General features: G+C 44.3%; 4 protein-coding genes and 1 non-coding gene across 5 annotated transcripts; 3 read left to right on the top strand and 2 right to left on the bottom strand.

Moving 5' to 3' along the window:
- Nucleotides 1-28,349: 28,349 nt before the first annotated feature.
- LOC125508049 (ubiquitin-related modifier 1 homolog) lies at nucleotides 28,350-31,760 on the top strand. Its single transcript, XM_048672610.2, has 5 exons — nucleotides 28,350-28,702; nucleotides 29,389-29,678; nucleotides 29,770-29,848; nucleotides 29,950-30,032; nucleotides 31,372-31,760. Exons 2-5 carry the CDS (start codon nucleotides 29,656-29,658, stop codon nucleotides 31,487-31,489), a joined length of 303 nt encoding a protein of 100 aa, XP_048528567.1. The 5' UTR covers nucleotides 28,350-28,702; nucleotides 29,389-29,655; the 3' UTR covers nucleotides 31,490-31,760.
- Nucleotides 31,761-32,736: 976 nt separating this feature from the next.
- Nucleotides 32,737-32,809, top strand: TRNAA-CGC (transfer RNA alanine (anticodon CGC)). The gene has a single exon. It is a non-coding gene; the product is annotated as a tRNA-Ala (tRNA).
- A 486-nt stretch (nucleotides 32,810-33,295) lies between these two features.
- On the bottom strand, nucleotides 33,296-34,221 carry LOC125555723 (osmotin-like protein). The gene has a single exon (XM_048718583.2). It carries the CDS (start codon nucleotides 34,151-34,153, stop codon nucleotides 33,446-33,448), a length of 708 nt encoding a protein of 235 aa, XP_048574540.2. The 5' UTR covers nucleotides 34,154-34,221; the 3' UTR covers nucleotides 33,296-33,445.
- A 2,527-nt stretch (nucleotides 34,222-36,748) lies between these two features.
- On the bottom strand, nucleotides 36,749-39,679 carry LOC125508048 (uncharacterized). Its single transcript, XM_087525640.1, has 3 exons — nucleotides 39,524-39,679; nucleotides 37,118-37,968; nucleotides 36,749-37,015 (listed from the first exon to the last, which is right to left on the bottom strand). The coding sequence occupies exons 1-3, from the start codon at nucleotides 39,540-39,542 to the stop codon at nucleotides 36,908-36,910; spliced, it is 978 nt and encodes a 325-aa protein (XP_087381766.1). The 5' UTR covers nucleotides 39,543-39,679; the 3' UTR covers nucleotides 36,749-36,907.
- Nucleotides 39,680-42,229: 2,550 nt separating this feature from the next.
- On the top strand, nucleotides 42,230-45,460 carry LOC147970503 (uncharacterized). Its single transcript, XM_087525641.1, has 3 exons — nucleotides 42,230-44,082; nucleotides 44,185-44,328; nucleotides 44,812-45,460. Exons 1-3 carry the CDS (start codon nucleotides 43,987-43,989, stop codon nucleotides 45,004-45,006), a joined length of 435 nt encoding a protein of 144 aa, XP_087381767.1. The 5' UTR covers nucleotides 42,230-43,986; the 3' UTR covers nucleotides 45,007-45,460.
- Nucleotides 45,461-72,089: the final 26,629 nt, after the last annotated feature.

The following is a 72,089-nucleotide window of genomic DNA, read 5'->3' on the forward strand; positions in this document are numbered from 1 at the left end:
AGCAGACCTAGCCTAGTGGCCTTCCAGTCCAATCCGGCGCGCGCCACTCAGTCGCTGACGTCACGAAGGCTTCGGCTGATACCACGACGCCGGGATACCCATAACTACTCCCGCGTAGATGGTTAGTGCGTATAGACCAAATGGCCAGACTCAGATCAAATACCCAGATCTCGTTAAGCGTGTTAAGTATCCGCGAACGCTGACCAGGGCCAGGCCCACCTCTCTCCTAGGTGGTCGAAACCTGCCCTGCCGCTCCGCCTCAAAACTCCACTCGCGGGTGCTCCTCAAGCCGACCCGTCTTTAGTCACCACATGTATCATGTATAAAGTATATAGTATATACCCGTGATCAACTCCCGAGTGATCACGGCCCGATAGTATAGCATGGCAGACGGACAAGGATGTAGGGCCACTGATGATAAACTAGCATCCTATACTAAGCATTAGGATTGCAGGTAAAGGTAACAACAGTAGTAGCAAGGACAGGCTATGCATCAGTATAGGATTAACGGGAAGCAGTAACATGCTACACTACTCTAATGCAAGCGGTATAGAGAAGCGTAGGCGATATCTGGTGATCAAAGGGGGGCTTGCCTGGTTGCTCTGGCAAGAGAGAGGGGTTGTTAACTCCGTAGTCGTATTGGGTAGCAGCGGCGTCGGTCTCGGTGTCTATCGAGAGAAGAGGGGGGAGAAACAATAAATATATAAGCAAGCATAAGCATAGTGATGCATGACATGACAAGTAACGACGTTAGAGGTGCCCTAACGCGGTAGTAGGTGATACCGGTGAAGGGGGATGACATCCGGGAAAGTATCCCCGGTGTTTCGCGTTTTCGGGCAGAGGAGCCGGAGGTGAAATGTTGCAGGTTCACTATGCTAGGGACGCGTGGCGGGCGAACGGGCTGCGTATTCGAATTCGTCTCGTCGTTCTGAGCAACTTTCATGTACAAAGTTTTTCCATCTGAGCTACGGTTTATTTTCTATTAGTTTTAAAAGAATTAAATCATTTTTAGAATTAACAGAATTAATTTAGTTAGAAAATGCAATTATGACATCAGCATGATGTCAGGGTGATGTCAGCAGTCAGCTAGTCAGTTGACCTAGTCAAACTGACATGTGGGTCCCACTATCATTGACAGACTAACTAACTACCTAATTAACTACATTAATTAGTTAATTAGATTAACTAACAGAGGTTAATTAGGTTAATTATTTGTCCTAATTAGTTATTTAATTAAGTAATCAATTAATTATTATTATTATTATTTTAAATTCCTTTTTTTTATCCCTTTTTTTTAACGTTTTGGAGGCGGGGCCCTCTTGTCATTGACCCTAGGGGCCTTTGCGGGTGTGCGGGTTACGGGCACAGCCCGAACGGGCGATGGCCCTCGCGGGTGCACCCGATTGGGCGCGGGTGCCGGCGCGCCGGCGTGAAGCCGCGAGAGCAGGCGAGGGGCGGACCCGGGCGGCGACCAACGAGGGGGGGCCGCGGCCGCGGCGAGGCCGGCCGCCGGTGGCTGGCGCGGGAGGGACGCGAGGAGCGTCGAGCAGCACCGGAGTGGGGCGCGGGGAGCGGCGGGGAGGGGCAGCGCGTGCGGGCGGCAGCAGGGGAAACAGGAGGCGAGGCGGAGCAGGGGCAGAGGCCGCGCGGGCACTGAACGGCGGCGAGGCGAGCAGCGGGGCCACGCGAGGCCGCGGTCAGAGAACCATGGGAGAGAGGGAGGGGGCCGGAGCTCACGGCGGGGCGTAGGGTCTCGGCCGTGGGATTGAGGTGGTCCGTGACGACGGCGCCGGCGAGGAGGAAGGCGACGGTGGCGTCGGGGGGGTCGAGGCGGCGAGGTCCAGGCGGCGGCGCGGGCTCGTGGAGGCCGATCGGGGGGGAGGACGAGGACGGCCACGCGACGGGGAGACGAGCGGCTGCGGCGAGGGACGGCTCCGGCGTCGTCGTCGCGCGGCGAGGGCACGTTGGGCTCGGCGCGGTCGTGGGTTCGCTTCCCCGATCCAGATTGGGGGAGGGAGCGAGGGGGCGAGCGGGGTGGGGCGAGTGGGGGGGGGAGTGGGGATCGGGTGGGTTAGGGTTTGGGGGGGATGGATAAGGGGAGGGGGGAAGGCCGGTTGGGCCTGCGCCCGAATGGGCCGGCCAACTGGGCCAGTAGGCCGTGGGAGGGGGTTCCCTCTTTCTTCTCTTTTTTTTTGTTAGTTTCTTTCTTTTATTTATTTTCCTTTTCTGTCTTTATTTATTTTAAAATACTTAGGCAGTTTATAAAATTGTGTTTATTACACCATATTGACCTATGTAAAATATGGCATCTCCCGAACACTTTTGTTTTAAATTTTGAAAAACTTTTATTGTTTGCTTTGATTTTGAAATTTGAATTCGAATGGGATTGAATCATCGCGAGGTTTACAACAGTAAGAGTGGTGACGAGGCACTTCTAAGGGGGAAATCTTCAGACTAGCTTGATAGCTATTATTATAAGAGAACTCGGCATATGGAAGAGATTCCTCCCATTTCTTGCTGAATGAGATTACACATGCTCGAAGCATGTCTTCGAGAACTTAGTTGACACGTTCAACTTGCCCTTGTGACTGCGGATGAAACGCAGTACTGAAAGATAAGTGAGTCCCCATAGCTTCTTGGAAACTTGCCCAGAATCTTGAAGTGAATAAACTGCCACGGTCTGAACTGATAACCAGTGGGATACCGTGAAGTGAAACAATTCTGGCCATGTAGAGAGTAGCAAGCTGACTAGCCGTGATTGTCTCTTTGACCGCCAGAAAATGGGCAACTTTGGAAAGCCGGTCAATGACGACAAGAATAGCATCATTACCTTTCTGCGATTTGGGAAATCCAGTGACGAAGTCCATTTCAACATGGTCCCATTTCCATTCAGGAATAGAGATAGGTTGCAGAGTTCCAGCAGGCCTTTGATGCTCTGCTTTGATTCGGCGACAAATGTCACACTCAGCAACATAACGAGCAATGTCCTGCTTCATATTAGACCACCAGAATCTTTGACGAATATCCTGATACATCTTTGTACTACCAGGATGGATGGACAGAGGCGTATCATGAGCTTCTTGCATAACCCTTTTAGTCTTATCCAGGTTTTTCTTCGAACATGGTAACACTTTTGTTTTAAATTTTGAAAAACTTTTATTGTTTGCTTTGATTTTGAAATTTGAATTCGAATGGGATTGAATCATCGCGAGGTTTACAACAGTAAGAGTGGTGACGAGGCATCATTAGCAGATGTTACTGTAGCTTGATTATCCGGGCGTTACAGCCACGCTGTATAAGACCCTCCCACCCCGTACACGAACCCTAGCTCCATTCCCCTTGCTCTCTCGCTCACCATCTTCGATTTGGACGCGCCCGATTACCCAACCGCCATGGTCGTCGTCTTAGCCACGGCCACCGCGGTCCCCGCCGGCTTGGAGCTTGTGCGGCAGCTCCATCACAGTCGTCTGCGTCTTCTACTCTACCGGATCAAGGCCGGGGAGCATCATCCGCGACGCTCACGCCTTCTTCCTCCGCCATGGCCGTCCGACACCGTCGTTCAATCCACATCATCGCGGCAACCTCCGGCCTCCTCGAGCTCTCCATCGGCCTCGCAGTGAGCTCCTCTTTGGATTCCAGCGCTTTCCCCCTTCCTCCCGTTGTTGTTTGCCGCCGTGCACTGCCGCCACCCCGGCTTGTGCGAGTTCGCGCTCACCGCGGCTGCGCCCACCTCCACACGTGTGCCCGCGAGCCCCTGGCAGCGCCCGTCTAGGCGTGATGCGCTTCCACGCGCACCCGAGCCGCGCCCCTGCGCCGCGCGCATCTGCCGCCGTTCGCTGCCGCGGTGCTGCGTTGGCGCCTGCCTGCTGCTCGCTCACCTCTGCTGCCCTCTGCTCCGCTGTAGCTGCTGCCTGACTGTTGCGCTGTTGTAGCCGCTACCGACGCCGCTGCCCTGCTCCGGAACGCGCGTCCGCGTGCTCCGGCCATGCACGAGCCCTGTCCTACTCGCCGCCTACGCCTACTTGTGACGCCCGGGTAATTAAGCTACATGAACTCTCTGCTAATGATGCCACGCCACTTTGATTATTGTTGCCAATCTTGCATTAGTTCGAAAACGGAACAAATTCAAAATTTAATTAAAGGCAACCAACAAAAGTTTTCAAAAAATAATACTAAAATGTTCGTGAGATAAGAGATAATGCATAGGTAATTATGGTGATGAAACCACAATTTAATAAAAGATTTAAATGCACTAAAGTAATTAAAACAACATGTAAAACAATTAAATAAATGTCTTTTGTATTTTGTAAAATAACAAACTATTCATTTAGTTGCCCAAAAGTTAATGGGGTAGTAGCATAATTATTAGTACTAAATTGTGAACTATTTTTATACTATATAAAACTAAAACAAATTAAAACTAAAAGAAAAATAAGAAAAGGTAAAAGAAGACAAACTAAAAAAAAGGAAAACAACCCCATTGGCCGGCCCAGCTGGCCACCGTACCCCTCCCCCCATGGGCCAACCAAGCCACCGGCCCACCTCTCCCTCTCCTTATCCCCTGGTCCCCGTGACCTAAATCGAGTGACACCCCACTCCCCACTCGCTCCTCCCACGTTTCCCTCTCTCCCTCGTCTCCTCCCTCGTTCTGGATTGAGGCGCGGTGCCCCGACCCCAACGCCCGATTCCACCCCCCTCGCCGGAGCCACTGCCGCCGCCGTGCTCCTCCGTCCCCTCGCCTCGTCGCCCACCTCTCATCGTCGCTGCTGCCCGACGCCGCACGTCGCCCGGCCCCGCCGCCGTCGCACCTCGCCCTGGAGCCACCACGCCACCGCCGGAGCCTCCCCACTGGACCTCGTCGTCTCCTCCTCGACCCCCACTGCCCCGTGCCCTGCAGAAACCCCCCGTGAGCCTCGACTTCCTCCCCCACTTCTCTCTGCCGATCGCCATGGCCGAGCGACAGAGCTCACGCTCCGGCCATGCTCGCCGGCGCCTCACCCACGCCATCCCCGCGCGCCCGCACACGCACGCCCCCGCACCGCCGCTCCCTTCCACCCGCAGCGCGCGCTCGCCCGCACGCCCCTGCACTCGCCATCCACACTGCGGCCCCGCTCCACCCTCGCTCGCGCACGCGCCTGCTGCTATCGTCGGGCGCCGCACTCACCGCCCCCCCCCCCCCCCCCCCGCACCGCCACTGCTCGCCCTCGCCCATCGCACCTGCTACACGCACCGGACCGTCTCGTCGTTGCCTCGCCTACGCCACGCCTCCCCGTGTCACTGCCGACCCGGACCACTGCGCTCACGGCCAACTCCGGCACCCCGCTGCACCCGGCGCTCCCGTCCATCGAGCGCCCACGGTCTCGTCCGCCATAGCCGTGCTCGTCGCCGGCGGCCGCGACCCACGACCCGCGACCCCCCTCCGCTCGCCGGCTGGCCTCCTCGCCACGCCCGGCGCCCTCCCCTAGCCGCGCCATGGGCACGGCCCCGCCTGCGCCCTCCGCCGCCTCCTTGCGGGTGCGCGTGCGCCCGCACCCGATAACGGCCAAGCCCGCTATGGCCCCTGTGCCACTGACAGTGGGGGCCCACCCGCAGAACGTATTTAAAAAATAATTAAAAAGATAAAAATAATAATAATAAAATTAAGTTAAATTAATTAATTAGCTAATTGATTAAATTAATCAATCATGTTTAGTTAAACTAATTAAACTTGATTAACCTAAATATCTAATTAAACTAACTAATCTGTTAGTTAGGGCGTTGTGTCAATGACAGATGGGACCCACACGTCAGCTTGACCCATTCAACACCTTTGTTGACTGTTGACGTCATGATGACGTCAGCAATCACTATCCTGGATAATGTTGATTTAAAATAATTAAATAAATCCTAAAAATGATTTAAATCTTTTAGAAATTAATATAAAATAAACCGTAGCTCGGATGGAAAAACTTTGTACATGAAAGTTGCTCAGAACGACGAGATGAATTCGAATACGCATCTCATTCGTCCGCCACACATCCCTAGCATAGCGAACACACAACTTTCCCCCTCCGGTTCATTTGTCCGAAAGCGCAAAACACCGGGGATACTTTCCCGGATGTTTCCCCCCTTCACCGGTATCACAAGTCCCTATGTTAGGTCACCCCTAGCACAACGGAATGCCGCATCTTACTTTTTATTACATTGATTGCTCCGTTATTTATTGTGTTTCCCCTCCGTTACTTATTTCCGGTAGACTTCGAGGCCGCTGTCGAAGTCCGTGTGTTCGACTACATCGAAGATGACCCCTCCTTCTTGCCAAGGCAACTAGGCAAGCCCCCCCTTGATCACCAGATATCGCCTATTCTCTCTCTACTGCTTGCATTAGAGTAGTGTATCATGTTACTGCTTTCCGTTAATCCTATTCTGATGCATACCCTGTCATTGTTGCTACAACTATTGATACCTTACCTGCAATCCTAAATGCTTAGTATAGGATGCTAGATTATCATCAATGACCCTACATTCTTGTCAGTCTGCCATGCTATACTATCGGGCCGTGATCATGTCGGCTGTTGATCACGGCTATATACTATACATACATACTATACATGTTGTGACTAAAGTCGGGTCGGCTCGTTGAGTACCCGCAAGTGATTCCGATGTTGGGGGCTGAAGGGGCAGGTGGTTCCACCCAGGTAGTGGTGGGCTGGGTTCCCGACGGCCCCTGACTGTTACTTTGTGGCGGAGCGACAGGGCAGGTTGAGACCACCTAGGAGAGAGGTGGGCCTGGCCCTGGTCGGCGTTCGCGGTTACTTCAAAATAACACGCTTAACGAGATCTGGGTATTTGATCAGAGTCTAGCCACTGGCCTATACGCACTAACCAACTACGCGGGAATAGTTATGGGCACTCGACGACGTGGTATCAGCCGAAGCCTTTGTGATGTCAGCGACTGATCGGCGCGCCCCGGGTTGGACTGGAACGCCTGCTCTTGTATAAGGGAGGCTAGGTCTGCTCACCGGCCGCGTACGCAACTTGCAGGTGTTCAATGGGCGATGGGCCCAAACCCCCGCGCCATAGGATTTAGACCGGCATGCTGACCTCTCTGTTGTGCCTAGGTAGGGCTGCGACGTGTTGGTCTTCCTAGGCTGGGCATGACCCAGGAAAGTGTGTCCGGACAAAGGGGATCAAGCGTGTTGGGAAATGTGGTGCACCCCTACAGGGAAGTTTATCTATTCGAATAGCCGCGCCCCTCGGTAAAATGACGACCCGGAGTTTTACCTTGACCTTATGACAACTAGAACCGGATACTTAATAAAACACACCCTTCCAAGTGCCAGATACAAGCGGTGATCGCTCTCTCACAGGGCGACGAGGGGAGGATCACCGGGTAGGATTATGCTATGCGATGATACTTGGTGAACTTACCATCTACTCTCTTCTACATGCTGCAATATGGAGGTTGCCAGAATTGTAGTCTTCGATAGGACTAGCTATCCCCTCTTATTCCGGCATTCTGCAGTTCACTCCACATATGCTATCCCTTTTTCATTTGATACCAATGCATGCATATGTTGTGTAGCTCCTTGCTTGCGAGTACTTTGGATGAGTACTCACGGATGCTTTGCTCCCCCTTTTCCCCCTTTCTATACCCGATTGCTGCGACTAGACGATGGAGTCTAGGATCCAGATGCCATTGTCGATGAAGACTTCTACTACTCGGGAGGTGCCTACTACTACGTGCAGGCCGCTGACGGCGACCAGGAGTAGTTTAGGAGGATCCCAAGCAGGAGGCATGCGCCTCTTTCGATATGTATCCCAGTTTGTGCTAGCCTTCTTAAGGCAAACTTGTTTAACTTATGTCTGTACTCAGATATTATTGCTTCCGCTTACTCGTCTATGATTGAGCTCTTGTATTCGAGCCCTCGAGGCCCCTGGCTTGTAATATGATGCTTGTATGACTTATTTTATTTGTAGAGTTGTCTTGTGATATCTTCCCGTGAGTCCCTGATCTTGATCGTACACGTTTGCGTATATGATTAGTGTACGGTCAAATCGGGGGAGTCACAAGTTGGTATCAGAGCCGATTGCCTGTAGGAATCCCCCTTCCACACTCCTTGGCCAAAGTTGAGTCTAGTCATTGCAAAACTTTTACTAACATGGCTGTGTGCCTTACGGGCCCACGTCGCCATTGGGTGGTATTAGGATCTTTTACTCCTCGCCTATACTCTGGGACTCTAATCTCTCTTCTATTCGGGTTAAATGATTTTTCTAAATTCTAACTTTAGGTTCTCGAGAATACTTCTCCCAGAAAGCCCCTTCAGTCCAGATGACCGCCTGCTGCACCAGAAAATTTTGAAGATACTCTCCGATGTTTCCCCGACCCTTGTGCCCTCCGCCGTTGCAATTCCATACCATCGATAAATCCCTATGAAAAACTACATACACTTGTCGTCCATAACTTCATTTCCAATTCGATCTTGTTGTACAAGATACCCTGAAATACTTCGGATATTCCGAGAATCCTTTGTGTCTGCTGCCTTGCAGCTCCTTTTCCTCATGAATACATGTATGAATAATTCCTCACACTTACCAGGGATTCGTTCATCCCCAGTTGTTCAGGTGTTTCGCAAAATTCTTCGAAATGCCATGCACTCTTCCGAAATCCTCAGTAGCTTGTTGCTCTTGATCTTGTTTACCTACTTGCATAATGGTTACCTCCATATGTCTAGCAATATTCATTACAATACTTTATGATCAACATCCTGATCATGTTGATTCAACATGTGTGTGAATGCACACAATCATCAGTTATTCCCTGAAAATTATCCTTCTGGCTCGGACGCATTTTAAACATGAGTTGGATCTTGACCAATCAAATTGCCATCGATTGTACCCCTAAGACTATTCAACTTATCCATCCTTAATCAGAGTGCTTGCTTCTGATCCCTTGATTTGGACATCATAATTCCTTTGCATTTAAGCTTTGAGTTAGTAAGTTGTTTCTATAATCTGATCTCCTTGCATTCTTTCTTCCTCTGGTTGAGTACCGATGCTCACATCAGATCCCTTGTCGTCCACTAGATCCTTTGTTGGATTTTATCCGACAGCGTCCTTCATATTCTATAACCTTGTGAGCCTTTCCTCGGATACATAATGCCTTTGGTAAATTGTATCCTCTGCTTTCTCAATCATGCTCTACTATCGAGCTTGTGTTATTTATTCCTGAAAATTGTGGTATATGCTCCTAAGATGCCCCGAGGGGTTGAACCTATGCCTTCCCCAAACTGTATGAACCAGAAATTTTTCTTGAGTCATACTCTTCTGTTGTTTCGCTAGATAAAATTTCTACACTACAGCTTCATCAAAAGCGAGAAGTAAAATGAAAGATTATGCATGGAAGAAGTGGGAGTCGACCTTGAGCCTTTGCGTTCATGCCCATGGACCCGATGTGGAACTTATCATCGAAGCTTCTTGTAAATGATAATGATCCCCTTGTTATAAGTTTGTCCTGTTTCTATGTTTGGTCCTTTGCAATCATGGTTCCGACCATATTTTCTCATTAATACCGTTTATCATACAAGTTGAAGTACTTGTCTTGTGCAGATCATTGCACCTGTCCAACCTTTACTTTGATCTACCGTCGAGTATTACACTATGATATCTGGATAATGTCATGGAACTGCATAACTTCTTATGGGTTCTTCATCAACTGTTAATTTCTCACCGATTCCAATTTTTCTGGGTTCTGGGTTGTCGTCAACCAAGAACACCGATATGTGAAACCGATTCCGCATTCTGGTTCGATAAACCTAATTAATTTTCGTTGCTTATGAGTTTAATAATCCTTCACGTCATTCCTAGCCTGATCGGCTATACCATTATTGGGCTAATTTTTAACTGTGCTACCTGGTCCTTCTTCACGGAGCACAAATTTCGACAGTGAGCTAACCTTACGTCGATCTTCCTTGTCATATCATTTCTCCTTGAATAGCAAACTTGATTTCGAGTTTGTTTCATACCCATGGTTCTGATAACTTTCGCTTCACCCTTCCTTTTGCTTGATGTCATCGATGATCGATTATAACCTCATGAAACCCCTCGACAAGTATGTTGTGATCATCATCAACATTCTGAGGTCTTCCAAGATATCGATCGAATTCATGGTGAGAAATACCATCCTTGCCTCGATGATTTGTGTTATCATCGACCATTTTATTGCCTTCCGTTCAACACAAACTTGATCGTTCTTTGTGTTATACCTTGAGTTCATTGCTACCCAGCATTTGTTCTTCTTTACCTTGGAATATTACCACCTTTTATGTCAAGAATGTCGTGGAAATTTCACCACCTCTTGAGAGTTCTTGGTATAGGTGATACATCCCTCCATCTACATTCATCTCTTGGTCCCCGTGTTGTTTCCAACCAGAATACCGACGATTGAACTGTGATGGGGTAAATTCAAGATTACTAGCAACCTTATTGCTTGTAAGATAATGAATGATAGTTTCATTCTTGGTGTGTTGGTTATTGAATCACCATTCTAAACATTGATCATGCTACCTAAGACCATATTTTGGGTGAACTTTTCAACCATTGTTTAATTGTGTATGTTTTCCTCGAGCATACATCATTTTATCAATTGATCTGACAAATGTTATCTCCTTGTTCACATAACTATGGAAATCCACCTTTATGGAAATCTCAATGAATTTTCGCTGAGTCCATCAGCCACCTCCTCACCCTCTCCTTGATTTAATGATGTACTCTTGTTTCGGGACTCACTTCCATAGTTCATTTACTGAGAATCTTACAATGTCATCTCATCAATTGTGTTGCACCTCTTATACTCAGGCATCCCAAGTCTGAGGTATCTTGACACCAATCAGATCTAAATCTCGGTCAGATATGATGGCTGGAACATATTTCCAAGAGTTATAACATTGGTCTTTGTATGACCCGGTAAGGTGATGTCACGCCTAGCACTCCTGGCTGGAGGACCTATTGTTATAGTTTCCTTTTTGTCAAGGTTAGTCATTCTTCCGTGAGGAAATTGTAAGACTTATTCTATATGTTGTTCCTGATGAATCCTTTGTGTATCCAAGTTCGACCTTTGCTTGAAGACCATGTCAATGCTATCTCGAAGCATGTCTGTGGTACTCCGATTTTCAACAAGAACATTTGGAGCCCAATGCTAAATGTTTCTTGCTCAATTATCCAAACACCGTTGTATGGGTAATGTCATGAAATTTATCTCCCCTTACCTAAATGGTTTTCTACTTTATATCCTGTCATGGATATCTTGCTCTGCTTGTTGTTGGGGAGGAAATACCCTTGAAATATGTGTTTAAACACATTTTTCCTTTCCATTGTTCTGTTTAATTTGATAATCACATTTTCCTTTCCATTGTTTTGTTTAACCTTCTTGAGGTTTATATGATCTAAGTAGTAATATTCCCCTGCTTATGTAAACATCTCGGTGTACAATCCTGTCAACAAGACCCTGTTACTATTGTTGATGACATTCCAGTAGCCACCGATGGACAAGAACTTTGCCTATTGGTCTGCCTCGTTCAACGAGCAGGAAAATGGTTCTCTTCATCCCTCGCCCTTGGTACCGACGTTGTTGCCAACATAACTAGCAGGCTACCCTCTGACATGCCTTGCTATCATGACCATGCAAGATGTCACTGCTCCTCCTACTTTTAACCCACATGGTGGGCTCATAACCCACAGTTCCACAGGATCGAAACCTGACTCTCCTATACACCACCTGTTTCCAAAGTTGTTTCTCATGCTTGGCTTCATATATAATTCACGAGCCACCTTCCCTGCGATCAACAATTATGGTATTAGACGCAATACTTATTCCCGTTGCCTTGAACCCCTTTCACATTCTGTTTCGGGCAATGAATGATTGTCTATCAACTCGAAAACTTCTCATGATACCTCCTCACTTTGCTCTCGATAATGTCTAAAGTTTCAATTCGAGAGTTACTTTCCGCCACCTTCCCTCATGTTATCTGCTAGATAAGCAAACATTGTAGCGGTCCGTTCTTCCGTAATACCCCCTTATCCTTTCGTAAGTACGATGGAGTTCCCGAAGGAAGACAACTTCATCATGATGCATTGGAATAAAGAATTGAAGACATCAACGAAAGTGATTAACTTCTTCGAGAAGATCCGTTAGAATATCGTAACCAGAACTTTCCCCCTTACTCCCCTCTTAAATCTCGGGACGAGATTTCTTATAGTGGAGGAGAATTGTGACGCGCAGGTAATTAAGCTACAGTAACTCTCTGCTAATGATGCCACGTCACTTTGATTATTGTTGCGAATCTTGCATTAGTTCGAAAACGAAACAAATCTAAAATTTAATTAAAGGCAAACGACAAAAGTTTTCAAAAATTAACACTAAAATATTCGTGAGATAAGAGATAATGCATAGGTAATTATGGTGATGAAACCACATTTTTATAAAAGGTTTAAATGCACTATAGTAATTAAAACAACAGGTAAAACAATTAAATAAATGTCTTTTGTATTTTGTAAAATAACAAACTATTCATTTAGTTGCCCAAAAGTTAATGGCGCAGTAGCATAATTATTAGTACTAAATTGTGAACTATTTTTATACTATATAAAACTAAAACAAATTAAAAGAAAAAGAAAAATAAGAAAAGGTAAAAGAAAACAAACTAAAAAAGGGAAAACACCCCCACTGGTCGGCCCAGCTGGCCACCGTACCCCCCCATGGGCCAACCAAGCCGCCGGGCCACCTCTCCCTCTCCTTATCCCCTGGTCCCCGTGATATAAATCGAGTGACACCCTACTCCCCACTCGCTCCTCCCACGTTCCCCTCTCTTCCTTGTCTCCTCCCCCGTTCTGGATTGAGGCACGGTGCCCCGACCCCGACGCCCGATACCGCCCCCCTCCTCGCCGGAGCCACTGCCGCCGCCGTGCTCCTCTGTCCCCTCGCCTCGTCGCCCACCGCTCGTCGCCGCTGCTGCCTGACGCCGCACGTCGCCCGGCCCCGCCACCGTCGCACCTCGCCCTGGAGCCACCACGCCATCTCCGGAGCCTCCCCACCGGACCTCGCCGTCTCCTCCACGACCCCCACTGCCCCGTGCCCTGCAAAAAAACCCGTGAGCCTCGACTTCCTCCCCCACTTCTCTCTGCCGATCGCCGTGGCCGAGCAACAGAGCTCGCACTCCGGCCACGCTCACCGGCCCCTCACCCACGCCACGTGCGCCCGCGCGCGCACGCCCCCGCACCCGCCGCTCCCTTCCACCCGTGCACATGCCGTCCACACCGCGGCCCCCGCTCATCCCTCGCTCGTGCACGCGCCTGCTGCTATCGTCGGGCGCCGTACTCACCCCCCCGCACCGCCACTGCTCGCCCGCGCTCGTCGCCCCCTGCTGCATGCATCGTCCGTCTCGTTGTTGCCTCGCCTATGCCACGCCTCCCCGTGCCGCTGCCGACCCCGGACCACCGCGCCCACGGCCAACTCCGGCACCCCACGGCACCCGACGCTCCCGCCCATCGAGCGTCCATGGCCTCGTCCGCGGCCGCGACCCGCGACCCGCTCTCCCCCTCCGCTCGCTGGCCGGCCTCCTCGCTGCGGCCGGCACCCTCTCCTGGCCACGCCATGGGCACGGCCCCGCCTGCGCCCTCCGTCGCCTTCGTGCGGGTGTGCGTGCGCCCGCACCCGATAACGCCCACGCCCGCTATGGCCTCTGTGCCACTGACAGTGGGGGCCCACCCGCAGAACGTATTTAAAAAAGAAATAAAAGATAATAATAATAATAATAATAATAATAAAATTAATTAATCATGTTTAGTTAAAATCATTAAACTTGATTAACCTAAATATCTAATTAAACTAACTAATCTGTTAGTTAGGGCGTTGTGTCAATGACAGATGGGACCCACACGTCAGCTTGACCCAGTCAACACCTCTATTGACTGTTGAAGTCATGCTGATGTCAGAAATCACTATTCTGGATAATGTTGATTTAAAATAATTAAATAAATCCTAACAATGATTTAAATCGTTTAGAAATTAATATAAAATAAACTGTAGCTCGGATGGAAAAACTTTGTACATGAAAGTTTCTCAGAACGACGAGATGAATCCGGATACGCATCCCGTTCGTCCGCCACACATCCCTAGCATAGCGAACACGCAACTTCCCCCCTCCAGTTCATCTATCCGAAAGCGCAAAACACCGAGGATACTTTCCCGGATGTTTCCCCCCTTCACCGGTATCACCTGTCCCTACATTAGGTCACCCCTAGCACAACGTAATGTCGCATCTTGCTTTTTATTACATTGATTGCTCCGTTATTTATTGTGTTCCCCCTTCGTTACTTATTTCCGGTAGACTCCGAGACCGCTGCCGAAGTTCGTGTGTTCGACTACATCGAAGATGACCCCTCCTTCTTGCCAAGGCAACCAGGCAAGCCCCCCCCCCTTGATCACCAGATATCGCATGTTCTCTCTCTATTGCTTGCATTAGAGTAGTGTATCATGTTACTGCTTTCCGTTAATCCTATTCTGATGCATACCATGTCATTGTTGCTACAACTATTGATACCTTACCTGCAATCCTAAATTCTTAGTATAGGATGCTAGATTATCATCAATGACCCTACATTCTTGTCAGTCTGCCATGCTATACTATCGGGCCGTGATCATGTCGGCTGTTGATCACGGGTATATACTATACATACATACTATACATGTTGTGACTAAAGTCGGGTCGGCTCGTTGAGTACCCGCAAGTGATTCCGATATTGGGGGCTGAAGGGGCAGGTGGTTCCACCCAGGTAGTGGTGGGCCTGGGTTCCCGACGGCCACTGACTGTTACTTTGTGGCGGAGCGACAGGGCAGGTTGAGACCACCTAGGAGAGAGGTGGGCCTAGCCCTGGTCGGCGTTCGCGGTTACTTCAAAATAACACGCTTAACGAGATCTCGGTATTTGATCTGAGTCTAGCCACTGGCCTATACGCACTAACCAACTACGCGGGAACAGTTATGGGCACTCGACGACGTGGTATCAGCCGAAGCCTTTGTGACGTCAGCGACTGAGCGGCGCGCACCGGGTTGGACTGGAACGCCTACTCTTGTATAAGGGAGGCTAGGTCTGCTCACCGGCCGCGTACGCAATGTGCAGGTGTTCAATGGGCGATGGGCCCAAACCCCTGTGCCATAGGATTTAGACCGGCATGCTGACCTCTCTGTTGTGCCTAGGTAGGGCTGCGACGTGTTGATCTTCCTAGGCTGGGCATGACCCAGGAAAGTGTGTCCGGACAAAGGGGATCAAGCGTGTTGGGAAATGTGGTGCACCCCTGCAGGGAAGTTTATCTATTCGAATAGCCGCGCCCCTCGGTAAAATGACGAACCGGAGTTTTACCTTGACCTTATGACAATTAGAACCGTATACTTAATAAAACACACCCTTCCAAGTGCCAGATACAACCGGTGATCTCTCTCTCACAGGGCGACGAGGGGAGGATCACCGGGTAGGATTATGCTATGCGATGATACTTGGTGAACTTACCATCTACTCTCTTCTACATGCTGCAATATGGAGGTTGCCAGAATTGTAGTCTTCGATAGGACTAGCTATCCCCCTCTTATTCCGGCATTCTGCAGTTCACTCCACATATGCTATCCCTTTTTCATTTGATACCAATGCATGCATATGTTGTGTAGCTCCTTGCTTGCGAGTACTTTGGATGAGTACTCACAGTTGCTTTGCTCCCCCTTTTCCCCCTTTCTATACCTGATTGCTGCGACCAGACGATGGAGTCCAGGAGCCAGACACCACTGTCGATGACGACTGCTACTACTCGGGAGGTGCCTACTACTACGTGCAGGCCGCTGACGACGACCAGGAGTAGTTTAGGAGGATCCCAGGCAGGAGGCCTGCGCCTCTTTCGATATGTATCCCAGTTTGTGCTAGCCTTCTTAAGGCAAACTTGTTTAACTTATGTCTGTACTCAGATATTATTGCTTCCGCTAACTTGTCTATCATCGAGCTCTTGTATTCGAGCCCTTGAGGCCCCTGGCTTGTAATATGATGCTTGTATGACTTATTTTATTTGTAGAGTTGTCTTGTGATATCTTTCCGTGAGTCCCTGATCTAGATCATACACGTTTGCGTGTATGATTAGTGTACGGTCAAATCGGGGGAGTCACACTACTGCCGTGGCTGCCATGCCCAGCGCTGCTCCCGCTTGCCTGCATGTTGTTGCGGCTGCGCTAGTGCTTGCTACGCCCGACAGCCCACGCTCGGCTCTTTCCATCACTGCTCTGCCTGTACTACTAGGTACTGTAGCTGCTAGTTTGCTTTACTGATATTACATGGACTAGCCCTCTAAACAGCCCCTAAACAGCGTTAAGACAAGTCCTAACATGGGTAAAAATTATATGAAGGGAAGTAGACGTAACAAGCTTCATTTTGTTCCATTGGACCTGCTTCAGATAATGGGTGGATTAATTCCTATGAAAATCACAAAGTTCAATGTTCTGTTAACAGAAAAACCGAAAAACAGCTTTATATTCATAGCTACTTTAGAGTTGTTGATGATCAAGCAAATGAACTCTAATATGGATGTAATTTGTACTAACATGTAGATCACAGAAAAATGCTCAAAATTGATATAAGACACAAAATCATAGGAGGTACAGATCCATAGTTGTAGCCTTTTGAAAACAGCTAAAAGATGTTTAAAACTGACGAATTTTCTCAGACTTGGCAAAATTTCAGGGATTTTTAGAATATTGTTTAAACTTTGAAAAAATCATATAAAATTATACGTAGCTCGGATGAAAATGTTTTCTACATGAAAGTTGCTCAGAAAGACGAGACGAATCCGAATACACGGTCCGTTCGTCTGCCACACGTTCCTAGCATAGCGAACCTGCAACTGTCCCCCTCCGGTCCGTCTGTCCAAAAACACCGAACACCGGGAATATTTTCCCGGATGTTTCCCCCCTTCGTCGGTATCACCTATCCCTGCGATAGGTCACCCCCTAGCACCGCATATTGCCATGTTACACTTTGTGATGCTTTGTTTACTTTGTATTTACTATTTCTTCCCCCCTCTTCTTCTCCGGTAGACCCCGAGACCGACACTGATGCCATCGAGTTTGACTACGTTGTTGACGACCCCTCCTTGCTAGAGCAACCAAGCAAGCCCCCCTTTGATCAATCAGATATCTCCCACTCTCTTCTCTCTTGTTCTTGCATTAGGTTTGCTACTGTTGTTGATTTGATAGCTCATATTATGTTGCATAGCCTGTCAGTGTTACTACAATTGTTGATACCTTTACCTGCTATCCTAATGCTTAGTATAGGATGCTAGTATTCCATCAGTGGCCCTGCATTCTTGTCCGTCTGCTATGCAATATTATCAGGCTGTGGTCACTTCGAGAGGTGATCACGGGTATATACATACTGAGAGGGCACCATCTGAACCCATGGGCATATGCACCCACTTCTCATAAAATGCATTTTAAGCACGTTTTAAAATGTCAAAAAATCAAAAGAAAAATATCACGCATACATGTTCACAAATGTGTGTACGCGGCACAAAGGTTTATGAAAAAATGTCTTTTTGTTTTGCCTCCATAAAAAAGACAAATTTTAGTGCTTCTAAATAGTGTTTCACGACATAATTTTTTGTCTTTTTTGCACATGCCACAAAAAAAGTTATTTTTCTGTGAAACTTTATGCACGCACATAGAGCATGGAGACGTACCCGTGTAATTTTTTCCAGATTTTTTTAGAATTTAGAAATGTGTTTTTCAAAGTGGGTTCATATGTACCCGGGTTCATCCATGCACTTCTCTATACATACTACACTATTATACATGATACATGGTGGTGACTAAAGTCGGTTCGGCTTGTAGAGTACCCGCAAGTGATTCCGATGTGGGGGCTGAAAAGACAGGTGGCTCCATCCAGGTAGTGGTGGGCCTGAGTTCCCGACGGCCCCCGACTGTTACTTTGTGGTGGAGGGACAGGGCAGGTTGAGACCACCTAGGAGAGAGGTGGGCCTGGCCCTGGTCGGCGTCCGCAGATACTTCAATTAACACGCTTAACGAGATCTTGGTATTTGATCTGAGTCTGGCCACTGGCCTATACGCACTAACCAACTACGCGGGGATAGTTATGGGCACTCGACGTCGTGGTATCAGCCGAAGCCTTCTTGGTGTCAGCGACTGAGAGGCGCTGTAACACCCTCGATGCGACTATAGCTCCCACGTGTCGAGGCACGACTTAGAGACATAATCGCATTGAAGGCATATGTCGCAAGTTAGGCAATCTTCACAACATCCCATGTAATATGATAATAAAAGGGGAGATAACATAGTTGGCTTACACTCGCCACGTCAATCAAGTACATAAATAACATTACATCATCCAAGCACTCATGGCCCGACTACGGCGCCAAAATAAAGGAGAACCCAACATGCGACACGGTCCCAATCACCCCCAACTGGGCACCACTACTGATCATCGGGAAAGGAAACATAGTAATGTTGAGAGTCTTTGTCGAACTCCCACTTGAGCTCATACGCATCTCCTGGAGCGGAATCATCAGGCCCTACATCTGGTGTAATAGTAATCTGTGAGCCACAGGGACTCAGCAATCTCGCACCCTCGCGATCAAGACTATTTAAGCTTATAGGTATGGCAAGGTAAATATAAGTGGAGCTGCAGCAAGCGACTAGCAAGTATGGTGGCTAACTTATTTGCAAAGGAGAGCGAGAAGAGGAGGCAAAGCGCGAGCGAGAAACTAGAGAGCAACCTGCGCAAACATTACTCCAACACCGTGTCCACTTCCCGGACTCCGCCGAGAAGAGGCCATCACGGTAATACACTCAGTTGATTCATTTTAATTAAGTTAAGGTTCAAGTTATCTACAACCGGACATTAACAAATTCCCATCTACCCATAACCGCGGGCACGGCTTTCGAAAGTTCAATCCCTGCAGGGGAGTCCCAACTTAGCCCATGACAAGCTCTCACGGTCAACGAAGGAATAGACCTCCTCCCAAGATGTTCCGATCAGACTCGGTATCTCGGTAATTCAAGACACTTCGACAGGTTAAAACAAGACCAGCAACACCGCCCGAATGTGCCGACAAATCCCGATAGGAGCTGCACATATCTCTTTCTCAGGGCACACTCAGATAAGCAATCCGTACAACTAAAACCAGCCCTCGAGTTTCCCCGAGGTGGCGCTGCAAGGGACTCTAGTTTGGACCAACACTCAGAGGAGCACCGGCCCGGGGGGGTTAAATAAGATGACCCTTGAGTCTGCAGAACCCAAGGGAAAGAAAAGGGCTAGGTGGCAAATGGTAAGACCAATGTTGGGCATTGCTGGAAAAGCTTTAATCAAGGCGAACTATCAAGGGGTTCCCATTATAACCCAACCGCGTAAGGAACGCAAAATCCGGAAACATAACACCGATATGACGGAAACTAGGGCGGCAAGAGTGGAACAAAACACTAGGCGAGAGGCCGAGCCTTCCACCCTTTACCAAGTATATAGATGCATTAAGATAACATAGCAATATAATGATATCCCAACAAGTAAATAAATGTTCCAACAAGGAACGGCCTCCAATCTTCACCTGCAACTAGCAACGCTATAAGAGGGGCTGAGCAAAGCGGTAACATAGCCAATCAACGGTTTGCTAGGAAATGGTGGGTTAGAGGTTTGATATGGAAATTTGGAAGGCTTGAAAGCAAGTGGTAGGCATCGTAGCAATGGCATAGCAAAAGAGCGAGCAAACTAGCATAGCAAAGATAGTAGTGATTTCGAGGGTGTGATCATCTTGCCTGCACAGTTGTCAGAGTTGAATGGATCCTCGAAAGCAAACTCAACGGGCTCCTCGTTAGCGAACTCGTCTCCCGGCTCTACCCAAACAAGACAAACGAGCAACAAGGATACAATCAACCACGTGCAAGGATCAAGCAATATGATGCAATGATGATATGCTATGCGGGATGCGATGCGGGATGCAAAATGCAAGATATGACAGGGAATGCATGAACCTGGCCTCAACTTGGAAAACCAAGTGTGCCACTGGAAAGATGAGATGAAATCGCTTGAAAACGATATAAAGAACACCGGAATCGGAGTTACGGTTTGGAAAGGGCAAGCGATTCAAAAATGACACCGGTCTGCGATTTACAGCAAGTAGGCATCTAAATGCAACGAAATGAACATGCTACAGCACCCAAACATGACAAAAAAATACATGGAAAGGATGCACACAAGATGCTTAACAAAATTCTAGCACTGAGATACGGCCAATTCATCCATTAACGGGTTCAAACAAGCATGGCAAAAATGCATATGGCAAACAGATCTCAGACTTAGTGAAATCAACACTTGTCTGGAATTTCAGATCAGGTAGCCCTCTTCGGAGCAACAAAACTACATGCTACAGGACCTGAACATGGCAAAGTAAAGCATGGCATGGAACTACTCAAAGAGCTTAACAAAAGTCCCTTAGTGACCTTGAGCCAAAAGGGATCATAAAATACAATTGCAAGCATGTGAACATAGCAAAAACATAATCAGTTTTCAGACTTAGTGAAAACGGACACATGCTGAAATATAACTCAAGTAGGCATGTTTACGAGCTCGATGCACTCACTACGGTGCAAGTCATGGCAAGACAAGCATACATCCATCAAGAAGGCACAAAATTCAAGCTAGACATGGCAAGAACAATAGCATAGCATGCACGGATCAACTACAACATCACCGGCAAAATTGCAAACAAGTTGACAATCTGCCCAGATTCACAAAGTAGCAAAAGTAGAGCTCGATTGACTCAAGCTAGGGTGCTCCATAATTGCAAACAAAGGCATGGATGGATAGAGCACTATAATATTAACAAAACATCCTTACTGATCATCCTCAAAAGAGGCACGGATCACTAGGAAACAACAAGAACATATGGCATCATGAGATAAACAACTCCAGGACTTAGTGAAAATACTAAGTCCCTAAAAACAGAATTAGCAAGTGCACCACTTTGCAAGCTTGCACAAGACACCACACACATCCTAAAAATACATGGGTTGCACCTCTGGAAAGATGACAAAACCCTTAACAAAACACATGTAGAACTCACGGGCATAGCATGCACACAATAATCATGGCAAAAATGACAAAAACCTAAATGGAGTAACAGATCTGACAATTAACTCAAGTAGCCCTCTTCCAACAGCATTTCGGGCTTCAAGATGAACTCAAATGAAAATGATGCAATGGAATGAAATGATGTACTCTCTGAGATGAACATTTTAATATGCTATATGCATGAATCGGAGCTACGGATGCAAAGTTACGGAGCCGCGAACATGTGCACATGGACTGAAATTCTCCGGGACTTAGTGAAAAAAAATCAACCTCTAGGGTTACTGTTTACGGATCTGGATCTCGCGCACAGGAACCGAGGTTGGCCGGAATTCTCGCCGGCGATGGAGGAGGAGCTCGCCGGAGACGTCGGGGCGACCGGATCCGAGCGGAGAGGCGAGGCCGGCGACAAGGAGGAGGATGTCGGCGTCGAGACGGCGAACGGCGGCGGCCTGCGGCGTCGGGTGGCGTCGTCGGCGCATCGGCCGGCGCGGCGGCGCGGCGGGGCGATGGCCGGCGCGGGCGAGGTCGCCGCGCGGGAGGAAGACAAGGCGGGCGGCAGCGCTGCGCTCTGGCCCGAGCGGTCGGCGGGGAGGGCCGGCCTCGGGCCCTCGCGGGCCGGCGCGGGAGGCGACGCGGCGAAGTGGGGCGGCGGTGGCGAGCCAGTAGGATGGCGACACGTGGAGGCGTCGGGGGAGGAACCGGACGTGTCCGTCGGTGCCGATCTTGTCCGGCGGCGCGTGAGGGAATTTTTAGGGTTTCGGGGGGAGAGGAAGATCCGGATTTCGGGGGGAGTTTAAATAGGCATGGAGGGAGCTAGGAGAGTCCAAATGAGGTGCGATTTTTGGCCACGTGATCGTGATCGAACGCTCTAGATGATGGAGCAGAGTTAGGTGGGTTTTGGGCCAAATTGGAGGAGTGTTGGGCTGCAACACACACGAGGCCTTTTCGGTCCCTCGGTTAACCGTTGGAGTATCAAACGAAGTCCAAATGATACGGAACTTGACAGGCGGTCTACCGGTAGTAAACCAAGGCCGCTTGGCAAGTCTCGGTCCATTCCGGAAATTTTTAATCCCCACACACAAAAGAAAGCTAGAAATGACCACCGAAGGAGAACGAAGCGCCGGAATGCAAAACGGACAACGGGGAAAATGCTCGAATGCATGAGACGAACACGTATGCAAATGCAATGCACATGATGACATGATATGAGAAGCATGACAACGACAACAACACACGGAGACAAAACCCGAACCCGAGGAAATAAATATAACTTAGCGCCGGAAACGGCAAGAGTTGGAGTACACATTGGGAAAGTTACATCCGGGGTGTTACAGGCGCGTGCCGGGTTGGACCGCGTAACGCAACTTCCTTTGTAATGGAGGTTGCTAGGTCTGCTCACCGGCCGCCCTCGCAACGTGCAGGTGTGCAATGGGCGATGGGCCCAGACCCCTGCGTGCATAGGATTTAGACTGGCGTGCTGACCTCTCTGTTTTGCTTAGGTAGGGTTGCGACGTGTTGATCTTCCGAGGCCGATCATGACCCAGGAAAGTGTGTCCGGCCAAAGGGGATCGAGCGTGTTGGGAAATGTGGTGCACCCCTGCAGGGAAGTTTATCTATCCGAATAGTCATGTCCCTCGATAAAAGGACGATCCGGAGTTGTACCTTGACCTTATGACAACTAGAATTGGATACTTAATAAAACATACCCTTTCAAGTGCTAGATACAACCCGGTGATCGTTCTCTAATAGGGCGACGAGGAGAGGATCGCCGGGTAGGATTATGCTATGCGATGATACTTGGTGAACTTACCATCTACTCTCTTCTACATGCTTCAAGATGGAGGCGGCCAGAAGCATAGTCTTCGATAGGACTAGCTATCCCCCTCTTATTCTGGCATTCTGCAGTTCAGTCCACAAATAGTACCCATTCCATTGATACCAATGCATATGTAGTGTAGATCCTTACTTGCGAGTACTTTGGATGAGTACTCACGGTTGCTTTTTTCCCTCTTTTCCCCCTTTCCGTTCTTCTCAGTTGTCGCAACTAGATGCTGGAGCCCAGGAGTCAGACGCCACCTTCGATGACTCCTACTACACCGAGGGTGCCTACTACGTGCAGGCCGCCGCCGACAACCAGGAGTAGTTTAGGAGGATCCCAGGCAGGAGGCATGCGCCTCTTTCGATCTGTATCCCAGTTTGTGCTAGCCATCTTATGGCAACTTGTTTAACTTATGTATGTACTCAGATATTGTTGCCTCCACTGACTCGTCTATGATCGAGCAATTGTATTCGAGCCCTCGAGGCCTCTGGCTTGTATTATGATGCTTGTATGACTTACTTATGTTTTTCTGAATTGTGTTGTGATATCTTCTCGTGAGTCTCTGATCTTGATCGTACACGTTTGCTTGCATGATTAGTGTATGATTGAATTGGGGGCGTCACAATGCCCCCACGCAATCATCATGTATTCATCTACGCTGCTGCAGCAGGATGAACCCCATGTATAATGCCCTCTTCCTCATCCCTCCACCATGCCATCGGGGATGGTTCTTCTCCACCAATATCTGTGTGCAGGACATGTAACTTTTTCTATGCTGTTTTTATGATATTATATTCCATATGCATGTGTGCAGATCGGTCAATAAGGGAAAACTCTTGGCCCTCGGTAAAACTCATCAGCCTGCCCCTCACAGATTTGTTCATTGCATTTTCCGCAATCCCGCTGTTCTCTATACGTGATGACGTGATGGATGCGTGCCTGGTGTTAATACCTGACCTGATGGATGCGTCCATGGTTATGATCAATGTGTTCGTGTTTCTGATCCATGCAATAGATGCAAGCTGTCGTGGCTGAACTAACTCCTCTCCATCTAATGTTGCAAGGGGCGAGCCGAGAGCACAAGGCGCACGGCAGCACTGCCTTTCTCCCCCTCCCTGCTATCTCTCTTAGGACTGACATGTCCCCTCTCTTCTACATAAAATAGATGGCAACTAGGAGTGCCTGTTAGTTAAACATAGTAGTGTATTTTCTATGCTCGCTATAGAACGAGAAGGTTCCTAATTGAAAAGGTTGGGATTTCATCATACGTGCTTATGATTTCTTCTCTGTCTACTATAGGGATTCTCTCTTCTGTGTGAATGGGCATGGATGGCGCATGGGTGCGCTGGGGACGCAAGCTACCGACGAGGCCGCAACAACAGCTACTTGGATGTACGGGGCGTTCTCTTTTGGAGAGAAGCCGAGGGATTAACTAGCCCCTAATTAATTATCTAACTAGGTGATTAATCTTTTAATTGATGTAGATGGATTCTCTTAAAACTTCTTAGAGAAGGGGGTGTACTGTAAATAGCAACTAATGTATTCTGTTGTAGTACAATTCTTTTTATTCCAAGCTTGCTAGATTGCCTTAGATGCTTGACCAAATGCCTCGACTACTTAACATCTTTCTTCGGAAATAAGATTTCTCCCTTCCCTGCAAACATTTGAATCATATGTAATCACTTATCCATGTTTTATTTTTCATCTCTCATATTTTGAGTCGAGCTACTCTTTTTTTCGAAACAGGCTTTCGCCCCGCTTCAAGAAGAAGAGTAGCTACTCTTCTTCGCTATATGAACATTGACCCAACTACGAATTTCCGCAGCAACGCGTGGGGGAGTTATCTAGTTATCTGAATACTTGAGCCACTCTTGAAGTTTACACTAAGCAGAACCGAGTACAAGACACGTTTTACTCTAGATAGACTCTGTGCCACCCACGCCACCACCATAGTCCCCTGCAGGTTACAACTATGGTAATTAAGGTTTCCTGTGGATGTGGCCACACTAAGGGTTCTCAGGGATGAAGGCCAGTACTGTCACCTCGAATTAGTTTCACTCTGGAATTACAAATGCTTGATTAACATTTTTCAAACACTAATAGTTGATTAATATTTTTAATGCATGGTCAACATTTATTTTTATACACATTTAATAATTTTCAAATGCTTGATTAACATTTTATAAATGCAAGATTAAAAATATTTAATACATGGTCAACATTTTTTCTATATACATTTAACATTTTTCAAATGTATGATTAACAATTTGCAAAGCCAAGTTTAACATTTTTTGAATACAATGCAAGATTAACTACTTTTTTAATACATGATCAACATTTTGTATACACATTTAACATTTTCAAATGCTTGATTAATATTTTTCAAATACACGTTAAATATTTTTGGAATAAATGTTCAATATGTTTTCTGTACATGGTAACATTTTTCAAATGGTTGATTGACATTTTGCAAAAGCTTGTTTAACAATTCTTTTCAAATGCTTGATTAACATTTTTTAAATACATGAGCAATTTTTCACACATAATTTATATATTTCTATACATTTAAGTTTTTTCAAAATCTTGGTTAGCATTTTTTTTTCAAATGTTTTATGTAAAATAATTTTTGTAGTGTAGTACATTTATTTAGAATATTTGAAAGTATAAATGAAAGAAAAAGGAGAAAAAACAAAAAGGTAAAAACAACAAAGAAACGAGGTCGTGGCCTCCCTCGCGCCTGAGCCGGCGCATGTGGGGCTTCCTTGACTCAAGGCTTCCCTGCGAAATCACTAATCAAGGATACACAGAAGGATGGGATGAGGACCTTCTAAGCCATATTTTTCTTCTTGTTGATGTTGAAAGAATTCTCAGAATTCCTCTTTCTCCATTGTTGGAAGACTTTGTGGCCTGGAATGGAACCAAATCACATATTTTTTCAGTCAGATCTGCATATTACATTGAGTGGGAGCACCAGTATGGCGCTAGAGTGAGAGGTGAAGCTGCTAGTACGGCAGGAACGAACCCTGTGTGGGACATCTTATGGAAGCTGCAAGTACCAAGCAAGGTTAAAAAATTTGTCTGGCGCGCCCTCCATGGCACTGTCCCGGGCATGTGTATCCTAAGCAACAGACACATAAAGGTTAACCCTCAGTGTCATGTTTGTAAGTCGGGGCCGGAGGACATTCGCCACCTGATCTTCACTTGTACACGTGCAAAAGAGGTGTGGGGAAAACTTGGTCTGTTAGAGGATATTAACTTGGCGCTTTGTGTGGATCGATCGGGCTCGGTGGTGTTAGAAGAACTGCTCACGAACCCGTTAAAGAAGTCCCCAGTCCTCGGTCAGCTAGGACTGCAGGAGACGATCGCCGTGCCAACTTGGTATATCTGGTACGAACGACGAGAAGCGGTGAAGGGGACTCATATAAAGAGCGCGGTACACACTGCTTTTGCTATCCAGGCGATTACTATCAATCATGAGAAACCGGCCAGTAGTGTTACCCACAGCAAGGTGGGAGAAACCTTCGCCGGGAAACTACAAACTCAACACTGATGCTTATTTTTTTGAGGATGGGAGTGGAGCAATCGCGGCTGTTCTTAGAAACTGCAAGGGTGAGGCATTATTGGTGTAGCTGAACCCTTCCAGAATGTGATGAATGCACAAACAGCGGAGGCTCTTGCTGTCAAACGAGGTCTCAAGATGCTATTTGATCGAGGCTGCTCTAGAGTTGTTGTGGAATCAGATTGCCTGGAGCTCGTTGAGGCGTTCAAGGGTGAGTCGGACATCTGGAGCTCCTACACGCCTATTCTGATCGATTGCTTTGATTTAGCATATGGAATTCCTTCGATTTCTTTCCAGCATTGCCCGCGGGAAGCCAACAATCTAGCACATTTTTTAGCTAGATATAGCTATGAGCAAGGTAGTAGTTTTGAGTGGGTGGATGAAGCACCAAACTTTTTGTTATCGCATGTACTATCTGATGTAACCTTGCCAACAGATGAATAAAGTGCCATGAGGCTTTCCCTTAAAAAAAAGGATACACGTGGCAAAGGTCACTCCCACCTTTCAGGTTATGACAAGTGGCGCACTGTCGCCACTTGTCGCAATATCACAGTTTTTTTTCTATATTCATTTATTCAAAACATTTTATCTTTTAAACCTTATGTCCAAATCACGAACCGTTTTCACAATTGGATTTGCCACATCGAAAACTTTAAAAATAGATCACATGTTAATAGGTTTTGACAAACCTTTTTCACAAAAAAAATCTAAGATAAAAACCCGAGCCGGAAGCATAAATCCCCCCCCCCCCTCTTTTTTCCCTTTTTGAGCGCCTTTCGCGGAAGCAAATCTATGCCTATCATGGAAGAAGAAAACATGTTATTTCATTTTTTCGTGAGGCACAATTATGCCACTCATGGAAGCAAACCTGTGCCTCTCACGAAAGAAAAAAAATACGTTTTTCCCTTTCCAAGACACAACTATGCCTTTCACAGGAGGAACACTGCGTCGCCATGAAAAGCAAATTTGTGCCTTTTTAGAATGAAAAAACACTTTTTTTTTCTCTTTCCGAGAGACACAACTCGAGGAAGCAAATATATGCCGTCACGAGAAGAAAAATTGTGCCTTATTTTTCGCGCAACTTTTTGAATTTTGTTTCGTTCAAAACCTAGGAAAACCCAAACAAAAACCGAAAAGCCAAAATAACCCGGAAAAAAAAATCCCATGTAAACCCTGAAAATGCATACAAAAAACAAAAAAATCGAGGGAGTGCACAGGACGCGACACGTGATGACGGCTGAGACCGCGCCAAGTGACGCACTCTCAACCCACTAAAAGTGACCCTCGAGAGGCTCTCGCAAGGGGTACCCCTTAGTTAGTTGCTCCGGCGAACTAACATGTGATTGGATGATTAGGAGCACAACGATATCCCAGCACATTAGGGTTTAAGCCCTTGACTTGACATAGATGCTTGTATTATTCCTGAATTTATTTCAGCTTTTCAGCGATGTTCGTTCAGTGGGAGGAGACGTTTCTATCGACCGCGAGGCGCTTGTGGTGACTTCATAAAATCTCAAGATGCTATGTCGGCTCAGTCTCTCAGAGGTGCTCGTCGGGGTAGAGTGTGCGTGCGTCCGTAGGGGCTTGTGTATGTGAGCAATTTCAATTGTACTATGTTAAAAAAAAAGTTAGTCGCTACCGCTTCCTTACGCTCGCTATAAGCGAGACAAAGATGCGGTCCGGAGCTACACCCCAGGCCCCCAGGGCCCAGGCCCTGGTGCGCCTTTTTCCTTATGGGCCACGGATTAGCCCATGACATAGCCAGGCGCCCACTCAACCACGAGAGCCCACGACTTCTCAGGAAAAAAAAAAGCCACGAGAGCTCACGACGGACGAATGACCTAGGCACCTAGCAGCAGTTGGCCCGCAAGCGAGGGACGGAGGGAGGGCGACCGCGACACCTGCCAGTGCGCCGCGCCGCGGGCTGCCGGCGACTGCCCCCACGCTCCTGCCAGGGACTGCTCCGCCCCCTGTCGCTCGACTTCCCCCCACCCCCGGGCCCCCAAGTTCCCAGACAGCCGGCAGTCCCCGCCTCCCGCCTCCCCGCTGCTCAGGACAACCGGTGCTGCTCTAGGCGGACGCCGCCGCAGCTCTACAGCCTCTACTCCGGCCTCTCCTCGACTCCCCGTCTCCCAGCGCAACCAGCAGTCCGTCCGTCCAAAGGACAGGGTAATTTTCTCAGATATATAATGCTACGATTTGTCAGCTATGAGACAATTCAAGATTTCAATACCTGCTCTGTTTCTTTGTGTTTAATTGAAACTTGAATCGACTATTCCCCTGATTCGAATTGTAGCAGAAACTCGAACCAACCAAGACTCCAAGAATCAATCTTTCAATGAGCATGTATCTATATATAGCCCCTGTCTATGTATGAAGAAAGTTAAATTGAAACTTGAACCAACCATTCAGTCATCTCACGTTGTAGCAGAAACTTGAACCAACTGTGCCTATATGCTATATGTATTGTTGATTTGTAACTGGAGCATTTTGATGTCAATTCATTTCATGTTGCAAAAATAGAAGATGAAGAGATATTTTTCATTGTCATCGGCAATGGAAGAGTCTACACCTGGGGTTTCAGTTTTATCATGTTTTATCTCTTTTGTTGGATCGTTAAGCACTGAGGTTAAATTCTAGAATTATTGAACAACTGAGATTTATTTTGTATGTTATCACATATGGTCTTTTTTTATATGTCATGATATGTTTTGGGGTAGTTATAAGTGCCAAAGTTATTACATGTTGAAAAAAATTGGGCCCGGGCTTTGCTTTAATCCTGGACCCGCCGCTGTACTAGATAATAATCTAATTTCTCTTGAAAAATAAAGCTACCCTAATCCCAAATCGAACAGGCACTCGAGCACGCCGCCGCCGCCCACACATCGTCATACGCCCCTCCTCCTCCACCGCCGAAGCCCTCCACTACAACACCGCTCTCCGCTGCCAACCACATCCTGCAATCTTGCACGCCTCCGACGCTTCAAACAACTTAACTACCGGCTGCCCTTTTCCGCAACCCTCTCCCCTTCCGCCTTTTTATCTTCACTCTTCTCTTGGCCTGATTCCAACAAGGAAATTTTAAAACCTAATCAATCTGCATCGCTTCTGATCCTTCAGCCATGCATCTCACTCTTGAATTCGGGTAATCCTTCTCTCTTTCATTCGATTGCTTTTCTCTTTGTGTTTATTAGTCTGCCATTTGTCGTTTTTACGAGGTTGATGTGATGTTTCAGGGGCGGTCTGGAGCTTCTCCTAGAGAAATCCACCAAGGTACACAAGGTGGATGTCCAGCCCAGGGACGGTGAAGACAAGGTGCTGCTTGATCAAATGCCTCAGGAGAGACTGCTTATCGTACTTTCAGTTTGGCACCTTATAACCTTACATTGTTGTGTCGAATTTTGGTACTTTTGTAGGCCACTATGAAGGGATTGCTCTCTTGGGTGAAGTCCAATTTGATCAAGGAGCGGCCAGAGATGTTCATCAAGGATGACTCTGTGTATGGTTTCTCTTCTTCTTTTTTCATTTGCTTGTGCAGACGACATGATGATTCAGTTAGTACTGTTGCACAAAGGTGCTGGAGCCTTTCCTTTTGGCAGAAGTGTCTGGAGACCTTGTTGACGTCCAGGATTTGTGCTATCAGCTTCTCTAGTTGATCACTTCAGCCTGGTGCCTATGTAATAACTAGTGTGAGTCAAGAAGCAGCACAAAGCCTTTTGTCCCAAGCAAGTTGGGGTAGGCTGGAGATGAAATCCAACAGAAAACCGTGAGAACTAATAACTAGTGTGAGTACTTCAAAAAAGAAATGGAAATGAATATATGCCGATAACTAGTGAGTACTTTCATTGGTGGAGATGGAGACTCTTAAGGCTCAGCTTATGGCTGATGACGAGTGTTGTGCTTAACTTAATTAATACAGTACTTTGCTGTGGAAGAATACTAGAATAGCCATGAAAGCAGAGAAATGTTTGTCAGCAAAAAATCTGAAATAGATAGAAATTGTTTGAGAAAGTGAGATTATCGTATTCCACTGTAATGCCTAACACAGCCTAAACCAGCCATGATATCTGGAACCGCAACTTGCACTGCATGTGGTGATTCTAGTTTGTAGGAGCCAAACCGTTGACACCGAAGCCATAATTTGGTGGAAGTTTTGATTCTTTAGGAGGTTTGCAGTGTTTTGGTTGCTCAAGTTTGGTAATACGTAGGAAGTGACCTAAGTTCAACCGGCAATAGCTATCACAAAAAAAAGGTCAAAAATCAAACCAATTGTTAAATTCCTGCTCATTACGAAAACACTATGGTGGTCGTTTTGGGCACAAACCAAACACACGCTGATTCAACTACTTCATGGCAGAAGCTTCAACCATTTCTATGGAGTTGAAAAATATCATGTCCTTTCTGTACTTTTTGATAACATGACTAAGCTATTTATCAATCTAATATTCACGAAAACTGAAACCTTTTTCAACGATGGCGTAGTTATTTTTACTTGCTAATGTTTTGGAAGGGCTATATAGGTTACTTCGACCACCGCTAAAGGGGTTACATGTTACTCCCTCCGTTCCTAAATATAAGGCTTTTTAGAGATTTCAATATGGACTACATACGGAACAAAATGAGTGAATCTACGCTCTAAAATACGTCTATATACACCCGTATATAGTTCATATTGAAATCTGTAAAAGGGATTATATTTAGAAATGGAGGGAGTACATCATCACTAAGGAAAATTGGGAATAGGTTGCTTAGTTATTTTTCTTATTGAACAGTGCGTGCTTTGTCGGTGTAATAGCCCGTTTAATTAGATTCACGGTTTGAAACCTTTATGCTTGCAGGAGGCCTGGGGTTCTTGTCCTTATAAATGACTGCGACTGGGAGTTGTGTGGAGGCCTTGATGCAGAGTTGGAAGATAAGGACGTGGTTGTCTTCATCTCCACACTGCACGGTGGTTAATTTTACTTCTACTGTAGGCTACCGATGGTATTGCGATCTGTGGAAAAGAAACTAAATGCACTGTAATTTTCAATGTCACTGTAACCTTCTCCTTGTTTCACTATCTAAGTGAAGGATCAACTGGTTATTATGGACCTACTCATTACTACTATAACCAGGATGCTCCTCCCCCTTTGTGATGGTTTTGGAACAGTTAAGGTACCTGAAGATGTGTAAAATACCATCAGTGGGAAAACTATTTGGACGATGAAACTGATTAGAAAATCTCATATGGGCAAACTGGGGGTACTGTAAAATGGGCAGTACCATTATATTGTCCATCGCAATAGCAAGTTCAGTGCAGTAGTGTGTTTGATACCATCATTATAAGATCTAGGATTCAAGTCGAAATCAATGTTTGCAGTTCGTTACTAAATTACGAATCTTATCTTTCCTCTTACTTATTTTGCCATTGCATTGCATTCCACAACTCTTGAAGATTCTTGAGCAAAGTTTGGTGATGTATGTAAATATCGCTTGAAATTCAGATGAGTGATGCCTATTAATTCAGAGATGAGATTCAGAGCCATGGTCTGTACTGGTCATCCTGTTTCTCAGTTAAATTGGACGATTCTATTTTTCTGCAGAAGTATGTTTTCCATGTTTGTGTCAGTTACGAATATCATGCCAAATTTCGAAGATCAGGATAAGATTTCTGGATGTATCCTTTCATAGAGAAAAAGACTCGCTAGTTCCCTCTGTCCAACAGTATGTGTAAACCTATGTCGGTTGTGTGATACAAATAAATATGATCTGTTTAAGCGCTTGTCAATTGTATCGATTCCGTATCAGATAATCCACATATAATTGGGAAATTGTTGATTTTGAAAGTTGTGTAGGTGTTGTATTTCTGGTCGAAAGGAGTACGGCACTCTGCATTTTTTTCGTCTCGAAATACTAGTATGAAGTGGTCAAACATGCAAAGCACAGGTGGTTAGAACCGCAATAAGGAGCATGATTCAGGCAATCATTTTCTGGAGCAGGAGTCCAGGATAAGTAAAGCGCATCGAGCACCTGAAGCTACTGCTTTACTAAGATGATTCTCATGAAATGCAAATGAGGATCAATTTGGTCAATATCACGAAGAATAATGAAAGATCGTCTATACCCACACACGAATGGAACGCGTTGCTCTTTTCCTCTGCAGCGGCCTTTCAGGGCACATTCCTATTCTTATTAAAATATAAAATATAATTTAAATGCAGAACGGGGACGTAGCTCATATGGTAGAGCGCTCGCTTCGCATGCGAGAGGCACGGGGTTCGATTCCCCGCGTCTCCAGTTACACATTTTTTTGAAAAATTTCTATAGTCACAGTTTTGTTTTTTGGGGAAGAGAAGAAGATATCACATAGGAGTATTTTTTTGAGACAAAGAAATCACATTTGTGAACTTCAAAAAAAAAAATCACATTTGTTTTGTCGATCTTAGCAGTGGGCCTGCTGATTAAGCCACCCATCGCGAGGTTGTAGTAGGCCCAGATTTTCGTTGCCATGCCAGCCCAGCATTTCATTACCGTGCAGCCCCCGTGGAGAACGAGCGAACGGACCATGCTTCTCTTTAACTCGATTTTTTTTTCACGCCTCTCTCTCGTTTTTCTTTCTTCCTTTCTTCTGCGGGGCGTCTGTCTTGTTGTACTCGACTCGTTATTCTCAAAGAAAAAAGAAAAACGTATTTCACTCCACATAGTAGCTCGAACGCTCACAAGTGTACAACGGTGGAGCGCAGCGCTACTTGTCCACAAACATGCACGCGAAGAACGGGTGTGTACGATAATAACGGATCATTGACGATTCCATTACGACGATATCATATGCATCTCAGGGGCACACGTCCGGGCGGCACACATGATACGTGCCATCCTTATTTTCACTACACCTTATACGTGTCTCAACATCACTCGTTAATGGCCGGCTACCTAGTTCTCGGCGACGACAACATCCGGATGTGCGGCCGCGTCGGCGTCGACGTCGACCATTGCTGGCTGGCAGAAGACGACCTTGAGCTCGCCGGGCGCGTAGCAGTGCTGCTCCACGGGCTCCCTGTCGACCGGCGTCGTTCGCGTCAGCGGGCACCGCTGCTTGAAGTACCCGGGCGGCCCATTGCACGCGACGACGCGGCCGCCCGCGCCCACCACGCGCTGCGCCGGCGGGCACCCGGCGTTGAGGTCCGCCGCGCACCCCAGGGCCGGGCACGGCCCGTCGCCGCCGATGACCTGCGGGCTCACCACCACCGGGACGTTGAACCCGCCCACCAGGCTCACGCTGTACACCGCCAGGTCCGGCCGCGGCGCGCCCTCGGCCGAGTGCACGGTCAGCTGCACCACGCCCGCGGGCCGCTTGCTCCCCGTCTCGCACCGCGGCGGGGGCGCGCAGCCGGTGCGCGCCACCAACTGCCCGGACCAGAAGGTCGCCGGGAAGGGGAAGGAGACGAGCCCGTGGCCGTTGCCCTCGAGGCGGATGTCGTTGCCGCAGATGGAGGGGAAGCCCGTGTTCGGGGTCACCAGCGGCCACACGGGGTACGGGCACAGGTTGTGCAGGGTCAGCGTGGTGCCCGCCGCCGGTGCCGCCAGGAAGGCGGCGGCCAGCAGGGCGCCGATCACGAGGCGCTCGCCCATGCCAGCCATAGTCTCTGCGCTACTTGTTTCTTGGCTTTTGCACTGCAGGGCGCTACTTTGACGTTCAACGGACGTGCAGGCTAGCTTGTTTATATAGGCGACGTCGTCTGACTCGTCTCGTCGTGAGTGCTGAAGTTGGTCGGCGTTACTTAGCTTTGATGCCTACTGTTCTGTTCCTAAACGAGAAAGCAAAGTGAGTCCACCCACCGCTAATTTCAAAACAGAGGCACCGCACCGTGTCTTTTCATATTGCTCCCGGTTTGCTACCATTAAGCACCTGATCGAACGAACAAGCACACGGTTGAATGCCAAACTCACGGGAAAAGAATGCATCGGTTCAATTCACCAAGCCTGTCACTTTATCAGCCAGTTGTTTTTGCAGTGAATTTCTGAAACAAAACTCACAATGCTAGTACTGTTCATTCCACTAATCTATCTGAGAGGACTTGTGCGGTTGATTTGGTTGGCATCGGACTCACTGAGTGGAATTGCTTCATTCTGTCCATGAGTTCATAACTGCTGAGAGGCTTCAGTTGCGTACATGCGATGCAGTGTTCCTATTTGCAGTAGCATGACCCGGTGCGAGCTGTCGTATGTGTAATAGAATCACGCAGCTGTTACGCTGCAAGGAAAGAAGAGCCTGAATCACGGTGAGTGGCTTCCATTCTGGAGAATGCGTGCTTCCTTGCCGAGAAGATACATTATCTTCTTCTTCCTGGCGGTTACATTAGCTTCTTTCGGAAGTGGCGTACTGGCGTTCATCACTAACCAAAAATGCAATGGCGTACGAGCCCGGTGCATCTCTGGGCATTGTCAAGTGGACAGTGGATTATTCAGAACTACTACCATATTCTGTACTTTCCCCCTTGGTTCTTTGTTCAAGGTAGAAATTTCAGGAACATGCAATGAATCGATATTAAGTTGGTAGATAAGACAGTTCCATGCCTTATGATGAATATTAATGCATCCTAACAGCATGCATGTGTTAGAAATAATTACTGAGATTATTCAACTGCTAATCAGATCGTACCTAATATGCATGAATACAATTTGATCTGATGCGGAAATTAGGAGCAGTAGATTGATTATACCTCCGTTTGGTGATGCCATCTCGGGTCTAGAGAGGACGAAGAACTCAACAACGTCTCCGGCACCTCGCCGGAGTAATGGAAAGTCTTCACGTCAATGAGCCGTGCTCTCTTGATTGGAAAAGGAGTGATTTTCGGAGTAGACGATGGCTAATGCGATGGACTGATGCGTATGTGCAAGTCTGCTCCTTATATAATGCGTTGGCTTTGACCGTGGGACCTTAACCATATTAGCGTTAATTCAGCCCCCCCCCCCCCCCCAAATCACGGGCTCGATTTGTTAATTGCCATTTAATTGATATTAATCCCGAAATTGATTAATGGGCCCATATTAACTTGTGGTAATTAACATTTTGACCATTTGATCACATTATAATTGTAACATTCTCCCACTTGATCGAATGGTTAATCATCATTAGTCCATGTCTCGACAAAATACCATACCAAGGTAATGTATTCATAGTAATCGAATAGTTATTACTAGAACCCCATTATCTATAGCACAATACTCCATCTTGACACGGATAATTATTCATGGTTGGGAGTTTGTATATGCATGCAGGCATACTCCCTACTTATGGTCCTAGTAGTTTGTTTCTTTATTAATCATCATGTGCACTTGTTTAGCGAGACGAACTTTTTTATTGTCCAGATCAAAATTTGAGATCTCATTTATATAATTATCGTGACAATTAGAGGCCTTGAGTTATACTTATGCTAGCAAAATTAGTGGTAAGCCTTTAGTTAGGGGATCAGCTATCATGCACTTAGTACATATATGCTGAATTTTAATATTTGGTCTTCGACAATATATTTCACAACATGATACTCACTTAATTGTTGCTACTAGTGAACTAATGTGTGGATTACTTATCGCACAAAAATATTAGTTATGTAGTGTACCAGTATAAGTCCAGATAAAATTGTTAAGCCACAAGGCTTGCCTGGTTGTATCACAACATAGCTAAAATTCAAAATTGCATTGTCGTCAACTTAGATAGTAGGCTTAGTAGTGGAAAACTAATTTTATATGTATCGTACCATAAAGTACATAACGTGATGTACTAGATCCCACTCATCTTAGCATAAAATGTAATTCCCTTCTTATTTCCTCTATGAAACCAACAACTTTAGTTTTCCATTGCCCTTTTGTATATAGCTCCCACTGGTGCAAACATTCTATAAAGATTAAGAGTGTTTGACAGTGGTGAACAACATCGGGTAACAAATATTGAAAACGTTGTTCTTCTAGAACATGGGCTGATGCAAATAATTAGCGACGAAGGTAATAAAAGAGTAATATAACCAATAGGGAATGGAACTCATTTTGGCGTATTAATTCCAAATCCTAAGTACCGTAAAGAACTCATTTATTAGTTTTCTTTACTTATTTACTTTAATATAACCAATAGTGTGGCCTAAATCAGGTAAGGCAAGTAGATGAAGGTGTCTCTTAATGAGAGTATTTAATTCTCCCCTTCGAAATATGGCTTAAATAATAGTGTCATCATTTCGATGAGCACTCATAATATGCATCAAGGATTCACCCATCATGACAACTCTTAATAACACAATATTTGTTCGCAAAATAACAAATCCATCATATCATAGAGAAACAAAATAAGGTCCCTCATGCTAGGAACATAAGAGTATTATTAAGACGGAGGATGAACAATCACCAATACTTAAGGAGAAATACTAATCCTTGTTCATCAGTCTCCTTGCCACTTGGAAATCTAAGGCTTTGATCCATCTTTTTCAGTGTCCTCACGAAATGGAATCCCTGAAATGAGTTCGAAATGTGCAAGTGGCACTTGAGTCAACTCATCTTTATTTAGGGGAAAATAAATAAATTATTCCGAAACTTAGGAAATTTATTCATTACCCTTAGCAACCATGCCTTAAAGCCATCACATTCTTTCATGACATGCCCATCTTCCTTGCAGAAACGACACTTAGGACCCTTAGGCTCTGTAGCGATGTCCTTGGTGCCAGAGTTCCCTAGCTTGCTTGCATCAATATTAGAGAAGTTCATCTTCTTCTTAGTTTTCCCGTCACCCTGAGACTTTCTTTTCCCTAAGTTTATGGAAGTAAGATGAGCATAATCTATCCTTTCAACCTTAAGCCGCTCTTCTTCTTGAACGCACATAGATGTGAGCTCACTCATGGTCCACTTCTCCTTCTGAGTATTATAATTAATCTTGAAGGGACCATACTCCATAGGGAGAGAAGTCATAATGAAGTGAACCAGAAAGCCCTCAGAAATCTCCATGTCCATGCCCTTTAATTTTGCGGCCATATCATTCATAGTCATGATATGTTCTCTCACGCCGCTTTTACCATCATACTTAGTGGTGAGCATTTTCATGATCAACGTACTAGCGTAGACTTTTGTTGAGCCTTTAAATTGCTCCTCCACCGACGCTAGATAAGTCTTAGCACATTCAGAATCAGGGATTGCTCCCCTGATCCCAAGAGTAATTGTGCTTTTCATGATCATGATAGACAAGCGATTGGAGCGCTCCCACTTCTCCTTATTAGCCTCATAAACCTTAGTTCTCTCAGCAAGGTTTTCATCATCAAAGGACAAAGGAACTGGAGCTTTTTCCCTAAGTGCATAATCAAGGTCCATGACACCAAGGTTAATCAAAATCTGCTCCTTCCAGGTAGGAAAGTTAGTCCCATTGAGGTGCTCAATTGAGTTCAGGAGCCCAGAAATAACTGATGGGTTCAAAGCTGAATAAAACATAAATAACATGGATATCAAAAATACGAATTATGAAAATATCCATATATAAGGAAACTTAATGCATGATATTAATCCTACGTTGGTCTGATTAATAACATGTCAAATTTAATAGAATCCTTATTCGCAACACCGTTGGGCAGTAACGAAAAGGAACAAAATGAAATATCTTTATTGGGAAATTAATTCTAGAAATCATGATCATAATCAACTTTTGTTAGAATATAATCATGTGTTATACAAATTAATTATTGTGATTATCCCAAGATATGTAGTAGCCTTAGATAAAAGGTCGGAAAATAATCATGACCACATACAACGTTGGTCAGTATGTAACCATGCAGTACTAAATTAATCATCACAATTATCGTGAGAATATACAGCGGTGTTAAACCAAAATTTCTCGTTGGTTTCATTCTAATTCAACACTGATGCTCATAAATAATTTCTGAATGCACACACTAAAAACAATCAACCGTGCATTTAATCAGCATATTTAATTATAACAAAAGAATAAACATTGGCTGGTTAAATGGCAGCGTAACTTGTGCAGCGGAGGAGACGTCAGTGTAGCCCATGAATCATGCACTGCTGCCTAACTAAAGCAGTAGCAATTAACTAATGACCAACAGCAAACAGAACTAATTCATGTGCAACCTATCAAAAGTACAGCAGCGCACATGCTAAGGAAGTAATTGTATGAAGCAGCATCCAGGAGGGGAAAAAGTATTCATAAAATATACTGAATCATACAAATAACTAAACACCCACCTACTGTTTCATAAGTAATAAACAGAATTCAAAAAGGCTCTGCACTAAATGAGTTGCGCATACTAGTACAGGGTTACTGGGCTATACTAGTCAACTTTGTCATTTCGCTGCCTACTGCCATCGCCAAGTCGTTAACAGAAATTATGCCCCGTGCGGCCCAGTTATATGCAAAGCCCATGACATACGCATAATACTGAATCCCTAACCGAGTTAGCTTTCCTACAGCGCCGCCGCTACTCGCAGGAGAAAACAGGATCTGATAAGCGGCACTTAAGGGAGTGAGTTATCCATGCGGGAACGGCACTGATGCGCCGGGGTTCGGCGCTAAGGCATCGCGCGCGCGGCGGCGGCGGGAGCTCCACCCCGAGGTGCGCTGCTGCGGGAGCACCGATCTTAGGCGCGCGGCGGCGGCGGGGCCTGAGGTGCGCAGCGGCTCCTGATGCGTGACGGCGCGAGCACGACCTGATGTGCTCAACGACAGCAGCACCACCCTGAGGCACACAGCGGCAGGAGCACCACCCACCACCCTGAGGTGCGCTGGCGATGCCTAAATGCACGATTTTCAGGCAAGTTGACAAGATCAATTCGTTTGCTCAGTAGGATTAGTCTACTGCGGAATATCAAATCGGTTCATGTAATTAGATCCAACCGGCCTCTGATACCAAATGTTAGAAATAATTACTGAGATTATTCAACTGCTAATCGGATCGTACCTAATATGCATTTACACAATTTGATCTGATGCGGAAATTAGGAGCAGTAGATTGATTATACCTCTGTTTGGTGATGCCATCTCGGGTCTAGAGAGGACGAAGAACTCAACAACGTCTCCGGCACCTCGCCGGAGTAATGGAAAGTCTTCACATCAATGAACCGTGCTCTCCTGATTGGAAAAAGGAATGATTTTCGGAGTAGACGATGGCTAATGCGATGGACTGATGCGTATGTGCAAGTCTGCTCCTTATATAATGGGTTGACTTTGACCGTGGGACCTTAACCATATTAGCGTTAATTCAGCCCCCCAATCACGGGCCCGATTTGTTAATTACAATTTAATTGGTATTAATCCCGAAATCGATTAATGGGCCCATTTAACTTGTGGTAATTAACATTTTGACCATTTGATCACATTATAATTGTAACAGCATGATGCTTCATAGATGAATTCATCTTAAAGTTGGATATAAAATTCCCTTTGAACATGGCTGAACGACACTGAACTTGTACACATAATTAATTTGTCTTGTTCAAATACAGCTCAAAGCTAAGAGAACAATTCATTGGTCTATATCTATCTCTACTGCTTAAAAAGAATGTAAAGTTTCATCTTTCACTTTTTTTTTCTTACCATCCATTCGTCAAAGTTCATTTTAATTTACTTACTGAATTTCCATCTACGATAATCAATCACTTTAATTTACTTACTTTCTGAACCAAGTTCACTTTTATTCAATTTTACTTTAATTTACTTATTGAATTTCTCATCAAACTATAAGGTAAATCACGAACAGGATTTGGCAAAAGAAATATTTACACAATCACATTAATATGGACTGATAAATCAAAAGCTAACATAATAGAATATTTTTATCCTGTTGCAATGTCAGTATATTTATGTCCCGTTGCAATGTACGAATATAGTGACCAAAAACACTAAAAGCAATTACAACAAGGGAAGCAACCCATCTATTCTGGAGATTACAAGGAAAGGAGAGCCTGAATCACGGTGAGTGGCTTCTGTTTTGGAGATTGCGTGCTTCCTTGTCGAGCAGATTCATTATCTTCTTCTTCCAGGCGGTTACATTAGCTTCTTTCGGAAGTGGCGTACTAGCGTTCTCACTAACCAAAAATAAAATGGAGTGCATGTTGCATATCTGAGTATGTCAAGTGAACAATGGATTAGTCAGAACCACCATATTATTTCATAATATCATGTTGATCATATTCGTTGCTTTCGCTCTTGGTTCTTTGCTCAAGGGTAAAAATTTTAGGAACATACAATTAATCAATATTGAGTTGGTATAAGACAGTTCCATGGCTTACGACGATTATTAGTGCATCCTAACAGAATGCATGATGCTTCATAGTTGAGTTCATCTTAAAGTTGGAAGCAAAATTCCCCTTTAAAAATGGCTGAAGGACACGGATATTGTACACATAATTAATTTGTTTAGTTCAAATACAGTAATAAGAAGCCAAGTCATTATCTATATCTGTGACAGCAAGAAAAACACCGAAAGCAATTGCGAAGAAGGAAGCAACCCGTCTATAATAGTATATCAATAAATGGCAACCAATTCCACAAAAGATAATAGTTTGGAGGCCCAAACAGATCGCCACGAACTATATAATGCATGGTACCAATTCTAAGAGCAACTCTTGCATCCGGTCAAAAAAAAAGAGAAATTCTCGCAGAGTTGCCATATTATTTGTAGTCACAACAATGCATATGTGATCCATATGCATTTGGAGACTAGCCGGACGACGCGTAAACTCAGAGTCGCCATCAATTATTATTTTTCTCGTTCAAACACTTCGATTGCCTTCAAATTTAAACATTTAACACATCAAGAAAACATGCACATAAGTTTTAGAAAGTTGCATAAATGAAAGCATTAACCGGCAATATGTACAGATCACATGTTGTCAGCATGTGCACCATCAACTTCTCCGACATGTGCATTGTCCCCTCGTCTAAGGTCCCTACACCGTATGATCGGCATTCACATTTTCTTCCAAAATTCTCACGCCTATGGATCCGTAGAGTTCGCATCCAACATGATGAAACGATTCCCCTGAGTCGTTTAATTGTCGCCCAACGCACTTGAATTTCGAGCCGTGCCTCCATCTCTTCCTGACGTTTGCCTGCTCTCTTGCATAGCATCTCATCTCACTCTCTTATCTTGGATCTTCTTTAGTTCTTCTCCTCCATCTCCATCTTTTATTGCTCCCTCTCTCTATATACTCATTCCTTATCCTCAGCAACACATCAATGTTTTTCTTTCATCGCCTCCACCTCTCCATCTGTCTTTAACTCCTCATTTCCTCTCTCACTCTTGTCGGGCTGACCTGCTAGACGTCGGAGTGGGACTTCTAGGCACCCTTTCCTCTCCATCACCATCATCATCTTCATCGTCGTCCATCTCCGAAGAGGAATGGTTGCACTTCTAATTTTTCTGGACAGCTGCCATCATTCTTCTTCTTGAAGCATGCACATCCTCTCAATGGTCGAGTGTCCCGCTATAGTTGACTCTGGTTCAAAGAAGACATTCGCCTCTATTAGGGAGGCCCACTAGAAGCAATGAAGATGTATGCCCCGATGGCTTCAACATGGCAATGGGTACCCATTGCCCGCGAACCCGACGGGTAAAAACCCTATTAGGATAAGGACTTTGGAAAAATAATTACCCATCGGTTTATAAATGAGAAATAAATATACCCATCGTGAAGTCGGGTACAGGTAAGGGAAGGAAATACCATACCCACGTACCCGCATACCCATATCCTTATTCATTCTAACAAGTAGGCCCCTTATGTCATTCACTAAAAAAATGAAAACCCTAGCGCCGATTTACTAGGATTCGGCGCTTTGAGATGTCAAGGCTCATGAAGTGGAGAGAAGATGAAAGCTAATCAAGTTGCTTTGGACCATTTGGTGTTATTTTGGAGATGTTGAAGTGGCTTTTAGATGTTGAACCTATTTTTGGTCTCAAACTTATATGTTTGAGTGGCTTTTAGATGTTGAACCAATTAGTCATTTGAGTGTTGAATCTATTTGTGGTCTTGAACTTATATGTTTGTTGAACTTATTTGTGTCTCGAACTTTAAGTGGCTAAAATGACTGTGTGAGTGCGCGCGCTGAAATGCTGAAATTTATGTTCAAATGATGAAATGCGACATGTTTATGTGCTCAAATGATGAAACATATGTGTTGAAATGCTGAAATGTTGTTTATATGTGCTGAAATGCTAAAATATATATGTTTAAATGCTGAAATATATGTGCTGAAATGTGGTATATATGTGCTGAAATACTAAATATACATGCTGAAACATTGAAATGTTGTGTTTTACATACTGAAATGTTAAAACTATACATGGCAAAATGTGAATCAAAAGATGATCGAGATGGGTATCACTCCGTTCTTGTTAACTTAATACACTATATGCCTGCTGGATAGTGGTTGATGTGTGGAGTAATAGTAGTAGATGCTGGCAGAAGTCGGTCTACTTGTCTCGGACATGATGCCTATATACATGATCATTGTCTTGGATATCATCATAACTATGCGCTTTTCTATAAATTGCTCAACAATAATTTGTTTACCCAACATATGCTTTCTTTAAAGAGAGAAGCCTCTATTGAAAATTATGGCCCTCAGATCTATCTTTTATCATATTATTTTCAGATCTACAAAATCAAGAACACAAAAATACCTTGCTGCAATTTATTTACTTTTATTTTATTTTGCATTTTTACTTACCTTTTATATCTATCACTATCATATCTTATCCTTGCAAGTACCGTGAAGGGATTGACAACCCCTTTATCGCGTTGGGTGCAAGTATTTGTTTGTTTGCGCAGGTGTAATTATTGGAGACTTGTGTGTTCCTCCTACTAGATTGATACCTTGGTTCTTAACTGGGGGAAATACTTATCTTTATTTTGCTGCATCACCCTTTCCTCTTCAAGGAAAAAATCAACGCTAGCTAAAGAAGTAGCACCCCACCACCGCCATCAGCCACCGGAATTAGTCCCGTGGTGTCCTCCGGCGGCGACTAAGGGAGAAGAGGGTGAAGTGGGTGGCCTGACAGCTAGGGTTTGGAGCACCATCCGAGTCGCCCAAGACGGGGGCGACATGGAGGCACCGCTCCTATGTGGCAACGTCAAACCCCACCCATGTCCTGCGTTGCCCATGGAGTAAATTGCTAAAAACCACTACATTTGTGGCTAGTGTACAGCAAAACTACTATTTTTTTGCCAAAAATCATGAAAGACCGCAACTTCCATGGCAAGTAAATAACAAAATGCACTAAACAGGCTCTGAGCCACGACTAAGTGAAAATCTGACATTTTGGGCCCACTTGTCGAAACCACGTGGCCAGGGAAAACGGCCGAGGCCAGGCAGCCGTTACCACTGCTCGTTAAGTCTTCGTCGCAGGCCGGAGGGCATTTCATCCAACCGCTCTCCCCTCTGCCCGTTCCCCTCCCTCTCGCACCGCAGCTGCCGCCATCCGATGCCACGACGGGCTTTGCACTACCGACGGAAGGGAGACACGATGTCTTGGGATAATCTGCCAATGTCATCTAACAATGAATCTATGACAAGTCAGGTTAGCATATGCTCCTTTGAACCAAATCTAGGGTTAGGGTTCTAGGGATAAAGGGGAATTTCTGTTCCCGATCAAAATTGAAGTCGTTTTGCTTATGTTTAGCCACCTACGACCATGGAGTGCACGAAATGGAGCACCCTAGCTCCGAATCATGTTGCTCATTGTGAGCATCGAGCCCCGTGTGAAGAGTTGGTGGCATTTGAATCCACTGATAGCGGCAGGAGGTTTCTAGGCTGTGCGAAGAAGGTAAGTGAGCAGTGCAATTAGTTGTTTTAGTGATTTTCTGATGCTCTGCAATTAGGATGTTAAAAGTACAATGCTCCAGCCATAATTCTTGATATAACAATAGTACCAAATGCATAAGTAGCCGATGGAGTGTATGAGTTGTTAGTTTTTTATGCTCTGGCCATTAGTCTTGATATGAAAGTATTTGTCTATGTCCATAACTCTTCTCTATAAGTATTTTGGCTCTATATTGTTTATCAGTAGTAGCCAATGCAGTCTTCTTTTTGCTTTTATTTATCATTATTGTTGCTGTATATTTTTATCAGTAATGTTGCTCTATATTTTTATATGTCTGATATTACAACAATAGTATTTTAGCTCTATATTATATTTGTACAAGTAGAACATTAGAAGAATTAAATAGGTTAAGTGGTTTTATATTGTTTTTAGTAAATTGGTTCTATATTGGTTTGAATGTTATTTTCTTTTTTCACACATTCATAGGATGGACCCAAGTGCAACTATGTGGAGTGGATTGACCCTAAGTGGCCAATCCCATTGAAGCAATACATCTGGACTATGTATGAGGAGGAGGTGACGATGAGGTTGAGACGGAACATAGTTAATGCCAAAGAAGTCTGCAAGGTCCTACAAAATAAGAGGAAGATGGAAAATAACCTGAGGTTTTTTAAAAGTTGACTTTGCCAAAACGGTGGCTGACAAGGAGCATGCAATTACCCAGTTAGGCAATGCACCACTAGCTCTTTGTGACCTGAAGGAAGATCTTGAGAAAAAGAACTTGGCTGACAAAGCAGACACTAACATCCATCAGGTGCTAAGGGCCAAAGCAGAGAAAGAGAGAGACCAAGAGAAGCAAGAGAAGGTGAAGCTGGTGCAGGAGATGGACCGGATCAAGCATGAGAGGGACATGTTGTTGGAGGAGAGGGAGAACTTCAAGCAAGAGAAAAGGCACCTAGAGTATACCATGGGTGCTCTGTTCAAAGAGAAGGAGGCCACCAAGGAGAAGATCGGGAAGATCAAGGAGATAGTTGATGAATGATTTAATGTTGTTGTAGTACTATCTGCTATTTGTAGCATTAAAATTGGAAGACATTTGTACTGAAATTGTGATTGTGCTGAATTTAATTGTGTTACTGGATTATGCTATTAATGTGCCTTATTTGTGTTTGATGTATTTGTGCCTTATTTGTGTTTGATGAAAGTGCCATATTCTATCATATGAGATCTGTCGTGAATAGTTGAATTATGCCACGCAAAATGTTTCTTTAGGCAAGGCTCATAAGGTTGATATGGTTGGGTTGTTGTCGAAGGGTCGACGATCCCTATTTTGGGTTTGGTAGGTTGGGTTGTTGTCGAGGGGTCGATGACCCCTATGTTGGGGTAGGGTAGGTTGGGTTGCTGTCGAGGGGTCGACGATCCCTATTTTGGGTTTGGTAGGTTGGGTTTTGTCGAGGGGTCGATGACCCTTATGTTGGGGTAGGGTAGGTTGGGTTGTTGTGGAAGGGTCAACGATCCCTATTTTTGGTTTGGTAGGTTGGGTTGTTGTCGAGGGGTCGATGTACCCTATGTTGGGGTAGGGTAGGTTGGGTTGTTGTCAAAGGGTCGGCTATCCCTATTTTTAGTTTGGTAGGTGGTTGTTGTCGAGGGGCGATGACCCCTATGTTGGGGTAGGGTAGGTTGGGTTGTTGTCGAAGGGTCGACGATCCCTATTTTTGGTTTGGTAGGTTGGGTTGTTGTCGAGGGGTCGATGTTCCCTATGTTGGGGTAGGGTAGGTTAGGTTGTTGTCGAAGGGTCGACGATCCCTATTTTTGGTTTGGTAGGTTGGGTTGTTGTCGAGGGTTCGATGACCCCTGTGTTGGGGTAGGGTAGGTTGGGTTGTTGTCGAAGGGTCGACGATCCCTATTTTTTGTTTGGTAGGTTGGGTTGTTGTCGAGGGGTCGATGACCCCTATGTTGGGGTAGGGTAGGTTGGGTTTTTGTCGAAGGGTTGATGACCCCTATTTTAGGGTAGGTTGATGACCCCTATTTTTTAGCTTCTAGGCTTGATCATAAATGACAACACTGATCCAACATATGGCAACATATACACAATAATTGAGCTCAGGTGAGAAGCATTTAGGCTTCATCATAAATGACAACACTAAGCCAACATTGGTTCCACATGACTTAAATTAAGCATAGGTTCACATGACTTAAATTCTACATAGACTGTCAGGATTCAAATTCTACATACTTTCCCAGGACTGAAATCAAACACAGGTTCACAGTACTGAAATCAAACACAGGTTCCCAAAAGTCTCAACCATTTCCAGACATCAAATTTCACACATTTCCACTTTCTCTGAAGTAACTCTTCAGTCTTGCATATTCTGAGCTTTCTTCCTTGTACATATTCCAGCAAATTCTCCTCCACCAACTCTTCCACCTCTTAGTGATCTCATTTTTGTAGCAACATCAAAAGTAGATGTAGATGTAGAGGGACCACCAGAAAAATAACTCCCTTCTCCACCTAGAGGCCTTGGTGCTGAGAAAGCAGCCCTAGCTGACTTAGGAGCAGCATCTGCTACAGTAGCATCAGGTGGAATGTAGGCCTCTGCCTTTTTGCCTTCTCTTTTCCTGCAGTTTAAGAAACAAAGACACATTAAAACCTACATAGTCAAATTCAGATAAAATAACGACAAAGCTCAATATGTTACCATGGTTCTATTGTTCCTCAACTAGAGATCAAGCCTCAAAGATTGTCCATAGTTAGTAAACTTATGGACCATTAATTTACAATTGCCACATCTGATTGTAGCCATCCTAGAAGAATCTTTTGGTTTAGGCACTTCAAACCTGCCCTTCTTCCTTTTTTTCTTTTTTTCTTCTACTCTGGTCCTCTTTGTGGAAAATAGAGGCTCAATATTAGGTTTTTGTGTCTTGACCCAAGCATCTTATCCTAGAATTGGATATATTATACTATAGGTTCATATGTCTCCAAGTACATTTCTTTCTTGAAGAATGGATTAACAAAATCCTCAGGTTGCAGCTTGGCTTTGTAAATAGCACTGCAACCATGGTTGCATGACATGTCCCACTTCTTGCATCCACAAGTGTGCTCCAGAAGGTTGACATCATATGTCTTTGGGCCACTTCATAGTTGCCACAAGTTAGGTACTACCCTAATTGATTTACAATCTCTAGTAATTTTCTTGATGAGCTCTAACTTCTCTGCATAAGTTGGAGCTATTTCCATCTGACAGTTTCTCCACCTTCTCTCTATCCATCAAACCTGACCAGCAACTTGTCTTTGATTCCATTTATCATTGTCACAACTGGTTTGTTTCTAGCATCCAGGATATATTTATTGAAGACCTCACTTACGTTGTTAACCATTAGTCTGTTTTGCAGTTTGTGTCCATTTCATGCCTAGACCATGTGTGTACTGGAATACCAGATAACAACCTCCAGGCATCCTCACACTCATTCTTCAAATTGTCCATGGCAACATCAAAACCATGTTTTGTGTTGGAATAACTAGCATTGTCCATGCATTTTTTGAAGTAAATATGCCCTAGAGGCAATAATAAAGTTATTATTTATTTCCTTATTTCATGATAAATGTTTATTATTCATGCTAGAATTGTATTAACCGGAAACATAATACATGTGTGAATACATAGACAAACAGAGTGTCACTAGGATGCCTCTACTTGACTAGCTCGTTAATCAAAGATGGTTATGTTTCCTAACCATAGACAAAGAGTTGTTATTTGATTAATGAGATCACATCATTAGGAGAATGATGTGATTGACTTGACCCATTTCGTTAGCTTAGCACTCGATCGTTTAGTATGTTGCTATTGCTTTCTTCATGACTTATACATGTTCCTATGACTATGAGATTATGCAACTCCCGTTTACCGAAGGAACACTTTGTGTGCTACCAAACGTCACAACGTAACTGGGTGATTATAAAGGAGCTCTACAGGTGTCTCCAAAGGTACATGTTGGGTTGGCGTATTTCGAGATTAGGATTTGTCACTCCGATTGTCGGAGAGGTATCTCTGGGCCCTCTCGGTAATGCACATCACATAAGCCTTGCAAGCATTGCAACTAATGAGTTAGTCGCGAGATGATGTATTACGGAACGAGTAAAGAGACTTGCCGGTAACGAGATTGAACTAGGTATTGAGATACCGACGATCGAATCTCGGGCAAGTAACATACCGATGACAAAGGGAACAACGTATGTTGTTATGCGGTCTGACCGAAAGATCTTCGTAGAATATGTAGGAACCAATATGAGCATCCAGGTTCCTCTATTGGTTATTGACCGGAGACGTGTCTCGGTCATGTCTACATTGTTCTCGAACCGTAGGGTCCGCACGCTTGACGTTACGATGACAGTTTCATTATGAGTTTATGTATTTTGATGTACCGAAGGTTGTTCGGAGTCCCGGATGAGATCGGGGACATGATGAGGAGTCTCGAAATGGTCGAGACATAAAGATCGATATATTGGACGACTATATTCGGACATTGGAAAGGTTCCGAGTGGTTCGGGTATTTTTCGGAGTACCGGAGAGTTACGGGAATACGGGAGAAGAAGTATATGGGCCTTATTGGGCTTTAGGGGAGAGGGAGAGGCAGGCCGCGCGCCCCCAAGGCCTAGTCCGAATTGGACTAGGGGGAGGGGTTGCGCCCCCTCCTTCCTTCTCTTCCCTCTCCCCCTTCCTTGTCTCCTACTCCTACTACATGGAAGGACTCCTAGTTGGACTAGGAAAGGAGGAATCCTACTCCCGGTGGGAGTAGGACTCCCCTAGGGCGCGCCATAGAGAGGGCCGGCCCTCCCCTCCTCCACTCCTTTATATACGGGGGCAGGGGGCACCCCATAGACACACAAGTTGATCTTCGTGATCGTTTCTTAGCCGTGTGCGGTGCCCCCTTCCACCATAATCCTCGATAATATTGCAGCAGTGCTTAGGCGAAGCCCTGCGACGGTAGAATATCAAGATCGTCACCACGCCGTCGTGCTGACGGAACTCTTCCCCGACGCTTTGCTGGATCGGAGTCCGGGGATCGTCATCGAGCTGAACGTGTGCTAAAACTCGGAGGTGCCGTAGTTTCGGTGCTTGATCGGTCGGGCCGTGAAGACGTACGACTACATCAACCGCGTTGTGCTAACGCTTCCGCTGTCGGTCTACAAGGGTACGTAGATCACACTCTCCCCTCTCGTTGCTATGCATCACCATGATCTTGTGTGTGCGTAGGAATTTTTTTGAAATTACTACGTTCCCCAACAGTGGTATCAGAGCCTAGGTTTTATGTGTAGATGTCATATGCACGAGTAGAACACAAATGAGTTGTGGGCGATATAAGTCATACTGCTTACCAGCATGTCATACTTTGGTTCGGCGGTATTGTTGGATGAAGCGGTCCGGACCGACATTACGCGTACGCTTATGCGAGACTGGTTCTACCGACGTGCTTTGCACACAGGTGGCTGGCGGGTGTCAGTTTCTCCAACTTTAGTTGAACCGAGTGTGGCTACGCCCGGTCCTTGCGAAGGTTAAAACAGCACCAACTTGACAAACTATCGTTGTGGTTTTGATGCGTAGGTAAGATTGGTTCTTGCTTAAGCCCGTAGCAGCCACGTAAAACTTGCAACAACAAAGTAGAGGACGTCTAACTTGTTTTTGCAGGGCATGTTGTGATGTGATATGGTCAAGACATGATGCTAAATTTTATTGTATGAGATGATCATGTTTTGTAACTAAGTTATCGGCAACTGGCAGGAGCCATATGGTTGTCGCTTTATTGTATGCAATGCAACTGCGCTGTAATGCTTTACTTTATCACTAAACGGTAGCGATAGTCGTGGAAGCATAAGATTGGCGAGACGACAACGATGCTAAGATGATGATCAAGGTGTCGCACCGGTGACGATGGTGATCATGACAGTACTTCGGAGATGGAGATCACAAGTACAAGAAGATGATGGCCATATCATATCACTTATATTGATTGCATGTGATGTTTATCTTTTATGCATCTTATCTTGCTTTGATTGACGGTAGCATTATAAGATGATCTCTCACTAATTTTCAAGAAGTTTTCTCCCTGAATATGCACCGTTGCGAAAGTTCTTCATGCTGAGACACCACGTGATGATCGGGTGTGATAGGCTCTACGTTCAAATACAACGGGTGCAAAACAGTTGCACACGCGGAATACTCAGGTTATACTTGACGAGCCAAGCATATACAGATATGGCCTCGGAACACGGAGACCAAAAGGTCGAGCGTGAATCATATAGTAGATATGATCAACATAGTGATGTTCACCAATGAAACTGCTCCATCTCACGTGATGATCGGACATGGTTTAGTTGATTTGGATCACATGATCACTTAGATGACTAGAGAGATGTCTGTCTAAGTGGGAGTTCTTAAGTAATATGATTAATTGAACTTAAATTTATCATGAACTTAGTCCTGGTAGTATTTTGCAAATCATGTTGTAGATCAATAGCTCGCGTTGTTGCTTCCCTGTGTTTATTTTGATATGTTCCTAGAGAAAATTGTGTTGAAAGATGTTAGTAGCAATGATGCGGATTGGATCCGTGATCTGAGGTTTATCCTCATTGCTGCACAGAGGAATTATGTCCTTGATGCACCGCTAGGTGACAGACCTATTGCAGGAGCAGATGTAGACGTTATGAACGTTTGGCTAGCTAAATATGATGACTACTTGATAGTTTAGTGCACCATGCTTAACGGCTTAGAATCGGGACTTCAAAGACGTTTTGAACGTCATGGACCATATGAGATGTTCCAGGAGTTGAAGTTAATATTTCAAGCAAATACCCGAGTTGAGAGATATGAAGTCTCCAACAAGTTCTATAGCTAAAAGTTGGAGGAGAATCGCTCAACTAGTGAGCATGTGCTCAGATTGTCTGGGTACTACAATCGCTTGAATCAAGTGGGAGTTAATCTTCCAGATAAGATAGTGATTGACAGAATTCTCTAGTCACCATCACCAAGTTAGTAGAACTTCGTGATGAATTATAGTATGCAAGGGATGACGAAAAAGAATCCCGAGCTTTTCATGATGATGAAATCGATGAAGGTAGAAATCAAGAAAGAGCATCAAGTGTTGATGGTTGACAAGATCACTAGTTTCAAGAAAAGGGCAAAGGGAAAAAGGGGAACTTCAAGAAAAAACAGCAAGCAAGTTGCTGCTCAAGTGAAGAAGCCCAAGTCTGGTCCTAAGCCTGAGACTAAGTGCTTCTACTGCAAAGGGACTGGTCACTGGAAGCGGAACTACCTCAAGTGATTGGCGGATAAGAAGGATGGCAAAGTGAACATAAGTATATTTGATATACATGTTATTGATGTGTACTTTACTAGTGTTTATAGCAACCCCTCAGTATTTGATACTAGTTCAGTTGCTAAGAGTAGTAACTCGAAACGGGAGTTGCAGAATGAACAGAGACTAGTTAAGGGTGAAGTGACGATGTGTGTTGGAAGTGGTTCCAAGATTGATATGATCATCATCGCACACTCCCTATACTTTCGGGATTAGTGTTGAACCTAAATAAGTGTTATTTGGTGTTTGCGTTGAGCATGAATATGATTTGATCATGTTTATTGTAATACGGTTATTCATTTAAGTAAAAGAATAAATTGTTGTTCTATTTACATGAATAAAACCTTATATGGTTACACACCCAATGAAAATAGTTCATTAGATCTCGATCGTAGTGATACACATATTCATAATATTGAAACCAAAAGATGCGAAGTTAATAATGATAGTGCAACTTATTTGTGGCACTGCCGTTTAGGTCATATTGGTGTAAAGCGCATGAAGAAACTCCATGCTGATGGGATTTTGGAATCACTTGATTATGAATCACTTGGTGCTTGCGAACCATGCCTTATGGGAAAGATGACTAAAGACTCCGTTCTCCGGAACAATGGAGCGAGCAACTGACTTATTGGAAATAATACATACTGATGTATGCGATCCGATGAGTGTTGAAGCTCGCGGCGGGTATCGTTATTTTCTGACCTTCACATATGATTTGAGCAGATATGGGTATATCTGCTTGATGAAACATAAGTCTGAAACATTTGAAAAGTTCAAATAATTTCAGGGTGAAGTGGAAAATCATCGTGACAAGAAAATAAGGTTTCTACGATCTGATCGCGGAGACAAATATTTGAGTTACGAGTTTGGTCTTTAATTAAAACATTGTGGAATAGTTTCACAAACTCATGCCACCTAGAACACCACAGCATAATGGTGTGTCCGATCGTCATAACCGTACTTTATTGGATATAGTGCAATCTATGATGTCTCTTACCGATCTACCACTATCGTTTTGGGGTTATGCATTAGAGACAACTGCATTCACGTTAAAAAGGGCACCATCTAAATTCGTTGAGACGACACAATCTGAATTATGGTTTGGCAAGAAACCAAAGTTGTCGTTTCTTAAAGTTCTGGGTTGTGATGCTTATGTGAAAAAGTTTCATCCTGATAAGCTCAAACCCAAATCGGAGAAATATGTCTTCATAGGATACCCAAAGGAGACTGTTGGGTACACCTTCTATCACAGATCCGAAGGCAAGACATTCGTTGCTAAGAATGGATCCTTTCTAGAGAAGGAGTTTCTCTCGAAAGAAGTGAGTGAGTGGAAAGTAGAAAACTTGATAAGGTAATTGTACCTTCTCCCTTATTGGAAAGTAGTTCATCACAGAAATCTGTTCTTGTGACTACTACACCTTAGTGAGGAAGCTAATGATGATGATCATGTAACTTCAGATCAAGTTACTACCAAACCTCGTAGGTAAACCAGAGTGAGATCCGCACCAGAGTGGTACGGTAATCCTGTTCTGGAGGTCATGTTACTTGACCATGACGAGCCTACGAACTATGAAGAAGTGATGGTGAACCCAGATTCCACGAAATGGCTTGAGGCCATGAAATCTGAGATGAGATCCATGTATGAGAACAAAGTATGGACTTTGATTGACTTGCCCAATGATCGGCGAGCCATTGAGATTAAATGGATCTTCAAGAGGAAGACGGACGCTGATAGTAGTGTTACTATCTACAAAGCTAGAATTGTCGCAAAAAAGGTTTTTTCGACAAGTTCAAGGTGTTGACTACGATGAGAGTTTCTCACTCGTATCTATGCTTAAGTCTGTCCGAATCATGTTAGCAATTGCCGCATTTTATGAAATTTGGCAAATGGATAAACAAAACTGCATTCCTTAATGGATTTATTAAAGAAGAGTTGTATACGATGCAACTAGAAGGTTTTGTCGATCCTAAAGGTGTTAACTAAATATGCAAGCTCCAGCGATCCATCTATGGACTGGTACAAGCATCTCGGAGTTGGAATATATGCTTTGATAAGTTGATCAAAGCATATAGTTTTATACAGACTTGCGGTGAAGCCTGTATTTACAAGAAAGTGAGTGGGAGCACTATAGCATTTCTGATAAGTATATGTGAACGACATATTATTGATCGGAAATAATGTATAATTTTCTGGAAAGCATAAAGGAATATTTAAAAGGAGTTTTTCAAAGAAAGACCTCGGTGAAGCTGCTTACATATTGAGCATCAAGATCTATAGAGATAGATCAAGATGCTTGATAAGTTTTTTCAATGAGTACACACCTTGACAAGATTTTGAAGTAGTTCAAAATGGAACAGTCAAAGAAAGAGTTCTTGCCTGTGTTGCAAAGTGTGAAATTGAGTAAGACTCAAAGCCCGACCACGGCAGAAGATAGAAAGAGAATGAAAGTCATTCCCTATGCCTCAGCCATAGATTCTATAAAGTATGCCATGCTGTGTACCAGATCTGTTGTATACCCTACACTATGTTAAGCGAGGGAATACAATAGTGATCTAGGAGTAGATCACTGGACAGCAGTCAAAATTATCCTTAGTGGAATAAGGATATGTTTCTCGATTATGGAGGTGACAAAAGGTTCGTCGTAAAAGGGTTACGTCGATACACGTTTTGGCACTGATCCGGATGACTCTTAGTCTTCATCTGGATACATATTGAAAGTGGGAGCAATTAGCTAAAGTAGCTCTGCGCAGAGCATTGTAGACATAGAAAATTGCAAAATACTTACGGATCTGAATATGGCAGACCCGTTGACTAAACTTCTCTCACAGGCAAAACATGATCACACCTTAGTACTCTTTGGGTGTTAATCACATAGCAATGTGAACTAGATTACTGACTCTAGTAAACCCTTTGGGTGTTGGTCACATATCGATGTGAACTATGGGTGTTAACCACATAAAGATGTGAACTATTGATGTTAGATCACATGGCGATGTGAACTAGATTATTGACTCTAGTGCAAGTGGGAGACTGAAGGAAATATGCCCTAGAGGCAATAATAAAGTTAATATTTATTTCCTTATTTCATGATAAATGTTTATTATTCATGCTAGAATTGTATTAACCGGAAACATAATACATGTGTGAATACATAGACAAACAGAGTGTCACTAGTATGCCTCTACTTGACTAGCTCGTTAATCAAAGATGGTTATGTTTCCTAACCATAGACAAAGAGTTGTTATTTGATTAACGGGATCACATCATTAGGAGAATGATGTGATTGACTTGACCCATTTCGTTAGCTTAGCACTCGATCGTTTAGTGTGTTGCTATTGCTTTCTTCATGACTTATACATGTTCCTATGACTATGAGATTATGCAACTCCCGTTTACCGGAGGAACACTTTGTGTGCTACCAAACGTGACAACTTAACTGGGTGATTATAAAGGAGCTCTACAGGTGTCTCCAAAGGTACATGTTGGGTTGGCGTATTTCGAGATTAGGATTTGTCACTCCGATTGTCGGAGAGGTATCTCTGGGCCCTCTCGGTAATGCACATCACATAAGCCTTGCAAGCATTGCAACTAATGAGTTAGTTGCGAGATGATGTATTACGGAACGAGTAAAGAGACTTGCCGGTAACGAGATTGAACTAGGTATTGAGATACCGATGATCGAATCTCGGGCAAGTAACATACCGATGACAAAGGGAACAACGTATGTTGTTATGCGGTCTGACCGATAAAGATCTTCGTATAATATGTAGGAACCAATATGAGCATCCAGGTTCCGCTATTGGTTATTGATCGGAGACGTGTCTCGGTCATGTCTACATTGTTCTCGAACCGTAGGGTCCGCACGCTTAACGTTACGATGATAGTTTCATTATGAGTTTATGTATTTTGATGTACCGAAGGTTGTTCGGAGTCCCGGATGAGATCGGGGACATGATGAGGAGTCTCGAAATGGTCGAGACGTAAAGATCGATATATTGGACGACTATATTCGGACATCGGAAAGGTTCCGAGTGGTTTGGGTATTTTTCGGAGTACCGGGGAGTTACGGGAATACGTGAGAAGAAGTATATGGGCCTTATTGGGCTTTAGGGGAGAGGGAGAGGCAGGCCGCGCCCCCCCAAAGCCTAGTCCGAATTGGACTAGGGGGAGGGGCTGCACCCCCTCCTTCCTTCTCTTCCCTCTTCCCCTTCCTTGTCTCCTACTCCTACTACATGGAAGGACTCCTAGTTGGACTAGGAAAGGGGGAATCCTACTCCCGGTGGGAGTAGGACTCCCCTAGGGCGCGCCATAGAGAGGGCCGGCCCTCCCCTCCTCCACTCCTTTATATACGGGGGCAGGGGCACCCCATAGACACACAAGTTGATCTTCGTGATCGTTTCTTAGCCATGTGCGGTGCCCCCTTCCACCATAATCCTCGATAATATTGTAGCGGTGCTTAGGCGAAGCCCTGCGACGGTAGAATATCAAGATCGTCACCACGCCGTCGTGCTGACGGAACTCTTCCCCGACACTTTGCTGGATCGGAGTCCGGGGATCGTCATCGAGCTGAACGTGTGCTAAAACTCGGAGGTGTCGTAGTTTCGGTGCTTGATCGGTCGGGCCGTGAAGACGTACGACTACATCAACCGCGTTGTGCTAACGCTTCCGCTGTCGGTCTACAAGGGTACGTAGATCACACTCTCCCCTCTCATTGCTATGCATCACCATGATCTTGTGTGTGCGTAGGAAATTTTTTGAAATTACTACGTTTCCCAACATTTTTTAGACCTTCACCTCTAACTACAGCTTTTTGAAAATTTGCATAAATGTGCCTTAAACAGAATCTTTGTATGCGGTTTGGAAATATAGCATGGATAGAATTAAGCATGCCCTTCTTGCACGGTAAACCTAAATGTTACTACTTTTGACATCCTATAGCAAAGCAGCACAGAGCAAAGAAACTGGGTTTGTATCATACATAACAATAAGTAGTCATATGACATTGGTACTACCTGGTATTAAACTACAAAATTTAGTTATGTACACAATATTAAACTACAAGACGCATCAAAGTAACTATCTTTCTACCAGAGCAAAGCAACATAGTAAGTAGTCATTTGACATTGTTATGTACACAATATTAAACTACAACAAAGAGAACATAGATCACTGACCTTTTGCCTATCTCACATGATGGTGTATTTGCCAAACTTACACTCTTCTGTACCTCCCAGAGCATACTTCAGTTGGGTGAGAAACCAACTCCAACTTGGTGTGTCCTCCACTTCTACAATTCCAAAAACAATAAGATATATGTTGTTGTTGGCATCCCTAGCAATAGCTTCAAGAATTTGTGCTCCAGTTGTAAGCTTAATGAAGCAACCATCCAAACCAATGGAAGGCCTACAGCCATTTAGAAAACTCTCCCTAGGTGCGCCGAGACAAAAGAGAAGACCATGGAATCTTGGACCTGGATGTGGGTTTTCACTTGTGCTTTTTGGAGTGACAGTTGTCACAATGCATCTAGATCCTGGATTGCATAATTTAGCAGTTTCAATGTAACTAGACATCCTATAATACTGCTTCTTATGATCTCCTAGGACAATTTCCTTTGCCGCCTTCTTAGCTCTCCATGCCATCATCTTGGGAACTTCAATTCCAAATTTCCTCTTTGCCTTGTCTACCAATGCTGGCACAGTTGTGTTTGGGTCTGATCTAATTGTCTCTAGGAAATTGTTTCCTAGCCACTTTGAGCTCACTTTACTATGCTTGTCACTGGCTGGACAAGTATGTTCTACTCTAAACTTCTTGATATAGAATGTTTTCTCATACTTGATCTAAGAAGCAACAATGTAAAAAGGACATCAATTTTCCTTGTGCTCACACCAGGCAATAACCATGTCTTTGCAGTTCTTGTGATATCTGAAAGACCTCGGCTGCTTGATATGAAAGTTAACAAGAGCACTCCTAAAGTGGTACACATCTTTGAAACAGAGCTTCAAACAGAATTGATGCTCTGGATTGAGTCTGCTTTAATCGTACCAATTTCTTTCCCTTTTCTTCTCTGCTCTTGTTTTCCTTCCTGAGAGAATAATGGAAGACATACGCTCATTGCTATCATCATCTTCCGAGTCTCAAAACACCAAGATTTGCATCTTCATCAACTGAAGAAAACCATCCAGGCTCAGTTGGATCATTTTCTGATGAGTGTGATCTTGTTGTTGGCCCTACTCTCTTTGCAATCTTCAGCACATGCTGCTGCAATACTCCATCTTCACTAAAATGTTGTTCTTCATCTTCATTCGCAGCTTGTTCAGCGTGGTCTTCCTCTTCCTGCTCCCCAGGAACATCATAAATGTCCTCTGGTTAAGTGTCACCCTCACAGTGCACTGTTGCCTTCTTCTTCATATCTGCTATAGTTGACAGGTACACACTCTCCACTATCTGCACGTTCTGAATCTAGTTCCATGTCTGAATAATTGCCACTATATTTTTTCTGAAAGTTTTGGTACTCATCCAACTTTGTTGGGCGGCGACGGCGCTCACGGCACCGTTCCCTTCTTGAAGGCGCCGCTTTGGGAACTCTGGGGCTGGGTGGCGCTTGTGGGTGGTGGGCGACGGCGGTGGCATGTGAAGGAAATATGCCCTAGAGGCAACAATAAAGTTGTTATTTATATTTCCTTATATCATGATAAATGTTCATTATTCATGCTAGAATTGTATTAACCAAAAACTAAGTACATGTGTGAATACATAGACAAACACAAAGTGTCCCTAGTATGCCTCTACTTGACTAGCTTGTTAATCAAATATGGTTAAGTTTCCTGACCATAGACATGTGTTGTCATTTGATGAACGGGATCACATCATTAGGAGAATGATGCGATGGACAAAACCCATCTGTTAGCTTAGCATAAAGATCGTAAAATTTTATTGCTATTGCTTTCTTCATGACTTATATATATATATATTCCTTTGACTATGAGATTATGCAACTCCCGAATACCGAGGAACACCTAGTGTGCTATCAAACGTCACAATGCAACTGGGTGATTATAAACATGCTCTACAGGTGTCTCCGAAGGTGTTTGTTGGGTTGGCATAGATTGAGATTAGGATTTGTCACTCCGAATATCGGAGGTGTATATCTGGGCCCTCTCGGTAATGCACATCACGATAAGCCTTGCAAGCAATGTGACTAATGAGTTAGTTGCGGGATGATGCAATACAGAACGAGTAAAGAGACTTGCCGGTAACAATATTGAACTAGGTATAAAGATACGACGATCGAATCTCGGGCAAGTAACATACATATGAAAAATGGAATGATGTATGTTGTCATTGTTGTTTGACCGATAAAGATCTTCATAGAATATGTAGGAACCAATATGAGCATCTAGGTTCCACTGTTGGTTATTGATCGAAGATGTGTCTCGGTCATGTCTACATAGTTGTCGAACCCATAGGGTCCGTGCGCTTAACGTTCGATGACGATTTGTATTATGAGTTATGTGTTTTGGTGACCGAAGATTTTTCGGAGTCCCGGATGAGATCACAAAGATGACGAGGAGTCTCAAAATGGTCGAGAGGTAAAGATTGATATATTGGACGATGGTATTCGGACACCGGAATGGTTTCAGAGTGGTTCGGGTATTTTTCGGAGTAACTAGGGGTTACCGGAACCCCCGGGGAATCTAATGGGCCTTATGGGCCATAGGGGAGAGAGGAGGCAACCCACAAGGGTGCCCCCCAATGGGAGTCTGAATTGGACAAGGGAGGGGGCAGCGCCCCCCTTTCCTTCTCCTCCTCCCTCTCCCTTCCCCTTTCCCCCTCCGTAAGAAAGGAAGGGGGCGAATAGGACTTGGAATCCTATTCGGTTTCCCCCCCCATGGTGCGCCCCCTAGGGTCGGCGGCCTCCTCCCCTCCTCCTTTATATACGGGGGCAGGGGGCACCCCAAAGCACAACAGTTCTTCTCTTAGCCGTGTGCGATGCCCCCCTCCATAGTTTACTCCTCCGGTCATAGCGTCGTAGTGCTTAGGCGAAGCCCTGCGCGGATCACATCACCATCACCTTCACCACGCCGCCGTGCTGAAGAAACTTTCCCTTGACACTTTTCTGGATCAAGAGTTCGAGGGACGTCATCGAGTTGAACGTGTGCTGAACTCAGAGGTGCCGTACGTTCGGTACTTGATCGGTTGGATCGCGAAGACGTTCGACTACATCAACCGCATTAACCTAACGCTACCGCTTTCGGTCTATGAGGGTACGTGTACACACTCTTCCCCACTCGTTGCTATGCATCTCCTAGATAGATCTTGCGTGATCGTAGGATGTTTTTTTGAAATTACATGCTACGTTCCCCAACAGTGGCATCCGAGCCAGGTCTATGCATAGATGATATGCACGAGTAGAACATAAAGAGTTGTGGGCGATAGTAGTCATACTGCTTACCACCAACGTCTTATTTTGATTCAGCGGTATTGTTGGATGAAGCGGCCCGGACCAACCTTACATGACCACGTTCATGAGATCGGTTCCACCGACAGACATGCAACTTGTTTTGCATAAAGGTGGCTGGCGGATGTCTGTTTCTCCAACTTTAGTTGAATCAAATTTGACTATGGCCGGTCCTTGTTGAAGGTTAAAACATCACACTTGACGAAAAACCATTGTGGTTTTGATGCGTAGGTAAGAACGGTTCTTGCTAGAAGCACGTAGCAGCCACGTAAAACTTGCAACAACAAAGTAGAGGACATCTAACTTGTTTTTGTAGGGCATGTTGTGATGTGATATGGTCAAGACATGATGTGATATAAGTTATTGTATGAGATGATCATGTTTTGTAAAAGTTATCGGCAACTAGCAGGATCCTTATGGTTGTCGCTTTATTGTATGAAATTCAATCGCCATGTAATTGCTTTACTTTATCACTATGCGGTAGCGATAGTCGTAGAAGCAATAGTTGGCGAGATGACAACGACGCTACGATGGAGATCAAGGTGTCAAGCCGGTGACGATGGAGATCATGACGGTGCTTTGGAGATGGAGATCAATGGCACAAGATGATGATGGCCATATCATGTCACATATTTTGATTGCATGTGATGTTTATCTTTTATGCATCTTATTTTTCTTAGTAGGGCGGTAGCATTATAAGATGATCCCTCACTAAATTTCAAGGTACAAGTGTTCTCCCTGAGTATGCACCGTTGCGACAGTTCGTTGTGCCAAGACACCACGTGATGATCGGGTGTGATAAGCTCTACGTTCACATACAACGGGTGCAAGACAGTTTTGCACGTGCAGAATACTCGGGATAAACTTGATGAGCATAGCATGTACAGACATGGCCTCGGAACACTAACACCGAAAGGTCGAACGTGAATCATATAGTAGATATGATCAACATAGAGATGTTCACCATTGAAAACTACTCCATCTCACGTGATGATTGGACATGGTTTAGTTGATATGGATCACGTGATCATTTAGATGACTCGAGGGATGTCTATCTAAGTGGGAGTTCGTAAGTAATATGATTTATTGAACTTAAATTTATCATGAACTTAGTCCTGATAGTTTTTGCATATCTATGTTGTAGATCAATGGCCCATGCTACCGTTCCCTTGAATTTTACCGCGTTCCTAGAGAAAGCTAAGTTGAAAGATGATGGTAGCAACTACATGGACTGGGTCCGTAACTTGAGGATTATCCTCATTGCTGCACAGAAGAATTACGGCCTTGAAGCACTACTAGGTGCAAGGCCTGCTGCAGGAGAAACTCTGGACGTTATGAACGTCTGGCAAGCTAAATCTGATGACGACTCGATAGTTCAGTGTACCATGCTTTACGGCTTAGAATCGGGACTTCAAAGATGTTTTGAACGTCATGGAGCATATGAGATGTTCCAGGAGTTGAAGTTAATATTTCAAGCAAATGCCCGAGTTGAGAGATATGAAGTCACCAACAAGTTCTATAGCTGCAAGATGGAGGAGAACAGTTCTGTCAGTGAACACATACTCAGAATATCCGGGTACCATAACCACTTGACTCAACTGGGAGTTAATCTTCGGGGTTATAGTGCTATTTTCAGAGTTCTTCAATCATTGCCACCAAGCTACAAAGGCTTTGTGATGAACTATAATATGCAAGGGATGGCAAGCACTATTCCCGAGCTCTTCGCAATGCTCAAGGCAGCGGAGGTAGAAATCAAGAAGGAGCATCAAGTGTCGATGGTTAACAAGACCACTAGTTTCAAGAAAAAGGGCAAAGGAAAGAAGGGGAACTTCAAAAAGAATAGCAAGAAAGTTGCTGCTCCCGGGAAGAAGCCCAAGTCTAGACCTAAGCCTAAAATTGAGGGCTTCTACTGCAAAGGGACTGGTCACTGGAAGCGGAACTGCCCCAAGTATTTGGCGGATAAGAAGGATGGCAAAGTGAAAAGTATATTCGATATACTTGTTATTGATGTGTGCCTTACTGATGCTCGTAGTAGCGCCCGGGTATTTGATACTGGTTCCGTTGCTCATATTTGCAACTCGAAACAGGGGCTACGGATTAAACGAAGATCGGCGAAGGACGAGGTGATGATGCGTGTCAGAAATGGTTCCAAGGTCGATGTGATCGCCGTCGGCATGCTACCTCTACATCTACCTTCGGGATTAGTTTTAGACCTAAATAATTGTTATTTGGCGCTAGCATTGAGCACGAACATTATATCTCGATCTTGTTTGATGCGAGACATTTATTCATTTAAATTAGAGTATAATGGTTGTTCTATTTATATGAGTAATATATTTTATGGTCATTTACCCTTGATGAGTGGTCTATTTTTGTTAAATCTCGATCATAGTGATACACATATTCATAATATTGATGCCAAAAGATGCAAAGTTAATAATGATAGTGCAACTTATTTGTGGCATTGTCGTTTAGGTCATATTGGTGTAAAGCGCATGAAGAAACTCCATGCACATGTGATTTTCGAGTCACTTGATTATGAATCACTTGATGCTTGCGAACCATGCCTCATGGACAAGATGACTAAGAATCCGTTCTCCGGAACAATGGAGCGAGGCACTGACTTATTGGAAATAATACATACTGATGTATGCGGTTCGATGAGTGTTGAGACTCGCGGTGGGTATCGTTATTTTCGGACCTTCATAGATGATTTGAGCAGATATGGGTATATCTAATTAATGAAACATAAGTCTGAAACATTTGAAAAGTTCAAAGAATTTTAGAGTGAAGTGGAAAATCATCATAACAAGAAAATAAAGTTTCTACGATCTGATCGCGGAGGCGAATATTTGAGTTACGAGTTTGTTCTTCATTTGAAATAATGTGGAATAGTTTCGCAACTCACGCCACCTGGAACACCACAGCATAATGGTGTGTCCGAACGTCGTAACCGTACTTTATTAGATATGCTGCGATCTATGATGTCTCTTACCGATTTACCACTATCGTTTTGGGGTTATGCTTTAGAGACGGCTGCATTCACGTTAAATATGGTACCATCTAAATCCGTTGAGATGACACCTTATGAACTATGTTTTAGCAAGAAACCTAAACTGTCGTTTCTTAAAGTTTGGGGTTGCGATTCTTATGTGAAAAAACTTCAGCCTGATAAGCTCCAACCCAAATCGGAGAAATGCGTCTTCATAGGATACCATAAAGAAACTGTTGGTTACACCTTCTATCACAAATCCGAAGGCAAGATATTTGTTGCTACGAATGGATCCTTTCTAGAGAAGGAGTTTCTCTTGAAAGAAGTGAGTGGGGGGAAAGTAGAACTTGATGGGGTAATTGTACCTTCTCTCGAGTTGGAAAGTAGTTCATCACAGAAATCAGTTCCAGTGATGCCTACACCAATTAGTGAGGAAGTTAATGATGATGATCACGAAACTTCTGATCAAGTTACGACCGAACCTCGTAGGTCAACCACAGGACATTTCGCACCAGAGTGGTACGGTAATCCTGTTCTGTAAGTCATGTTACTAGACCATGACGAACCTACGAACTATGAGGAAGCGATGATGAGCCCAGATTCCGCGAAATGGCTTGAGGCCATGAAATCTGAGATGGGATCCATGTATGAGAACAAAGTATGGACTTTGCTTGACTTGCCCGATGATCGGCAAGCCATAGAGAATAAATGGATCTTCAAGAAGAAGACTGACATTGATGTTAATGTTACTCTCTACAAAGCTCGACTTGTTGCGAAAGGTTTTCGACAAGTTCAAGGAGTTGACTACGATGAGACCTTCTCACCCGTAGCGATGCTTAAGTCTGTCCGAATCATGTTAGCAATTACCGCATTTTATGATTATGAAATTTGTCAAATGGATGTCAAAACTGCATTCCTTAATGGATTTCTTATAGAAGAGTTGTATATGATGCAACCAGAATGTTTTGTTGATCCTAAAGGTGCTAACAAAGTGTGCAAGCTCCAGTGATCCATTTATGGACTGGTGCAAGCCTCTCGGAGTTGGAATATACGCTTTGATAGTGTGATCAAAGCATATGGTTTTATACAGACTTTCGGAGAAGCCTGTATTTACAAGAAAGTGAGTGGGAGCTCTATATCATTTCTAATATTATATGTGGATGACATATTGCTTATTGGAAATGATATAGAATTTTTGGATAGCATAAAAGGATACTTGAATAAGATTTTTTCAATGAAAGACCTCGGTGAAGCTACTTATATATTAGGCATTAAGATCTATAGAGATAGATCAAGACGCTTAATTGGACTTTCACAAAGCACATACCTTGATAAAGTTTTGAAGAAGTTTAAAATGGACCAGTCAAAGAAAGGGTTCTTGCCTGTGTTGCAAGGTGTGTAGTTGAGTCAGACTCAATGCCCGACCACTGCAGAAGATAGAGAGAAAATGGAAGTCATTCCCTATGCTTCAGCCATAGGTTCTATCATGTATGCAATGTTGTGTACCAGACTGATGTAGCTTGAAGCTACGTCGGTAGTTCCCCAAAGAGGAAGGGATGATGCAGCACAGTGGCGGTAGGTATTTCCCTCAGATATGAAACCAAGGTTATCGAACCAGTAGGAGAACCAAGCAACACAACGTAAACAACCCCTGCACACAAATAACAAACACTCGCAACCCGACATGTTAAAGGGGTTGTCAATCCCTTTCGGGTACGGTGCCATAAATTGATGCGTTGACAGGAGAAAGTTGTAAATATTGATAGATCGAACATCAAATAAAATAAATTGCAGCAAGGTATTTTTTCTATTTTTGGTTTAGTAGATCTGAAAATAAAAGCAAATAAAATAGATTGCAAAGGCAACTAATATGAGAAAGAGACCCGGGGGCCGTAGGTTTCACTAGTGTCTTCTCTCAAGAAAAATAGAAAATAGTGGATGAAAAACTTACATTTGGCCAATTGATAGAACTTAAAATACTCATGAAGATATCCAGACAATGATCATTACATAGGCATCACATCCAAGATTAGTAGACCGACTCCTGCCTGTATCTACTACTATTACTCCACACACCAACTGCTATCCAGCATGCATCTAGTGTATTAAGTTCATGGAGAAACGGAGTAATGCAATAAGAACGATGACATGATGTAGACAAGATCTATATATGTAGAGATAGACCCCATCGTTTTATCCTTAGTAGCAACGATACATACGTGTCGGTTCCCCTTCTGTCACTGGGATCAAGCACTGTAAGATCGAACCCACCACAAAGCACCTCTTCCCATTGCAAGATAAATAGATCAAGTTGGCCAAACAAAACCCAAATATCAGAGAAGAAATACGAGGCTATAAGCAATCATGCATAAAAGATATCAAAGAAACTCAAATACTTTCATGGATATAAAAAGATAGATCTAATCATAAACTCAAAGTTCATCGATCCCAACAAACACAGCGCAAAAGAGTTACATCGTATGGATCTTCAAGAGACCATTGTATTGAGAATCAGCAAGAGAAAGAGAGAGAGAGGAAGCCATCTAGCTACTAACTACGGACCCGAAGGTCTACAAAGAACTACTCACGCATCATCGGAGAGGCACCAATGGAGCTGGTGAACCCCATCCGAGATGGTGTCTAGATTGCATCTCGTGGTTCTGGACTCTGCGGCGGCTAGATGAATATTTTGTCGACTCCCCTAGGGTTTGGGGAATATTGTGTATTATAGAGCAAAGAGGTGGTCCGGGTGGCACCCGAGGTGGGCACAACCCACCAAGACGCGCCTGGGCCTCCTAGCGCGCCCTGGTGGGTTGTGCTCTCCTCGGAGCACCCCCAGGCGCAGCCAGGGCCCATTATGTTCCTTGTAGTCCAAAAAACTCCGTAAAGTTTCGTTGCGTTTGGACTCCGTTTGATATTGATTTCATGCGATGTAAAAAACATGCAGAAAACAGCAACTGACACTTGGCACTATGTCAATAGGTTAGTACTAAAAAATGGTATAAAATGACTATAAAATGATTATAAAACATCCAAGGTTGAAAATATAACAGCATGGAACAATCAAAAATTATAGATACGTTGGAGACGTATCAACATCCCCAAGCTTAACTGTTGGGTTTCGTAGTAATTTCAAAAAATTTCCTACGCACACGCAAGATCATGTGATGCATAGCAACGAGAGGGGAGAGTGTTGTCTACGTACCCAACGCAGACCGACTGCGGAAGCGCTGACACGACGTAGAGGAAGTAGTCGTACGTCTTCACGATCCAACCGATCAAGCACCGAAACTACGACACCTCCGAGTTCGAGCACACGTTCAGCTCGATGACGATCCCCGGACTCCGATCCAGCAAAGTGTCGGGGAAGAGTTCCGTCAGCACGACGGCGTGGTGACGATCTTAATGAACTACAGCAGCAGGGCTTCGCCTAAACTCCGCTACAGTATTATCGAGGAATATGGTGGCAGGGGGCACCGCGCACGGCTAAGGAATAGATCACGTGGATCAACTTGTGTCTTTCTGGGGTGCCTCTGCCTCAGTATATAAAGGAGCCAAGGGGGAGGGGGGCGCCGGCCAAGGAGGAGGGCGCAGGAGGAGTCCTACTCCTTCCGGGAGTAGGACTCCCCCCCCAATCCTATTCCAACTAGGATTCCCAAGGGGGGAAAGAGAGAGAGGGGGGCCGGCCACCTTCTCCTAGTCCTAATAGGACTAGGGGAAGGGGGAGGTGCGCAGCCACCTTGGGCTGCCCCTTTCTCCTTTCCACTAAGGCCCATGAAGGCCCATATGGCTCCCGGGGGGTTCCGGTAACCTCTCGGTAACCCGGTAAAATCCCGATTTCACCCGGAACACTTACGATATCCAAATATAGGCTTCCAATATATCAATCTTTATGTCTCGACCATTTCGAGACTCCTCGTCATGTCCGTGATCACATCCGGGACTCCGAACAACATTCGGTACATCAAAATGCATAAACTCATAATATAACTGTCATCGTAACCTTAAGCGTGCGGACCCTACGGGTTCGAGAACAATGTAGACATGACCGAGACACGTCTCTGGTCAATAACCAATAGCGGGACTTGGATGCCCATATTGGCTCCTACATATTCTACGAAGATCTTTATCGGTCAGACCGCATAACAACATACGTTGTTCCCTTTGTCATCGGTATGTTACTTGCCCGAGATTCGATCGTCGGTATCCAATACCTAGTTCAATCTCGTTACCGGCAAGTCTCTTTACTCGTTCCGTAATACATCATCTCACAACTAACATATTAGTTGTAATGCTTGCAAGGCTTATGTGATGTGTATTGCCGAGAGGGCCCAGAGATACCTCTCCGACAATCGGAGTGACAAATCCTAATCTCGAAATACGCCAACCCAACATCTACCTTTGGAGACACCTGTAATGCTCCTTTATAATCACCCATTTACGTTGTGACGTTTGGTAGCACCCAAAGTGTTCCTCCGGCAAACGGGAGTTGCATAATCTCATAGTCATAGGAACATGTATAAGTTATGAAGAAAGCAATAGCAACATACTAAACGATCAGGTGCTAAGCTAATGGAATGGGTCATGTCAATCAGATCATTCAACTAATGATGTGACCTCGTTAATCAATAACAACTCTTTGTCTATGGTTAGGAAACATAACCATCTTTGATTAACGAGCTAGTCAAGTAGAGGCATACTAGTGACACTCTGTTTGTCTATGTATTCACACATGTATTATGTTTCCGGTTAATACAATTCTAGCATGAATAATAAACATTTATCATGAAATAAGGAAATAAATAATAAATTTATTATTGCCTCTAGGGCATATTTCCTTCAGTCTCCCACTTGCACTAGAGTCAATAATCTAGTTCACATCGCTATGTAATTAACACCAATAGTTCACATCTTTATGTGATTAACACCCAAAGGGTTTACTAGATTCAATAATCTAGTTCACATCGCTATGTGATTAACACCCAAGGAGTACTAAGGTGTGATCATGTTTTGCTTGTGAGAGAATCTTAGTCAACGGGTCTGCCACATTCAGATCCGTATGTATTTTGCAAATTTCTATGTCAACAATGCTCTGCATGGAGCTACTCTAGCTAATTTCTCCCACTTTCAATATGTATCTAGACCATGACTTAGAGTCATCTAGATTAGTGTCAAAAATTGCATCGGCGTAACCCTTTACGACGAACCTTTTTTTTCACTTCCATAATCGAGAAACATATCCTTATTCCACTAAGGATAATTTTGACCGCTGTCTAGTGATCTACTCCTAGATCACTATCGTACTCCCTTGCCAAACTCAGTGGTAGGACATACAATAGATCTGGTATACAGCATGGCATACTTTATAGAACCTATGACTGAGGCATAGGGAATGACTTTCATTCTCTTTCTATCTTCTGCCATGGTCGGGCTTTGAGTCTTACTCAACTTCACACCTTGTAACAACACAGGCAAGAAACCTTTTCTTTGACTGTTTCATTTTGAACTAGTTCAAAATCTTGTCAAGGTATGTACTCATTGAAAAAACTTATCAAGTGTCTTGATCTATCTCTATAGATCTTGATACTCAATATGTAAGCAGCTTCACCGAGGTCTTTCTTTGAAAAACTCCTTTCAAACACTCCTTTATGCTTTGCAGAATAATTCTACATTATTTCCGATCAACAATATGTCATTCACATATACTTATCAGAAGTGATGTAGTGCTCCCACTCACTTTCTTGTAAATACAGGCTTCACCGCAAGTCTGTATAAAACTATATGCTTTGATCAACTTATCAAAGCGTATATTCCAACTCCGAGATGCTTGCACCAGTCCATAGATGGATCGCTGGAGATTGCATATTTTGTTAGCACCTTTAGGATTGACAAAACCTTCTGGTTGCATCATATACAACTCTTCTTTAATAAATCCATTAAGGAATGCAGTTTTGTTTATCCATTTGCCAGATTTCATAAAACGCGGCAATTGCTAACATGATTCGGACAGACTTAAGCATCACTACGGGTGAGAAGGTCTCATCGTAGTCAACCACTTGAACTTGTCGAAAACCTTTTGCGACAAGTCGAGCTTTGTAGACAGTAACATTACCATCAGCGTCAGTCTTCTTCTTGAAGATCCATTTAATCTCAATGGCTTGCCGAACATCGGGCAACCAAAGTCCATACTTTGTTCTCATACATGGATCCTATCTCAGATTTCATGGCTTAAAGCCATTTTGTGGAATCTGGGCTCACCATCGCTTCTTCATAGTTTGTAGGTTCATCATGATCTAGTAGCATGACTTCCAGAATAGGGTTACTGTACCACTCTGGTGTGGATCTCACTCTGGTTTACCTACGAGGTTTGGTAGTAACTTGATCTGAAGTTTACATGATCATCATCATTAGCTTCCTCACTAATTGGTGTAGTAGTCACAGGAACAGAATTATGTGATGAACTACTTTCCAATAAGGGAGAAGGTACAATTACCTTATCAAGTTTTCTACTTTCCTCCTACTCACTTCTTTCGAGAGAAACTCCTTCTCTGGAAAGATTCCGAATTTAGCAACAAAAGTCTTGCCTTCGGATCTGTGATAGAAGGTGTACCCAACAGTCTTCTTTGGGTATCCTATGAAGACACATTTCTCCGATTTGGGTTTGAGCTTATCAGGATGAAACTTTTTCACATAAGCATCGTTGCCCCAAACTTTAAGAAACGACAACTTTGGTTTCTTGCCAAACCACAGTTCAGATTGTGTCGTCTCAACGGACTTAGATGGTGCCCCTTTTTAATGTGAATGCAGCTGTCTCTAAAGCATGATCCCAAAACGATATTGGTAAATCGGTAAGAAACGTCATAGATTGTACTATATCCAATAAAGTACGGTTATGACGTTCAGACACACCATTATGCTGTGGTGTTCCAGGTGGCATGAGTTTGTGAAACTATTCCACATTGTTTTAATTGAAGACCAAACTCGTAACTCAAATATTCGTCTCCGCAATCAGATCGTAGAAACTTTTATTTTCTTGTCACGATGATTTTCCACTTCACTCTGAAATTCTTTGAACTTCTCAAATGTTTCAGACTTATGTTTCATTAAGTAGATATACTCATATCTGCTCAAATCATCTGTGAAGATCAGAAAATAATGATACTTGTCGCGAGCCTCAATATTCATCGGATCACATACATCAGTATGTATGATTTCCAACAAATCCGTTGCTCGCTCCATTGTTCCGAAGAACAGAGTCTTAGTCATCTTGCCCATGAGGCATGGTTTGCAAGCATCAACTGATTCATAATCAAGTGATTCCAAAAGCCCATCAGCATGGAGTTTCTTCATGCGCTTTACACCAATATGACCTAAACGGTAGTGCCACAAATAAGTTGCACTATCATTATTAACTTTGCATCTTTTGGTTTCAATATTATGATTATGTGTATCACTACGATCGAGATCCAACGAACTATTTTCATTGGGTGTGTAACCATATAAGGTTTTATTCATGTAAACAGAACAACAATTTATTCTCTTACTTAAATGAATAAACGTATTACAACAAACATGATCAAATCATATTCATGCTTAACGTAAACACCAAATAACACTTATTCAGGTTCAACACTAATCCCGAAAGTATAGGGAGTGTGCGATGATGATCATATCAATCTTGGAACCACTTCCAACACACATCGTCACTTCACCCTTAACTAGTCTCTGTTTATTATGCAACTCCCGTTTTGAGTTACTAATCTTAGCAACTGAACTAGTATCAAATACTGAGGGGTTGCTATAAACACTAGTAAAGTACACATCAATAACATGTATATCAAATATACTTATGTTCACTTTGCCATCCTTCTTATCTTCCAATCACTTGGGGTAGTTCCGCTTCCAGTGACCAGTCCCTTTGCAGTAGAAACACTTAGTCTCAGGCTTAGGATCAGACTTGGGCTTCTTCACTTGAGCAGCAACTTGCTTGCTGTTCTTCTTGAAGTTCCCCTTCTTCCCTCTGCCCTTTTCTTGAAACTAGTGGTCTTGTCTACCATCAACACTTGATGTTTTTCTCGATTTCTACCTTCGTCAATTTCCGCATTACGAAGAGCTTGGGAATCATTTCCGTTATCCCTTGCATATCATAGTTCATCACGAAGTTCTACTAACTTGGTGATGGTGACTAGAGAATTCTGTCAATCACTATCTTATCTGGAAGATTAACTCCCACTTGATTCAAGCGATTGTAGTACTCAGACAATCTGAGCACATGCTCACTAGTTGAGCGATTCTCCTCCATCTTTTAGCTATAGAACTTGTTGGAGACTTCATATCTCTCAACTCGGGTATTTGCTTGAAATATTAACTTCAACTCCTGGAACATCTCATATGCTCCATGACGTTCAAAACGTCTTTGAAGTCCCGATTCTAAGCCATTAAGCATGGTGCACTAAACTATCAAGTAGTCATCATATTGAGCTAGCCAAACGTTCATAACGTCTGCATCTGCTCCTGCAATAGGTCCGTCACCTAGCGGTGCATCAAGGACATAATTCTTCTGTGCAGCAATGAGGATAAACCTCAGACCACGGATCCAATCCGCATCTTTGCTACTAACATCTTTCAACACAATTTTCTCTAGGAACATATTAAAATAAACACAGGGAAGCAACAACGCGAGCTATTGATCTACAACATGATTTGCAAAATACTACCAGGACTAAGTTCATGATAAATTTAAGTTCAATTTAATCATATTACTTAAGAACTCCCACTTAGATAGACATCCCTCTAATCCTCTAAGTGATCACGTGATCCAAATCAACTAAACCATGTCCGTTCATCACGTGAGATGGAGTAGTTTCATTGGTGAACATCACTATGTTGATCATATCTACTATATGATTCACGCTCGACCTTTCGGTCTCCGTGTTCCGAGGCCATATCTGTATATG

This window comes from Triticum urartu, chromosome 5A (genome assembly GCF_056163025.1).
Source record: "Triticum urartu cultivar PI428250 chromosome 5A, HENAU_Tu73, whole genome shotgun sequence".
Taxonomy (NCBI): domain Eukaryota; kingdom Viridiplantae; phylum Streptophyta; class Magnoliopsida; order Poales; family Poaceae; genus Triticum; species Triticum urartu.

What these genes read in the sequence shown, in the direction of transcription:
- LOC125555723 (XM_048718583.2), bottom strand. Translation starts at nt 34,153, where the DNA reads ATGGCTGGCATGGGCGAGCGCCTCGTGATCGGCGCCCTGCTGGCCGCC.
- LOC125508048 (XM_087525640.1), bottom strand. An exon ending in TTAAGGCATGGTTGCTAAGG is followed by an intron (nt 37,016 to 37,117) that starts GTAATGAATAAA and finishes AACTCATTTCAG; the next exon opens with GGATTCCATTTCGTGAGGAC.
- LOC147970503 (XM_087525641.1), top strand. Translation starts at nt 43,987, where the DNA reads ATGCCACGACGGGCTTTGCACTACCGACGGAAGGGAGACACGATGTCT. An exon ending in ATGAATCTATGACAAGTCAG is followed by an intron (nt 44,083 to 44,184) that starts GTTAGCATATGC and finishes GCTTATGTTTAG; the next exon opens with CCACCTACGACCATGGAGTG. An exon ending in TTCTAGGCTGTGCGAAGAAG is followed by an intron (nt 44,329 to 44,811) that starts GTAAGTGAGCAG and finishes ACACATTCATAG; the next exon opens with GATGGACCCAAGTGCAACTA.
- LOC125508049 (XM_048672610.2), top strand. Translation starts at nt 29,656, where the DNA reads ATGCATCTCACTCTTGAATTCGG. An exon ending in CATCTCACTCTTGAATTCGG is followed by an intron (nt 29,679 to 29,769) that starts GTAATCCTTCTC and finishes GTGATGTTTCAG; the next exon opens with GGGCGGTCTGGAGCTTCTCC. An exon ending in TTCATCAAGGATGACTCTGT is followed by an intron (nt 30,033 to 31,371) that starts GTATGGTTTCTC and finishes TTATGCTTGCAG; the next exon opens with GAGGCCTGGGGTTCTTGTCC.